The following is a 72,089-nucleotide window of genomic DNA, read 5'->3' as shown; positions in this document are numbered from 1 at the left end:
AACTACTACATCTGTTTTTTTAACTGGTCGATACAAAAGAATTGGAGGGGATAAATACTCACACAACTAACTGAGACTCGCCACATTTTAAATGTAGTTAGACAAGAATATTGCTGGCGGCTATCGCTTTTTCTTTAATCTCAGAGTTTATTAAGAATTTCGTTTCAGTCATGTTTGAGGTGATTCAAAGGTGACGTTTTAACCCATTTTTATTTGTCTCCAAACCTTTAGTTAATCCTCTGACTAAAAAGTAAAATAACAAAAATACCGAACTCCAAGGAAAGTTCAAAATGGAAAGTCCCTTATCAAATTGCAAAATCAACAGCTCAAACACATCAAACGAATGGAAAACAACTGTCATATTCTTAACTTGGTACAAGTATTTCCTTATGTATAAAAATAGTGGGTATTCACTAAAATAGGTCACACTTTTAATATGTCCATTCAAAGTGAAGAATGTCATTTGTGTTCTGTTGTTGTTTATAGTTTTTCTTGTAAAATAGAAATTTGTCATATGAGTAAAAGGATACATCTTTTTATTGTTATATTGTCTGCAGGGTATTTTGGTTATGCTGTGTGTGTGCAGTAGAATGTGTCCCCATGTCTGTGGTGTATACATCTATCTCTGGCAGATAGTTGTCTCATTGGAAATCATACCACATCTTCTTATTGTAATATAGGGTATATGTCAGTGAGACAGCAACCAAACGACACCAAACACCGAAAGATGACTAATGAATTGTATTATTTTGTTAGGTTGTTGTCATATTGAGGTATTCCCACATCTTCTTGTACTCATCCTTCACATTATTGAAAACTACAAGTTCAGACGATGCAACTCTTTATCCAGTCAAGGTTACAATCAGCCGACTTCTCTTCGTGATACCGTCTCTTTCCGCCAACTCTTACTCCAACATAGTACAAATGAGCAAACGCTCTACAGAGTCTCCGTGTTATGAATTTCTTAGAGCATATAGATAGCATATCACCACGGAAAAGCTTGTCACAATATCGTCTACTTTCACTGAAAACGGCTGCCTGAGAACGGAAACAGTATATGATTAAAAAGGTTTTTCAGAAAATAATTCCATATTTGAAATAAAAAAATCGCGGAAAGTGTTTTCCAACTTAATATGATACGACACTTATGTAGTGTTTATTTTAATACATAATGAATACAGAAGAAAATACAGAAATTACATCGATCGTGGAAAAAGTGAAAAGACTACATAAAAAAATTAAGTATCTCACGCCAAGTTGAAAATCTACAAAAATCAACTCCATACAGATTTTTTATAGATTTTTTTAATTGTGCGTGAAATTTCGACAAAAAAGCACTAACATATTCGTTGCTTCAGACCTATAAGAGAGGCGAAAAATACCAAAGGGACATTCAAACTCATCAGTCAAAAATAAACTGACAACAATACAAAAAAGAGAAACCTAAAGACTGAGCAACACGAACCCCACCAAAAACCAGGGGTGATCTCAGGAAGGGTAAGCAGATCCTGCTCCACATGTGGCACCCGTCGTGTTGCTCATATAAGTACATACCCGATGATAAGTCTAATTTTAAATCCTCAATTTTTATCTTTTAATGTTTATTGATTAAAAAATATCGAATTGATCAGACGGATACTCACACAGTGGTAACATATATCATGACGATGACAAGCTGGCGTGAATGTCTTTTTATATAAAAACTTCTTCAGTATTGGAACACTACAACCATTGGCTAGTGTATCGTGTGATTGATAACAACGTTCATGAGCACCAGAACACAAGTCAACTATAATTAGTATTACAAATAATTGTCTCATGCTGCAATGGAATGAAAGTGTTCTACATAATTTTTATATAAACATAGTGAATACACAAAAAGTAAAAGAAGAGAGAAAGAGGGCATGTGTGTGTATGTTGTTTTGATATTCATTTTGATACTACCTGATCAGCGTCCTTCCATCCCATTTCTCATTTTTATTCATCAACGTCACATAGAATGATCTCTTTAAATAAAGTTATGTGCATATCAATCTGTTACAGAGGAATTACAATGAATAAGATAATTGTTTAATCGTTATAAACGTCTGCTATGGTTCATATGTAGGATACTTTGTTTGTTTGATTGATCAAAATATTTCCAAAACGTCCAATAGAAAAGTTTATGCATTTTCTGAACAACTATATAGATATAAGAAGATGTGGTATGAGTGCCAATCAGACAACTCTCCATCCAAGTCAAAATTTAAAAAAAAGTAAACCATTATAGGTCAAAGTACGGTCTTCAACACGGAGCCTTGGCTCACACCGAACAGTAAGCTATAAAGGGCCCGAAAAATTACTAGTGTAAAACAATTCAAACGGGAAAACCAAAGTCTAATCTATATAAAAAACGAGAAACGAGAAACACTTATGAACCACATCAACAAACGACAACTACTGAACATCAGATTCCTGACTTAGGACAGGTGCAAACAAATGCAGCGGGTTTAAACGTTTTAATGGTACCAAACCTTCACCCTTTTTCTGAAACAATAGTGTAACATCACAACATAGAAAGACACACTATAAAATATCAACTGAAATAGCTTAACTCAATCAAAGGACATATTAACACCAATGAACATACAATGAACAAATAAATTTGAATAAACCATTTACAATAAGACCTTCAAATACGGGCTGACTGTCTATGGTCTAATTCATATGACAAAAGAACAAATTCTGTCAGTGACAGAACCTTCTCTGTGGAACATGTAACCTACGGACCCCTCAAATAGTTGTCACTGAGATCATGGAGATCATAAAGACTGGAAGCATTGAAGATCGGATTTAAAGCCACAATTTTAGAGTTCCTGCCTTTTTATACATCCAAACGAACTCCCGTCAAGTTGAACATTGATCATTTGGGAGAGGTCTGTATTATTTCATTTATATCTACAAGGACACCTAGCAAGCAATTTGATTAAATTTAAATAATTCATTTCTGTTGTATGAAATATAAATATATGGAAATATGGTAAAATTGAATGTGACAACTATCAACTAGAGTCAATGTGTAGTGGATACAAGCAACTATAGGTCACCGTAGGCCTTCAACAATAGGCAAACTATATACCGTATAAGAACATATAAAAGGCCTTGGCATGACAATTTCTTTCCTGTACATCTTTGAAGCCTTGATTGCAAAGTAACCACTTAGGACACGAAAAATTCGACGTGTATGTGCTGATGAACACACCTGCAAACCAAATTGAAGAAAGGTGCATTGAGAGCAAAGTTGAACAAACATGTCTTGGTTACTAGTTTCAGGCTCCCCTCGTGTATATATATGCAGGTCGATTTATTATTTGTTATCTTAAATACTAAATTTAATTGAGTTGTATTTCTTGTCTCACCAAACTTACCTAACTTTCATGTAACAAATATCCTAAAGATGTCTATCGGTAACAACTGGGAACAACATTTTCCTATGAATAGTTTAGTTCTATACTATGTGAACAAATGGAACAATGTGACATTTCTATACAAAACATATTTTCCAATGGAATTTTAATATGGCAGTTTACTATTATAGAAGTGTCAGATTGAACAAAAAATATGTTAATTCTTGTAAAAATGTCAACCTTGCTCTTTTATTCAATTTTAATAGTACTATTTTACATGTGTTGCATTTCTATCAATGTAAATGAATTTTAACGAAACAATAAGCTTCTTACAGCAGCTAATGGACAAACCTTAAGAAGTGTTTATCTCAGATGATTTACCACTGCACAAATTAACCTTTCACAAACATTTTGTTTTCTTATTTTACTGATGAAATAAATCTGTTAAGTACATTATACAACTATAGCCTTTGAATGAGGTCGATACGAGGTTATATCGACCTAAGAGAAGCATATTGACTGAGGACAAAGTCCGAGGTCGATATGCTTCTCTAGGTCGATATTACATCGTATTGACCTCAACCAAAGGCTATAATTGTATAATGTACTTAACAGATTTATTTATTATTAATCAACAACTATTGAATGAGCAATGTAAAATTGGGGATTTCTAGAATGTATTTTTAGTAACATGATGTATGTCCTGTGCAATATGCTGTTTTTGACCGAAAAGCATAACACAACAGTATTGGTGTGCTAACTGAGAAAATAAAAATGTACATATGATAAAGTTTTAACGAATCACAAATCCTTAAAAATATTCGATTAATAATATTATTCTATAACACAAATGTCAGTGCTAGCGATATAAACATATATGGAAAAACCTTTACCAAATCACGCAATATAAAAAGAGACGGAAGACACTAAATAGACAATCAAAAATTGGAAGTCGGAGAAAAAAACGACAATATGATGGCAACCCCCCCCCCCCCCCTCGAAAACTACGAAAACAACAGTCCACAAAACGCTACATAGAAAACTGAAGACTGTGCAAGACTTCCATCACCAAAATCCGCGATGGATTCCAGGTGCTTTTTGGTAAGTAATAAACGTTTGATTAACCAAAAGAGAGGCGAAAGATACCAGAGGGACATTCAAACTCATAAGTCGAAAATAAACTGACAACATAATGGTTAAAAAAGAAAATAGCAAACAGACAAACAAAAGTACACAAAACACAACATAGAAAACTAAAGACTAAGCAATACGAACCCCACCAAAAACTGGGGGTGATCTCAGATGCTCCGGAAGGGAAAGCAGATCTTGCTCCACATGCAACACGCGTCGTGTTACTCCTATAAAGTATGTTGATACGTAATATCACTGTATATAAAGCATCACGCAATAACTGATTGGTAATTGAATCTTTTTCTAACCCTAATACATCACCAAATTTATAAACCATCGGTCATGTAAATTTTCTAACCCTAAAACATAACCGAAGGAGAAATTTTGAAATTGAAACAATTTGTTCATGACGGAGGATAGACAAGACTGTTACCGATATAAACATCACATACATTCAAAAAATAAAAAGCACAAAGAACAACACTCAAAACTCAAGCAAGAGCAACACGAACCCCTATAAAACAAAACTGGAGGTGATCTCAAGTGCCCGGAAGGGTAAGCAGATCCTGCTCTACATGTGGCACCCGTAGTGTTGCTCGTGTTAGTACAAACCCGGTAGTAAGTCTAATTTGGTAGGTCACATTTGGGAAAAGGGGACGGGATTGTAGTTACGAAATTAAGAACATATCCGCTATCATCTGTGAAACGGATATTCCATAACGGTCAACCAACTCATGATGGCGCCCGTAAAACTTACGAAGGGATGATTTCAACTTCATCACTTGGAATTCTTCTTTTAATAGCTTCCTTGTGAGCAGCAACCCTCTATCAAGTAAATCATAATAGGAAATACAAGCCCTGAAATATCGTATCAACTGGGAGATATATACTCCGTATGCAGGCGCTGATGGAATGTTGCTACATAGAAATGGAAAGTTCACAATTGGGAAGCTGAAATCATCTCTTTCGTCGTAAAGTTTTGTTTTCAACCGACCCTCATTGTCAATTTCTAGATGAAAGTCAAGATATGAGGCAGACTTAACTGTGTCTGATGTATCCTTTATCTCTAGTTCGATGGGATAGATGCGTTGAACTCAATTTTGAATTATTTAGTGAGAGAACATCATCCATGTAGCGGAAAGTAAAGTTAAAGGATACTGCTAACTTTTTTTTCTTTCTTCCTAAAAAGTTCCTGTATGAAGTCAGCCTCATATGAATAAAGGAACAAGTCGGCAAGAAGAGGGACACTACTTTTTATTTTTATAGTTATTACATCAGCCAATGAAATTCTGTCAAAAAAATGAAAGGTGTGGATCATTACGGCGAAAAAAAAAAAAGATCATGAAAGGTCGTTGATCGTCTTTGATCGTTGCAAAATTCATTTCTGGTGTACTCTCCTTTAGAAATGTGCCCATTTAAGTTACTCTGTTTGTTAACCAATGAGATGAGTTTTTCTGACTGTAAAAACAAAAACAAAAAACTAGCCGACACACCAAGTAAATTGGCTGGAAAAGGTACTTCTACCTATTGTTAGAATTGTATAATAAGTGGGATCCTTAATACCGTTTTTATGATACTATGGGTCATTCTTATTCGTTCGTCCGTCGTTAATTTTAAAATAATGAATTTAAATGTAATTGTCAATAAGACGACAATCTTCCATTTTAATTTCACTTTCTGCTATAAAAATTATATCCTTTCACTGAACATTTCAAAATTTGGTGACTATGTTGACTACATCAATCCTAATGAACTTGAAATAAAGGAAACCACATGTACAGTTAAATCTGCCTCATATCTTAAATCACATGTAGAAATTGATAAATGGGTTGATTGAGAACCAAACATTACGACATAAGAGATGTTTTCAGTTTTCCAATTGTGAATTTTCCATTTCTGTGTAATAATATTTCAGCAGTACCTGCATACAGGGTAAATATCTCCCAGTTGATATATTTAAGTGCTTGCGTTTCCGATCACGATTTTCTTGATAGAGAGTTACTGCTTACAAGAAAGGTATTGCATCAAAAGTTTCAAGTGGTTAATCAAATCATACATTTGTACGTTTTCTGAACGCCATCATGGTTATGTTGATCGTTATACAACGTTAAAGTCAGGAAAAAAACTACGCAGGTAGGTTAATGTACTTTTAAAAAGAAATTGGCAATGAATATCGGTGTTTGCATCGAAATCTATATCTGACGTCATTTACCAATTTACGCGGAATCTGATTGGCTAGATCGTTTCATCAACGTCAAGGTTGAGCTTGCACATCACGTCATACTTCGTGATCACCAGCTGATTGGGCATCTTGTCATGAGTGTCTTATCACGTAAAACACGTTTAAAAGATGGATATAGATACTATTTCGAGATACGTTTGTTTCAAATTATCATATTTTTTTACTGCCAAAGGCCGTATATTTCATTTCTTTGAAGACAGATTAGACATCTAGATCAAAATGTACCTTTCTTTAAAAAGGGTGTTAAATTGTACACTGGACGTTTTTCTTGCTATCTAAAAACGGCAGTGTTGATAGAAAATGAAAATCGTATGTATAATTTTAGGCAAGGCAAAATTACTTTACTTGTGTTAAAAATAATGTGGGTAATTATGAAAAAGTGCTGTCAGACTGACATGTCACCGTCATATTATTATGGAGGAAAACACTTCAGTATAAGAATAAGAATATTTTATTTTCCAATTAAAGGGCCCTTTAACGAGCTTTTATCACATTACATACAAATACATAAGATTAGACATAAATTGAGAAACATACAAGAAAACAACACCGTTTTACACTATTAAAAATGTTATAAAATGCCAGGACAGAACCAGATAATACAAATAACATCTATAACATATACCACTCAAAATCTGTATATTTGTGGCTAATTTGCATTTATTATCTTTGAACTTCTCCTTATCTCCAGATTTTTAGATAAATACTTTCCCAAACATTTATATATATCTACATTTTCTTGTGTAAATAGCCATGAAAATTTTGAAAGATTGTCTAAAGATTGAAAATTATTGCAGGTTAAAGAAATTTCAGTAAAAAACTCATTTCTATTATCAACATATAGTGGGCATTCAGTCACAAAGTGTATCTCATCCTCAACTTTATTTAATGTGCATATTTTGAACATAAATCTTCAAATTACTCTTAATGCACATGATTATGCCCCATTTTTCCTTAGGTATTTGATTTGTATAATCATATACATATTACAAACACAAAGAAGGGGGTCAAAGAAAGAAAAAGAGAAAATAGTAAAAAATATGCATGTACATTTGACAAAATCTTAACTGCATCATGGCACAGTGTGTGCAATCATGCCAATAACTTGTCTGAATTTAGTGAATTATCATGAATAGGAATTTGATATATAAAAATAACTAGCTTTTATAATTATTTAGTATAATGTGACCATTTTTAAAACACAATAAAAATTGAGAATGGAAATGGGGAATATGTCAAAGAGACAACAACCCAAAGAGCAGATAACAGCCGAAGGCCACCAATGGGTCTTCAACGCAGCGAGAGAACCACGCACCCGGAGGTGGTCCTCAGCTGGCCCCTAAATAAAATTGTGTACTAGTTCAGTGAAAATGGACGTCACACTAATCCAAAACATATAAAGGAATATTTATTTCATTCATGTTTTAAAATCTCATATTAACATTTTAATACATTACTTTTTGTGTTCATACATCGGACAAATTTGATTTATTGATTAATTATACTGTAAAAAGTGATAAAACAAACACATTAGTGTTATATTGATTAAATATCAAAATTGACATGAGGTCTGTCTGTTGTAACTATGATGTCAAGCACAGATTAAGAGGACACTTTTGTTTATCAAAAGACACTTTTCAACTATTTGGAGTGTAATGGGCTTAAAATATGCCAGTTATGATTGTATAGTTATCTTCTTCTTTTGTAGAAAGATTATTACTACACATTAGAATGAAATTTCTAATACTCAGAGAAACATCTAGTTTCCACAATGCCAAACAAGAGGTCTACATAATGTAAGCATTGATATTATTATATTGTTTTGGGTGTCTTCACTCAGTTTCATTCAGTCAGTACAGATAAAGTAATAAATAAAAAAAACATATTGTTTTAGTAGTCATTATGTTAACATTGGAGCTATCGGATATGTATTTGGTAAGCATTTCAGAAATCTTTTTTTAAATATGTATATTCATAAAATATAACGATAAAAAAGAATTAACAAAAATACCAAACTCCAAGGTAAATTCAAAACGTGGATAAAACCTGACAAAATCAAACGATCGACTGCATCAATCATCAGAACGAATGGAAAACAACTGTCATATTCCTGACATGGTACAGACATTTTCAGAAGAAACTAATAATAATATACAGTTAAAAAATACTCAATAGATTACAATGTTAATGTACAAAAAGAATATAAATAAAAACTATTACTTTCTTAGTACAACGACGAAATACTGAACAATATGCCATTTAAAAAGAACCCTGACTATATCTTCTAATAACTTGGATGCTCTATTTATTCTTTTTAATCGTCGTAAGGCTTATTTCACTAATTATTGAAGCTCATTCTTCTTCGCAACTGTTACTTAAATTCACTATGTATCTTTAAAAAGTGACATTTTTGGCGCCCGACCAGGTTTCTAAAAAAGAAAACACAGCATAATTTAATATGTGAAAATATCTCTTGTGATAAATATGCCTGAATAATTAAGGGTACACAAATTTGAATGGAAGGCGAATGAGAATGGTAGAAAAAGAGAGGCTGAAGATACCAAAGGGACATACAAACTCAAAGTCGAAAATAAACCGACAACGCCATGGCTAAAAAAAGAAAAAGACAAACAGACAAACAGAAAAACAACAGTACACAAAACACACCTTAGAAAACTAAAGACTGAGCAACAGGTTTCAATAGAAATACAACCGTATGATTATAACCATTTTTCGTTGAATATGTATCTTTTTGTAAAACGTTTGTTTCTTCTAATAATAATTGTTAATTGTAAAAATATAAAAGTAAACTGATATCAAGTTAAGATATCTTTGTTAAATGAAAAAAAACAGTTACAATCTATGAAGCCTAAGGAATGCGTTGTAACCTGTACACAATTTTACTGGACAGAGAAAATCAAATCTATCTTATTTTTTTTGTAACAGTATGGCATGACTTTCCTTCCAATATTAACGTTATTCCCAACTGATTTGATAAGTAAGCCGTTGGTCTATCAACTAAGAGTAAGTTACCATTTTGCTAAGCTTGCACAGTGCTGTTATAAGTAAGACATTTGTTGTCTTCTATTAAAGTGTAATTTCATTTTCTTTCTAGATTTTCTTATTTTCTTTCTAGAAATCGGATATAACTAGTTTGAGAAGAAATACTGGACGTACAAACGCTCGGAAAATCATATCACTTTATATTTCCTTGAATATAGCTATGAGTTTATTGAAAAGAAAATACTAGTTTTATTCAAGAATGAAGTTGTGAACGAATTGTTTGATTCAAAGACAGCTATAGAAAATTAAACAAAATAATTTAGAAAAATATGTTTGTTTGGATATATTACGGTTTTGCCTCAGGCAAATTTGACCTTTGATGAATTATTATGATTATGATCCTTTTGATCATATAAGACCCCAACGTATTTGGATATTTATTTATCTTACCTCCTATACATTTCTAGGAATATGATTGGTTAAAAGCGTCCGCGTGGAGACCGTGTATATTCCATATTAGGTTAGTAGGGAGGCGGGGCTTATTTCATACACGGTTAGTAGTGGTGTTACGTCCCTTTATAAAAACAAAACGGTACTGAGTAAAAATCTTAAAGGTTCCAACAGACGAAGACATAGATGATGAAGATTGAAATAAATTTATAAAACACATTTAAACCTAACAAGTTGTTATTGTTGGCATCTGTTTTTGTAGGATCAATGGAAGTAGTTTCTTAATGCTAACGGTATTGAAGACTTGCTCATTTTGATAGGTCACTAGTTTAAATTTCACACGTTAAGATAGTCGGTAAGATAAATTCGTTACATAGTGTGCTAGTGACGTAATACGGTATATATGGGGTCAATAAATTCCATATGGGGATTCGAGCTTCGCTCTCACCCCATATGGAATTTACTGACCCCATATATACCGTATTAGGTCACTAGCACACTATGTAACTAATAATATTCTTGATATTCAAATTATTTGGTTTGAGAGTTTTTAATGAAGATAAATCCAAAAAGAGCTTCGGACTCACGGGATTTATAATGTTAATTTTTTAATTGTAAACCCACACCAAATGAAAGTAATGCTAGGGATTTGTGTCAAGTACTTGGAGATCGGTAACATTGTTCTATTATAAATATAATAAATAAAATCTAAATAACATTAAAAAAAATATCTACCTGCTCAGCTGTCTTTGTCCTTTCTTTAATCTTTTTAATGGCTACTCCGAATATATCTTCATGCAGTCTATTTTCCTCCTAAAATTAAACTCATATGTTTGGTATCATAATGCGTATATATATAGATGTCAGTATCCGTAAAGCAACTAATCAAGATGAGAAAAAGTACAATATAAGTATTTTCTACAATTTTAAAATTGAATCTAAATATAACGGAATATATACTTCTGATCCCTTTATTGCTGGAGCCTCTGCACAGGTATTGCCGTGAAGAACATAAAATTTAAGCTTTACACTACTATTCCCATCGTTAATTGGGAGATAGTCTACAAATTCTCATAAAACAGTGCCTTTTGTACTAAAATTTGAAGTTTAGATACAGATACCTTATTGTAGGTTATCACAAATCTTTGTAAAATACCACACTGGTTTCAACAGAGCGTTGCCATGTTTAGCATAAACCAACTCGAATTTCGAAGTATGAAAAACAGGAGGAATGTGTATGATAGAACATAAAGACGCTAACGCTTACAACTAATCACTGTCAAGCTGCTGACTATGTGTGAACTCATTCTGTTTAATTGTACTTGTAAAAAGATGAACCTAAACTTTTCAGACATCATTCAACATAAACTCATCATATATATACCAGGATTAAAATTTTGTACACCAGACACGCGTTTCGTCTACACATGACTCATCAGTTACGCTCGAATCCAAAAAGTAAAAAAGGCCAAATAAAGTACCAAGTCGAAGAGCATTGAGGACCCAAAGTTCCGAAATGTTTTACCAAATACAGCTAAGGTAAGTATCATAAAGTGGTTGATAGAAAGAAAAGACGTCTTGACTATTGATAGATGTATTAGAAAGCTATAGTAACACGTCAAGGTGACGTGACGTTACATAAAGTTTGGTACAAAGTGAAGGTCATCTGTGCGGTATTTACGACAGTAATATATTCCTTAAGTAGAAAATCCTTAGTATTTCGAAAAATTCTAAGTTTTGTAGTGTTACATTATAATTATGAACAACAGGAAGTAGGTGTCTGATAGATCTGGAAAGGGCTCATACTTTACTTTACTTCCTTCCAGAGCACACCCAACCAACCCTGGTTTTTGGTGGAGTTCGTGTTGCTCAGTCTTTAGTTTTCTATGTTTTGTTTTACGTTGTTTGTCTTTTGGTCTTTTTCTTTTTTGGCTATGGCGCATTCAGTTTATTTTCGACTTATGAGTTTTAATGTCCCTTTGGTATCTTTCACCTCTCTTTTTCAACTAAACAATGACAAGCTGTTGACCAAATATGAAGTCATTCTGTTCAAAAGTACACGAGTAAAGTGTGACATAAATATTTGTTTAACAAAATGAGGGAAAACGGGTGGACCAATAGACAATGTGAATGCAAATTAGTAAAGTAGGGGTATAAACACTGAACTATTATCATCAGAATGCTGGAATTTTTAGATCGAAACATATTTGTTGAGTGTTGAAAGCATCTTTCCAAAATCATTAATTAAAAAATCAGAAAATGATGATGTCGTGTCTTTTATGCCCCTTTCACATACACGGATTTTTCTTACTAGTCCTTACGGATCAAACAAATTCACAGATCCTTACGAATTTCAAAATGTAAAGATTGAATTAAGAGTTTTTACGAGTTATTACGATCTATTTACGGTTTATAACGGATTATATTACGAGTTATTACGATGTATTTACGACAAAAGTTGTCACGGATAACAACAAACAACGAACGGGCATTTTACGAACTTTTTACGGATTGTTACGTGTACATTACGGAATGTTACTAGTCATCGAAGCTTTTACGTGTAAGTAACGACCTGTTGACGTGTTGTTTCTAATAGTAACGAGTATTTACGAGTTCTTTTACAGCTTTCATACTTTTCCCCAAATCGTAAAGAATACGTATAAGAATAAGTATTCGTTCATACATGTAAAGTGCTCGTACTAACTCGTAACAATCCGTATAGCCATCGTAACACGACCCGAATGAAATCGTTAACAACACATAAGCGCACGTATTAATCCGTAAATAATCCGTCAATAAATCGTTAACTAACTGTAACAAATCGTAAACAAAAATTGTTACGAGTCATTTACGGGTTTCAGCGAGCAGTTTACGAATGAATACGTGTTGTTGCGACACTTGTGGATTGTTACGAATAATTTACGGAAAAAACAATCCGTGGACAATCGTAAGAATATTTTGACATGTCAAAAAATAAGCTTCTTCTTTCACGGATCCTTAAGAGTGTTAGCGAGTTGTGACGAGTCATTTACGGATGCATGCGATTGACTACGAGTTGGCGATCCGTAAGGACTTCTAAGAAAAATCCGTGCATGTTAAGGGAGCATTACATTAAGTAATATTGCAAGCCAGATGTTACACGTGCAATTTGGAGGTTAATTCATGTAATCGTCAATGCAGTCCTAAAATGAATATTTGTAATTAAAAATAGTAATTGCAATACCCATGGTTAAAGTGTAAGATAATCAAACATACTGATTTTTAATCTTTATAAAAATGGAAGGATAATGTCCAAATGTATAGCATCACACATTTGTTGAACGTTTTCTTTTTGAAATACCAACAGGTCAGTAAAGTCTTTGATTACTTCTATACGAATAAATAACTGTAGGTTTGTATTGATAATAATATGGACTTAAAACAGGGTTTTCATATATAACATGAACAGACAATTTAGTCTCGGAAATGGCAGTGACGATATTGTGGTGCAGAATGTGACGAATACGTAATGGCGTCTGTATATATTTTGTTTATTGAAACATGATGAAACGTAGTTGTAATTTGTTTGTTATAACCATGCATATGATTCAAATGTAAGTCGATTAGTAGAAAAGAAATGTTGATCCGATCTTTTAAAGGACACCAAATTTTTGTCGAAACCAATATCTGTAAATGTTGAGTTAGCAAAATCGGCTTTAAATGTTCATTGATGTTTTGTTCCTAATCCTATTGATCATGAGAACCTAACACTTACCTTCATTTCATTAATATATTCGTCAACCTGGGACTCTGTTTTTTTACCCCATGATTGGATCACGCGTCTTAGCATCTTTTTCACGTCTGATGCCATTTGGATGCTACCACAGATATAGAAATGACCGTTTTCTTTCACAATCATTTTGTATATATCTCTTCCATTCCTTTTTATCAAATCTTGTACGTATGTCTGAAAATATAAGACAGTGCAGCCAATGTGAAAAGAATTCCAACGTCATGCAACATACTATGAGATCATCTACAAATAGGTAAAACTGTACTATCCATTTTACTTTTTGTTTATTGCATAAGCGTTTTATGTCATTTGCTCTCGGTCTCGAATCTACCTGATGAAGGCTATGTTAGAAAAATCCACATGGAAAAGTGTTTAACTTTGTTTTGGTAAAAACAATTGAATTATTTTATATTATTACATTATTGATGCATGCACTGTTGTTTCATTGTAAGAATAATTGAAATCGCACGAAGCATAAAAGGCTATAAACGATTCAAACCTGAATAAAGTAATAGTAAGATTTAACCTACACACGGCATTGATAAATTGTGACCTATGATATTTCTATCCAAAATATTGTTTTCAAATTGCTAACTGTCGTCTGATGTGTTATTTTACCCAATTGTGATATTTTGACTGAGTGCAGATTCGCATGGCGGGTAAGTCATGCATAGTATTAGACGCTTACACTGTCGACACAAAAGGTCTCGCTCCCTTTTCCTCAGTTTTTTTTTGTTATCTTAATTTGTCTCTTCTTAATCGATTTGCGAGATATGAACATCGATAAATTATTGTAGCCTTAATTTACTGTTTTATATCTCTAGTAATATCAAGTAAAATAAAATAAGTTCAGAAAGTAACGATTATATCTTTCAGAACATGATCCAAACGTTTTCCTTCTGTTAAAATGAAAATATCTTTCACTATTGACACACATGCATCTACAATATTTCTGTCACATGAATTTTGCTCATATTGTAACCATTATCAAAGCATAAGATAAAACAGTTGAACAAAAATAAAAAAGAGGAATGCCGTTGGCCCATAATTTTCCTTAAATATTTTGTAACTCCAGTAAAATATATATATATTATCATACAGCTTAAAGATATTTTCAAAACGAAAATCACATACCAAACTTTATTTTATATGTGTTTTGCACTGTTGAAAAACACACAAAAAGGTATAACAAAAATACCGAACTCCAAGTTAAATTAAAAAAGGTGAAGTCCATAAAAAACTGACAAAATCAAACGTTTGACTTTATTAACCAACCAAACGAATGGACAACAACTGTCATGTTTCTGACTTGGTACAGAAGTTTTTCCGAACAAAATGGTGGGATATACCTGGTTTGATACCTAGCTAAACCTCCCACTTGTAAGACCGTTTTTTATAGTTCCGTTATATTGACAAAATTGAAAAAATATATACACACATTTTCACAAACAAGGTTATTGATTTTTTAGTGATTTTATAACAACAGCTATGACAATCCTAAATTAAAGCACACTGCAAACTTCTGACTAACATATATTTCATTAACATTCTAATGAAACAGAAGCTAGCAAGCTAAAATAAGTGTATCATTGTCAAATATTATCAAACCGCAAAATGGTTTCATGACTTCCGACAAGTCTTTGGTTTAAATTACACTGAAAACTGCCCACACGACAGATAATTTCATCTCCTATCATTCCGTTAATAAAATTTAAAAAATGAACTTTAAAAATGTTATTTATATTGATAAAAATATATGAGGCAAAAGCAGTTTTGTAATGAACGCCATAGCATCAAAACTATTAATCATCATTAGATAAATTTATGTATCCATCAAAGATAGCAATCGGTGTAGGTCCTTTAAAATAGTTACTTGTGTACTTGGAAGCATGGATAATTTTTAATGCAAAGGAATGTCATATTGAGGAGGGTTTACTGAACCATAAAACTGGTAAAAACCAAACTCTTTCATGAAAGTTTTTTTTTACCAAATTCTTGTCACAGTCAGAATTGTTTCAATATTTTTCCCCCATTTAATATAGTCAGTATATACATTGTCTTGAAATTTGGTACATTTGGTCGTAATCTTTTCTCTCTGCTATTCTTTGATAATTGCATGAAAAGCATGTACGTCACACATGACCAAAGTAATAATGATAGTTATTTATATAATCCAAACTTTAAAAAAGAGTTGAACGTTTAGTTGTCTCAATCATGATTTATGATAACTTAATATTTTCATGTAATGTGTACCTTTTTTATTCCCGGTTCTCGGGAGAAGGCAAAATAGCATTTTGTCAAGATCTTGTCGTTCTCACATTGACGGATCTCATCTCTGTAGATATTGTCTGCAGTCGTGTTGTGGCAGCCAAAATATAAGTAAATTTCTCCAAAACAGTGTTGGCGTTTATCTTAAAGTATAAACATTTAGATCTGTAATCATTCATGAGCGTGTTCAATCACCCGAGGAAATTCGAGCTGACAGGACTTTGCTGATACTGATAGCAACGATTGTGTTATCAACGAAGACTGTCTTGTTATTGTAAAGTATAAAAAGTATAAACAAAAAATTACAGATTAATGGGAGGACAATCGTTTCATTATCTATACATATTCGAAATGAGCTTGTAAAACAGGTTTCATTTGTTTTCAAGAAGCTGCTGGTAATATGTATTCCTCACACTATTCTGCAACAGAGATAATCACGAACTGAAAATAACCACCCATATAACAAAAGTTATCAAGCATACTCATGTTTTCTTCCGTGCTAAAAATAACCTATGGACAGTTTCCGAGAAAAAATATATCAATTATGCATTGAAAAAAAAAGTATAACAAAAATGCCTCCAAGGCAAATTCAAAAAGAGGAAGTCCATAAAAAATGACAATATTAAACGCTAACAATCAAAGGAACAAGTGAAAAACAACTGCCATATTCCTGACTTGGTACAGGCATTTTCCGAGGAAAATGATGGGTTAAACCTCGGTTTATAGCTAGCTAAACCAAAGAAGCTCCCTTCTAAATATATTATCCTGATGGTGGTGATTCTTGAGTTCAAAATCAAAAATAATGAACGCTTACCTCAAACCATGCATGTATACTTCTCAAGTATGGTAAATGGTTTCCAAATATGAGTTATTTTAAAATTGGAAATTTCTGAAATCTTTCAACAGCAATGGTTTCATGTGTGACAGACTCACTAATTCAGTAAAAAAGTTCGGACGATTTTGATATATACTGGCTTCTCACAAAAACTACAGATTTCAATTATATTGTATAATGAGATTTATTGGAACCTATTACATGTCTTACGAGTGTTATTTATTAGTTTAGTTTTTTTTCATGAGCGGAATATTCAACCAGTAGGCATAGATGTCTTAGCTTGCGTCTTTTCGTAGTGAGTACATTTTGATACTGCTTTCACAAATTATGTGATTTTTTACTTTCTTGTTCAAGATAGTTGGTTGTTGGTTGTTGTTATGATATTGTAACTATCATGTTTATTAAGTTGGCCTAATTTGTTTTTTTTGCCTTATAATATGTTTACATAATATTTATAGTTGTTTAAAAAATAATATTGTAACTGTGCAGTTTAGAAATCACTGGAACAATCATAGATACTGACGGAATGATTAGAACTTTCTATTTTAATTACATAACGATTCCAGAATGATCATAATAAAAGATGCGTAATTTAAACGTCTACATTGTTCTAGGAGTTTCCTTTCTACAGTGTTATAGAAGTTTCCGTGACAACTATATATACAGACACTAAAGTTAAACTTTAAGACATAGCCTTTAATATTCTCAGTTGAATTGACACTTTTATTTACGCTAACTACATCATACTAGATTGTGATTTGTGATTAATTGGACATAATATTCTGTTTGGATCCCGCAACAGTGAAGAGAAGAATTCCGGATAAAGAAAAGACAAAAGATCGGACATATATTTTGACAGTTAAGTTGACATTTCTATTTGAGTAATACTTCTTGTAAACTTGTGTATAATAAATCTTGTTAAATTTTGTTATTGATTTGTGTCTTTTGTTGGTTACAATTTAAAGGTGATTTCTGGCCTAACATTGTTGATATGGTTTGTTTTACTCTGCGCTTTCTGATGATTTCTTTTTTTAGGTATTATCTTCATGTTCAGTAGAATAACCTACTCAAGTTTGGAGTATTTCTGTCTAGCCATTTTCAATGAGCAGCGGATTAAAAAAATTGATATAAGCAATAATAGTCCATTTATTGGCTTTGAAACGCCAAAAATCACCAAGATTTAAAATCATAATAGCCTGAAGACAACTTCATGTACAATAGAAAAATCTGGGCAATTTTTGTACAAATTTGGTAAGCCGTTATCAAGGAGTTAGAGATTTACAAATGGATTTCGGAGGAAACTGCTACATGTAAGTCAATGGTTTGGTATTGTAAACCACAAAAATAAGTCAAATCATACATTAAAATAGCAGGCACCAAAACGTCATGTTCTGTATTCATAGTCATTTGATCATAGACATTACAATAATGTAATTTGAAATAGAATATGAAAAGTCTCTTTTCATAGTTATTTGATCGTAATAATTGAACAGTTTTTAGATTAGTACATACGTCTAGATGTTAGTTCATGTTCTACATCTATTCTACGTTGCATCCAAAAGCCCCTAAAGGGTGCAATTCCTGTACCAGGACCGACCATAATGATCGGAACAGACTGATCATTTGGCAGATGAAACAATGGTGCTCTGAAAAAAATTGATTAATTAGGAACTCTGGATACGTGATGGATTTCTAAAGTATAAGCATATACCTATGCAATACATATCAAAACGAGAGAAAAAATACAAATTATTTCAACGGGGTTAACAATTCATGATTCAGTAGAGAACCTTACAAGCGCTGATTAATATACATATTTTTCAAAATCATGATCAAAATAACTGTATGATATAATTTCCGTCATTTTGTCAGTTTATGTTAATATTTTTACAATTAAATATTGTTTACACATACACAAAAAAATAAATTAAAAAAAACCAACTTCCGTCATTTGAATCCTTGAATAAAATTGTAATAATGCATGTACTCACACTATGTTATACAAATAAACCATATTACATAACAATATCCTTGGCCTTTTTTTATTACAATGCATTTATTATTCTACTTATTTTTACCAATGATCATTTTCAGCTATCCTGCACTTTCAGAAAGACACAATGATTTGTCATATAGATGATTTTTTCTTGCATATTCGTTTTTGAACAATATTTTAGATATTGTCATGAATAGTCGGCACAATAGGAAACCTTATCTAAACAAATCGTTTGAGAATAACAGTTGAGCATACATATAACATCATATTTAGAGGAATTTTAATTGTATAAAATGTTTTTTTTCAATTTTATGGCTATTTGTAAGTAAACTATTTGTGTTCGTGTAACTCGGAAAATTTTACTATTATATATGGACTACAAATACAACGGTTCAAAAAACAAAACCTAACCATTATTTGGCATAATTCTCAATTGTCAGTTTATTGTGTAAGTGAAAACCATTTACTTCTGCAAATATGGTCCATATTCTGAACGGATATTGAAAACATTGTCATAGATTGTGCTTATTTTATTTAAAATTTGCATTGCTGAATCTTGGTTTTATTGACACAAACTAATGCCGCCTTTTCCCCTTATATCGGGAGCTATACATCGGAGAACGTCTCATAACCAGTGTCTTTAATAGAACAGGCATACACGCTAAATGTAATTTCTAGTTGAATTTCAATGCAGAAAGAATAGAGACTTTACAGTTTAAAAAAAAAGCTATAATTACCCCAAAATACTGAACACAAAGATTGAACACTGCAATACAGGTATTACCTTTAATAATAAGTATCTGTTAAGCGAAAAATAGAGAAAGATCTGTTGCAGTTACTTGATTATTTTTCTGATAATTGACATCAGTGTAGAACGTTTGAATAAAATTCTGAAACTTGAGTTATACTTCAAAAATAAATTCCGATATTTGTGAAAAATTACTAAAAGTTCTTACCAATTCATTATATGTTCATCTATGTTGTTGAATTTTTCTCATAGTGAAAATATTATGTTAATTGAAATCGTGACAGGTTTTAAGTCTTTAAGCTTTGATTGTCATACAATACTTACTTTCTGACATTACAGTAGATTTCTTCTCCGATAACTAAATTATTAAGCCAGTTACTACAAACACCTTGATGTTTATTGCCATCTGGAAATGTTAAAGAGAGGAAAGATACAAAAGGGATATTAAAACGCATAAGTCGAAAACTAACTGACAATGCCATGGCAAAAAGCGAAAAGCGACGAAGAGACCAACAACAGTACACAAAACACAACATAGAAAACTAAAGAGTAATCAACACAAACCCCATCAAAAGCGGAGGGATCCCAGGTGCTCCGGAGGGGTAAGCAGATCCTGATCCACTAGTGGGGTGGCACTCGTCATGTTGCTCATGTCAGTAGATAACACTAAATGTACCTTTATTATATTATTTGCCACTAGTATATTATACTGGACATAATACATATATGGTTCTATAGCAATTGGTTTAGCATAACCAACATATTATTACAATTGTACGAGTTAAAAAAAAAACGAAAAAAAAAACGCGTTATAAATTTCATGCGTCCGAAGCGCTTTTCTGCATTTACCTTCATAAGGAACGCCGAAAGCCGAATATTTGATCGCCAAGTATGTATAAGAACCGAAACAGTTATATGACCAAATAAGACTTTAAAAAATTGCCAAATCCATCTAAGGTCAACTTTGCCTGAGGGAGTTGAAACCTAGTTTCTTTATGGTTTCAAAATTTATTAACGGACGGTTTTAGAAAGGTTTGTTATAAATCATGTCAGTACCGAAGTACTGACTACTTAGTTGTGTTATCATTTCCATTTATACTGTTATTAATCAATTCTTGCGACATACAATTTTGGTTATTATATTGCGAGGTAAACTTTACGATAAAAAGAGATGAATTTAGTTTTTCTCATTGTTTCATTTCTCTGTAGGAACATTTCAGTGGCAACTGCATATCGAGTATATATCTCCAAGTTGATGCGGTATTTCTAGGTGTGCCTGCTTTCACATTAAAATATAAGGTTTTATTAATAAATTTGAAGCCAATCCATTGAAAATGTTTAAACTATCATTATTATATGGAATTTCTATTTCACAGATATGTTTCCCATGTCGTAGCTACTATCTCGTTCTCCTTTCCTCGATTGTGATTTCACCGAGTGCATCATATCACCAGATTTTAACTTGAAATTGGCAACACTAAAACTAAGAGTAAAACATTTGCTTATCTTTCCGGAAAACTGAAACCATCCTTATTTTAAGAGATGCCTTTGCTTTTATTACTGATATCAATGTCTGCGTTGTCTCTACCGCTGACAGTCTTGTCCATTGTTATTCTATATACCTCTATTTTTATTTCAGACTTTCATATTTGGTCAAGTGTTATGTTGGAAATTTTGATGTACCATTGCTTCATGATTTTGGCGATGTCTTAATTGTAGACATGGGACGTTATTTAATACGCATTTGTTTGCTGCTTAACCACTAATAAGGGTATTTAATCATGCGGCAAGTGTCAGAAGAAGGGCAGCAGCTACGAAAGTGTTTTGAAAACCGGAGATCACACGAGTTTTTGTTGAGTTTGTGTTGACAAATCTTTTCTTTTCCGTGTAGATTTTTATGGACTTTTGAATATTTGTTGTCATTGTTTCTTTCGTGACTTCTGTTTATCATTGACCGTTTAGTATCTTCGTTTTTTTATTGCAAGTGTACATTTTTGTATAATCAAAAATAAATTTACTTATAAGAAAAAGTAACAATTATTTCCTTGTAATTGTAATGTTTTAAATTAAATTCGCGGTCTTATTTACCTGATGTTTGATATTCAAGAACATCAGCAGTTAGATGCATCTCGCCTGGAGCTGCGTCTAATGACGAACTAATACTGTAATATCGTGGTAAAAGAAGCGGAAGCTGTGATATTAGGAAGGCTGGTGTCAATTGTATTGAGGGAAATTGTTTCAGAACATCTAGTAACGTTGGCATCCCATAGTTTTTCCATTCATCATATATTCTGGTATTCTGAAATTATTTTGTATGATTGACTGCAGTTCAAAAACAATATTTATTCCCCCATTTATATAGGATAAGTGGTAGAATGTTTTGTTTCTACCTTAAAAATATAAATACGGTAATTCAATTAATTAACATTGAAACGAACAAAAAACAATTTGTAATTTCAATATTTCAGTCCAAAAATGTATGAAAAATGTAATAAAGCATACAAACCCATTATGCCTAATTATAAGTAATTTTCTTTTTCTACAGTTAAAACTATCCGTTGCTTTATCTATTAGAACATATACTATTAGTCAAATACTAATGTATGAGGAGTATGAGTCGCCATCGTTCGGCTTGACACGATAAAGTCATTTCGAGTTGAGACGACGTAAGGCAATGATAAAACATTTCAACGATCAATCGCTATGAGAAAAAATGTACCAGTTACCTGTTGACAGATAGTTTGCCTCGAATCGTCTCGTATGAAAAAGCAATTATTTTAGGCAACACTTATTTAACGATGTTCAAAACTAATAAATCGATTAAGAAGATACAAATCAAAGAAACAAACAATAACTGATGAAATCGCATGAACTCCAAAAGGAGCAAGACCAAGTGAATTGACAGTGTAATTGCCTCACAGTATGCATGCATGACCCGCCATTCGAATCCATACTCAGTCAAAATGTCACAAACAATCGGTTAAATTACAGATCAGACAACTTTTCTGGTATCTGAACATCGTATGCCGCGAAAATATATCCGCTGGTTTATTAAGACATAGAAACATCGTATCGGTCAACCATTTCGTGATGGTGACATAAAACTTTCGTAGGGTCAATTGCGGTCGTTCTTCCTCATACTTAAGTTAGAGCAGTTATTATGTCAGGATCAAAACTATTAATGAAGTCCATATAGTGTAAACATGTACGAGCGTAAGCATTTACTAAATTATGTAAACTTTTTTTTTTAACGTGACTAATATATTTTATTGAGCACAATTGCTTTTAACAATTTACTTAGTGTACAGTATTGTACTAAGTATCCCTGATATATTAGTTATTAGGTATCCAGGGAGAATATCTAATAAGAGTAAATTGGTATTACATTACAATATTACAATATTTTAAATAATTTCATGTTTACCGGAGTATTCCATTTCTATCCTATAATGGTTTTTCATATTAGTTAATATACAGCGTGTTTGCAATCATCATCTTTGATTTTAACGTTCTTGATTATTTTAACTGAGAATTTGAATATCAACGGAATACAAGATTTAGACAAATTGTCCTTTGTTAACAGGTTAGTTGACCATAATCTTCTTGATTTTTGTATCATAAGCAAAGTTTGCATTTATTTGAACTTTATTTGCATGGCTTGTGCAGTTCTGACTAAAATATAAACAAACTACTTAGGGAGACATGATTATACACAACATCAGAATATACAATACCAAGTTACAAAAAAGAAAAAGAAACAAAAAAAAAGAAGAAAACAAAAAGTGTGTATTATACAATAATATATCTTTTAAACATGTGTTAGGTATGGGAAAGAACATAATAGTCACCTGATCATGACATGCCCGCGTCATGTGACTTCAGGGATATAGGTTGGGTATTATGTAAACTCCATACAATAGCACTGAAGGAATGTTACTCCTGTGATATGATAAATTAAAAATTGGAAAATTTAAATCCTCACGTTTGTCATATATTCTTGTTTGAAGTCGTTCATTTGTTACAATTTGAGGAAAAGATCAAACTATAAAGAAGCCATTCTACTGTCGGTAGTATCCGTCTTCTCAAATTCATTTAGATATATGAGATATAATCACTCACTAATATATTGGATATTGATTGACAGCAATATATATGAAACTGAATTAAAGATCATTGCAGGATGGTTTTTAGTCTTTGAGAAGACTCTGTTTGAATTCTGCGTTATATGAGTGCAAACAAGTCGACCAGTAAGGGGTACACAATAAGTTTACATTTAACAAAGATGTTGTCGATCAAAAAGGCTATCGTTTAATGATATCCTCGTTGGTGTGTTTGTTGATGGAAAATGTGTGATTCTTCAAAAAATAAGATTTTCTATCACATGAAACAAGGAATTTGTATTTACGACTCCAATTATTTTTACGAAAAAGCTTTGTTTGATGCGACGATGTAGTGGATAATACAATTGAGCACGGGGAATAGTAATGTAAAGTGTAGTTAAATCTACTGCAATGAGAATTTTTAAGAATCCATTTCTGATGGACACCACTGGTTGAATAAAACTCATCACAATGTTTTACTGTAAAATGAATAGTAGTTATAACTTTCAAAAGATTGTTTTGTCGAAAATCTTGAAGACCTAGGTGTAAATCATCTTGAAAAGAGTTTGTGTGAGGTTTATGTATCAACATGTCAGGGTCACTTTCATCATCCCTTTTTTCATTTTGATACCAAAGGAGAGACGGATTTATGATTTCCTAAATTCTCCTCTTTCTTAATTATACAGGTATATGTAGAATTTTGTTGTGATTTCCACGTTCTTTAAGATATTTCAAGTAACGATTTTTGATTGAGGCTTTGTGTACTGATACACCAACATATTTTTCGTGAATAGAGAATAAAATATCTATAACATTGGGGTTCTTCAAAGGGTTCGAAACTGACCACCTAAATATAACATAAACTACTTCAAATTTTCTTACATTAACTAGACGTTTGATTTGGAATTTCTCCTCCATTTTTATCGCTTGACTTGACAGAATATTAAGAAGTTCCTGTGATGGAGGAGTTGAAATGTCAAGATATCTTGTTAGCATATCTGTCAAAGTACATGGTGGATATCGACCCCAGTCATTCCACGAATCATGGTTACCTATAAGAAAAATTAAGACAATGATATGAAAAGATACAAATCAATCTTATCGCGGACATGGGCATATCAATATCTACAAATAGGCAATATGATTTGATAATTGGTTGATGCTATGAGACCAGGAGACGCTTACCCTGACAAAGCACCCGGTCTTTCTTCTTTTTGAGTTCATATGATTCCCCCATTGTTTTCTTATATTTTTTGATTTGTATCTTCTAAATGCATTTATGACATTTGAACATCGGTAAACTACCATTGTCTTAAATTTAATTTTACTCGATATTGTTTGGTATAGATTACCATATTGAAATAACATAACAAATAACAGAAAATTCAAAGTAGGAAAACTTGAGATTTTAAAATTCATACGAACTATTCCTGTCGAGTTTGACATCACCGGATGTATTGCGTTGTAATTGTAAAAGTTGGTCGACTTCAGGGGCATCCACCAAACGGTCAATTATGCCACTGACAAGCGCTGGAATATTGTTTGGAAACAACAATAGGTGATCTCCAGGACTATACCTCATGCTATCGATGTTGGCACTTATATCTATCTTTGCAAGAATCGTCTGTCGACTTCACAAGAAAAAAGGAAGGAAGAGCAACATAAGTGTACTACATACGGTTTGTTTCCTATATTGAATTTTATTGAATTTTAGATACATGTACGTTATATTTATATTTCTGATTTGAAATAAAAAAAGAACCTAAAACTTGTGAATCTATATTAGTTGAATGTTAGAAAAATTAAATTGACAATCAAATTATGACAATACTTAATACATCTTTAAACATATTGAACGACGACATAGTATATTGGAATTTGATATTGCTTAAAATGCGATGGAAATCAATTTGAATTACTAGTACACTAGCTAGCATTACACATTACAATAAACATAAAATGTTTCAACTGGTTATTAAAGTGTCTCCATTGTGGATGAGAGTATTTTTGATTTCGACATCTACTAATGGGATCTGTCCGAAAGAAATCCATTTAGGTATGATATAAGACAACCAAAAAGCGTAGTTCTTGACTTGAGACTGACATAGGACTATGCGGCAGAGTTATACGAGTATTTGTTTTAATCTGAACACTCCTTTTTTTATATTAAATTTCGATCAAGGGACTGACAAAAGGTATACAAAATTACATACGTTACAAAAAAAAAGTTAGCCCCAAAAAATAACAGTGAAATATACTATAAAAACAGAAGTACAAATAAAACAGTAAAACATATCAAAGAATGGTCACAGATACTGACACCAGCGCAAAATTCAAAGGGTGTTACTTTTCAAAATGAATTCTGATTTAACGTGTTCAACCATATTAAACAATGGTTTTCAACTTTTAAATGTCAAATGCCCCATTGCAGAATATCAGATACGTAAGGAAATCGGATTTTTTCATTCCAGGATATCACGTTTATTGTATTTCTATTTTATTATTTTTCGAGTTATGTACGGCAAGTCCTTTTTGAAGATTTTGTTTATCACCGTTTATATTTCATTCGGCTCAATCAGTTTACAGCATGATATATATGCAAATGAGAAGAACGTCTCTTATTTCTGGTTAAGTCAAACGGAAATCATGTCATGCAAGTACCATTTGGTCGGTTCTGTTACTTGTAAAATATTAGTTCGACTCGTACATATAAGGAAACAATGAATTGTTAAAATCCGCTGAGAAAAATGCAGACAATGCTGAAATTTTCCCGGAATTTGCATACGTTTAAATTATCTAACAAATCTCTTCAACTACATGTATATCCTTTTAGTGTCATAACATTCATACTATTACATTTAGTATTCATTCCTAAGGTAAACTAAGTATTGAAATATCAAGGAAAGCCTTTTTCTATATGTGTTCAAAATTGATTTTCAGCAAAATTTCGATTGATTAACCAACCTAAATGAGTCTTTAACTTACCCTTTCATTATTATATCAAATGAACTTGACTGATAACAAAAATAAGTACCTTACGCAAATACATAAAACAGCGTAATAATATTTACCTGGAATTTCTTTTCTCTAAGTGTATTCTTTCTGTCAGTCGACATTTGAACACATTCTTCTTGTGTACCTTACAGTACTCTTCATAAGAAAGAAAGACTTCATGTCAAACACACAAACAAATATACTAAATGAAATGAATATTGTATTCATTTACGTGCACAAGTTTCGGGTGAACATAATATATATTTAGATTCTGGTATCTATGGTGAGTTTATTTACATGGACCATCATTTGTGTAGTTATTAATGCAACCTCGATAATAATTCAGTTCATACTGTATCCATTTGGATAGTACAAGAAGATGGGTAGCTCAATACGACAATAAATTAAAACAGCAACCAAACACACATTTAAATCACAACAAAAACATTTAAGAGTAATTGTGCTGTCTTGTACGAATGTATGGTAATAGTACTATACATATTAATTTACCTCATTAAAACATCTTGAGTTAACTGTGCTACTAAAACAAAACATATCAATTTGTTTAAGTAACTGGAAAAGGGAGACAGGGTATTGATTAGTCCTTACATGCACTACACATTGCATAAAGCAAACGCATAGAACGTGTTATCTCTTCTACTTTTAAGAATCAATTGAGGTGTTCTACAGAGTGGATCGTTACTATTGCCAAATCTATATCGATCAGATTTATCGATCTATATTGTTCAGATTTGAGAAAGAATTATTAGTGTATTGATCAGATTTGAGACAGATATAACTATCTAAATTGCAAAAAGAAAAATGGGTATGAAATAGTCAACACAGATTTACTCTAAAACCAAAGATTAAGACGTGTGTTTTATATCAAAATGTATGACGTGCTTTACAAATGTATTTTTTTTTTGACATTACTAAAAAGGAAAAATTCATCTGCAAAGCCAAAACAAACCTTTCAATGTTAAGTAATTGTATTAATTTACTCCTTTTCACAGAATCCATAATCACCTGAAAATTGTACATACCTTCAACAAGAGAAAGACGGTTTTCTGTAGGTACTTGTATCACACGGAATGTTTCCGGACGCCAGATCATATCCGACTTTTCGAGTACATCGGATGCATCATTTAACCCAACTTTGTTACCAACAAAACTACAGGCAACCTATGGTAAAAAAAAAAGTATCATTCATTATACTGCAAATAAAATATGTAATGGATATTACTTTCATAAGCAGTTGTCAGATCGTATATGCAAACAAAACATCATATAAATGAATTACAAGCACCATGGGCGATGTTAACGAGGACGTAAATACATTATCTTAAGGTTGCATTAATTTTAAAGTTGGTCTGCTACACATTTCACAATAACATATTAAGTTTGTAAAACAAGATGACGTTAAGACGTATCAAGTTATTTACGAAACCTTAACATATATGGACCAAATGGACCTTTAATGTCATCTTTCCTTATGACTAATTACCTGATAAACCTTTTTAGCCCAATTTTTGAATGATTCTTCTTGACCGCACATTTCATCTCCCTCTCCAATACTATAAATCCTGGTCGCTCCTAATGTCTCCATTGTTTTGTCAATTAATTGACTAAATGCACAAAAATTTGGGTAAGCACTAGACCCAAGTCCAAAAACGGAGAATTTCAAGTAATTTAAAACACTATTTTTGTTGCCCTTCATGTTGTTTGTATTGACGTGCCTCTGAACAGCAGAAAGTATGCCACTATAAGAAAAAAGGCAAAATGAGTTTCAGTCATGTAATAAATTGTTCTATTGCCAAAAAATCATAATGCTATTTTAATTTTACATCTACAAGCAAAAGTCAAAACTGACGTCGTTGTTTCAAAAAACCATTTCAGATTTTCTGCATCAAGTAAAGGCAGTACAGGAAAAAAAATTGATATGATTAATATACAAGTGTTCAAGGAAAATATAGGTACACACGAGTCTAACATTTTGGAAAGCGAAAATATAAAACGTTCGAAAGCATTAAAACCTAAACGGCCTACAACGAACCATTATATAAATCTAGTCTTGCCTGAGGACTCGTAATATTCGTTTCATTTAAATTAAACAATACTATGACCCGGAAACTTCCACATAAAATGTATCATTCAAATGATACCAATACAGAAAATCCTTTGCCCTTAGGCGGATGACATCCCATGCAGTGGTATCAATACAGCGATAGTTCATAGTATGGTATAATGTGCTAGGAAAAGCCTTTTTAACTCTGTAGTAACATATCTTTAAGTAGGAAACAGGGTCTCTTACAACCAGAGTTCAAAACACCGTGAATTTTATATTCATTACTTGCTAACGATAATCTTTGACATAATTGATTTTTGAAATGCTAATAATTGAAAACTTTTAAAAAGAATATTTATGTTTTACTTAAATTGAAGATAATGGTATGAATTTATAAAATCAAGTCCCTAAAAGGAATATATGAATAACTTACGTTTTATGCGATGGCAATCCTTTTGATGTCGTTAATGCTCTTGCAAAATTCTAAAACATAACCAATGATATCGTTTTAGATATTAAAATCCTATAATGCCCATCGCCTCAGGAACGTTATGCATGTTAAGTATATGTTTTACCCGGGCCCCTTTCAATGAAATAAAGCATTGGCATAGATGTACAATATTTGGAATATCATCCTCACTTATTCACAATTTATAAGTAATGTATCGTTTCACAGATATTGCAGTTGAATTGTTCGCATATTATTTTAATTTCATAACTTCGAAGGCTTGCACTTGATTTCGAGAATTGAATAACCGTTACGGAATATATATATCACAGATGATCTCTTAATATGTCACATTACTTTTCTTGTTTTCTGTCTGATAACTTTTAACCAAAGTTTATCAATCATTAATTTTAAAATGAATTGAAATAAGACGAGAACCTGTAGCGTAGAAACTTCTCGTTATCCTCCTGATCACATGTTTTCAAACCTTCATCATCATTGTAATTAAATTCTCTATCTAATACTTTCTGTGTAATTTCATTACTATCATCTTATTTATATGGCTGTCTTGTTTTCTTAATTGTCACTGATTTTGTCAAAAAAATCTAACATGTTCCCCCATATCACATTGACTCATGTTAAACTGAATTATCGATATTTTAGTGATGTCTCTGTCACTTCTATTTGATATACTCATTTGGAATAATTGATGTAAAATTAAGAAGCAAAATTCCATAAATGTTTTTAACAGTTACCTTGCCATTTTCTGGTGGATCGCCATTCCCAAATGTGCTTGTTACAAACAATATAAGTTGTTCTTGTCGCAGATCCCTCAAATTGTAACTGTCCATATTCAACACCTTAAAAGGACAAACATCGATCAAAATCGGCTACCAAATTAGTTGATACATAGTAAGGAACAAGACCGTTAAGCTTGTTTCGAGCTTTCTGTTTGAGTTAATGCAAAACAATGATATTCAACAATGGCAATACTGACTTATAAATTTAACAACACTATACGATAACGCAATAGGAAACATTCAGTCATATTTTGTTTTAACTACTCTGAATATCAACTACAAGCAGAAGTAGGTTCCGGTGAGAAATAGTGCGCAAACTAGGGATCATATTTGTAACACAATTTAAGTATCTAAATTTTCTTCTATTTAATGTTTCAACTATTTCAAATTAAAGTTTAGGAAAACAAATCTTATTTTAAAAAGCACTGCGTCCAAAATAAATCTAGTCGTTCTCTAGGAAGAATATTTATTCATCGGTCTCTGAGCTATAAGTAGCAAAAACAGATAAAATTTTCAAAATTTATCCATTGATATTGCTGCCAAATTTATCCAAATGGTGTTCACGTCGGAGATAAAAGTTTAAATATACATGTAAGTATAAAAATTCAAGAAAATTGAAGACTCTTGGTAAAAGTTGTAGGGGAGTTGATTACATTACATTGGTACCATCAATCGAAATGTAGCTGAGATTTTACTACGTTTTACCAACAACAAATCGCCTCAAGTAATTAGTCATAAGGACGCCAAATTTGTACGGAAAATGGGGTTTTCAATGTATATGTAACCAACGTAGAAGGTTTGTCATCTCTGTGTTAAAGCATTTTGGAGGAGTTGATTAAATGATTGATTGATAGTTGGTTGCTTAAAGTTCAGTGGCATAGTTCATTACACCAAACGAGTAACCTCTATTGCGAATAATAATAGATTAACTTCTGGAAATTCTTAAAAATATCGTCAAATGTGAACTACAAAAATTTTGTTATGTGATCTTCACGTAAAGGAGTTGCATGGCTACGATGCGAAACACTTAAAATTCGTTTGATGTGTTTGAGCTTTTGATTTTGCCATTTGATAAAGGATTTTCCGTTTTGAGTTTTCCTTGGAGTTCGGTATTTTTGTATTTTTCTTTTTACAGTCCACCAATTGTAGTTTGAACGGTGTAGCTGTAATTCTAACGCTATTGTTCTTTAACGATTTATATTTTGGACTATTAAACTTTTGATATTAATTCCAGGAAAACGTTTTTTACAAATTTTAATTATATCATACGGTTTTCCCTACAATTCAAAACTAAATCTCAAACAAGCGATCAAAACTAGTTGATTGGTCGGCATGAAAATAACAACATTTGGTATTTTCTTCCAAAAATGTCTGCATATTTCATTAGTATTATAATAGGAACTAAAACAACACAAAATACATTTGTAAATACTTTTCAACTGGTCGTGCATGTCACCAGAGTCTTTTAACTTCGACCAATATACTGTTACTTTCATTCAACCGATACAAGAAACAAATACGTATGGATGACAAATATTACATCGTTTTTCTACACAAAGGATCACTTCTGCCAAATTAAGTCTTGTTTAATGCAAGGCTTCAAAAACAGAAATTTTTATGTAACTTTTCATAAAAGAAACGTATGTTTCATGGAGGGTTATGGTACTACTGTGTACTTAATTATAGTTAACTTTAGTTTATGAATATATACAAAAGATATCCTTTGTTATAAATACGGTATAAACATAAAAGTTTTAAAACCCTAATATTGCCAACATTTAAATTATTTACACAACAGGTTTATTTTTGTAAAAAATTAAAATTGTTTAAATATCTTTTTAAAATTCACAACAAAAATATTTTGCTGCATTTTATTGCAGTCAATTATGTTAGCATACCTTTATATTTACTAACTGGAACCTCTTAAATATAAGTAAATTGTCTTGTATAACGACGGGTACTAAAATCATATTATATTTAGCATTTCATTTTGATTGCATTGTCTTATGTTAGATTTTAAGATGTAGACGCGTCGGCTTATTAATCGATACAACCACGGGACTGCAAACATTCTTAAATGGTTTGATAATAACGTTTGATTTTGTCAGATGAAAAATAAACTTCCCCTTTTTAATTTACCTTGGAGTTCGGTATTTTTGTTATACTTTTTCACTTCTGTTTCAAAGTAAGATTCTACTTATATGTGTAATGCTTTTTGTAATTTGCTGACAACTTAATCTTATGTGAAATATCTATAGTATCCGCTAGCACATTATAATATAGTGCAAGAATGGGTATAAGTTACCTACTAATTTGTTGTTTTAAATAAAACCTTACAATCATATAGTTTTCTTATTGACAAAAGCAAAGTTGCTGGTAGAAAAGACTTAAATGGCAGTATCTCAACGTAAAATTACATTTAAAAAGAACATCAGGAATTAATAAAAATATAAGATAACGTAACAGACCACTAGAGGCGACAACTCTCGAAAATAGAAAATAGACATTTACGGGTAATATCTTCTACAAGGATCCAATCAAGGGAGTTCGCCCATAATGATTTCAATAATATACTTTTAGTGTTGATTTTCATTCTAAAGATTATATCACAATATTTTCTTTTCTTCATTTTTGGTTTGTTTTTCTTTTCGCCATTTTTAGTTTTAGCCATGGTATTATCTTCTTTTAATACTGAAACAGTCATTTTGATTTTGACAACTATTATTTGCCTGAAATGACCACAGGGAAAAATGTTTTTAGTTGATGAGAATTTGTTAAGCAAACTTTCGGCTGCAGCGTTCAAGTGTTTGGTATCTTCTGTTTCTTTTTGCAATTTCGTTATACAAATTCGTTTGGTTTTAAAGTATATGATGTCCTAAGTATTCGGCTGTTCAAATTTTTCTTCCCAATCGTACATAATAAGGTTTACCTTGTGAACAGGCACGCTTAAAAAACTCCGGATCAGCGTGTCAGTCAAGATAAAGAAGGGTCTATATTCATATCACATTATCATGTTTTCGTCCTCAATGGGCATTTATTTTTCTACTGTACGTTAAACAGCAATTCATCCATCTATCTGATGGAGAGAACGTGTATTGTGTTAATTTGAATGACAACATTGTTAAATTTGACTAGGTTTGAAAACCATAGTCACTGTGCCTCTTTAATATCCATATTATAGAATCTGGTCTGATTTCATATTACAATATATTTGTATCAAGAAAACCTTATTCATTTTATTGATAACTGTTCAAAATATAAGGTTTTTTTTAAATAATAAGATCCAATTAGGATCTTCATATATAAATTGAAACGAAGGCAGGTACCCGAATCAACAATATGTCTTATATTAAATTGTAAAGCATTCTATACATACCTGTGAATTGAATGCTTGTCTGAATATTTTGTGCAGTGTATTTGCATATCTTTCCGATCTTCCTGTCTCTGTTGCATACAGAATTGTGCATTTAATACGCTGGGATAATACTTTCCTCATTAAACTTGTCCATAAAAATATAACGCTGGAAACAGAGATAAAATTGATTTGGCAAACTACTCCATGTAAGAATATTAAACAATTTAAAAAGTTAATACCGTAGAAGGAAATGAAATGTGTAGTAGAAATAATAAGACAAAAAACAGACAACTCAATTCTGCAAAATGTGTACAAAGGAATACAAATGAACAAAAAGAACAGCAAACGGAACATTTAGCGAACCACAGTAAACCAATATGCTCCACAATTGACAATTGTCCCGTCTAAATTCTAATAAAAAGAGTAGATATCCGTTATACCTTTACTCTTTTATGTTCTTTATAACATCATTTCATTATGGATTAGTTTCATTCGATATGCATAGTCATCTCACTTACGATTATATTGATCACATATCCCTATGTTAGCATGCGTTACTCAATTGTGTATATGAGCCACTAACATGCATGTATTCGAGGAAAATTATTGTTGGTTTGCTGTTTATCCTTATTATGTGTGTTTCATACAACAAAAGGGGGAAGCAGGAACTGCTGATCCCTTCAGAGCAACTGGGTTAGGTTTGTGTTTCTAGATCTGTTTCCTGCTTATAATTATGTGTACTGATATAATTTCAATATCTCAACTTACTGCTTACCAGATAGTTACTACAGTTCCTTTCAGAGGCATGGAACTGGTATGCTATTCCTCATAAACAAATGTTTTATCATACTGTCCTTTCAGCATACAAAAATAATACAAAATTTTGTTCTTAGATTTATTTTCCTACCTTGAAATGCATTTAAAACTTAGTTTAGTTTTATGCGATTTAGGTCTCTTTGATCTGTCCTTTTTCCAAACATATGTTCTCCATACTTCTTCCTGTATAATAGTAAAACTGTTGACTTCCTTTCTTGAATGAATTTATTAGAATGGAATGATTTTGACAAGATATTAAAGTTTGTTGTAGGATTGTACTCTGTAGAGATTTATTGCAGACACCGGTTTTCTTACGTTGCTTATCAATTTCAGAACTTCCCTTTTAACGTTAGCACCTCCCGATTTATAAGTTACTTTAGTAGTTTTGTCTAATTGTATTGGATTTTTATCACATTGAAACTGTATGGGAATACATAGTTTATAGCAGGTATTTCATTTTTTGTCTTCTACGAATAATTCGATATCAGTACATAATAATATACGAATGTGTTTCATTTGTCGTAGCCACAGTCACGTCCTCTTCTGCTCGTTTATATAATCGACGTCACTATCACGTCTTCGGTTTCTCATTTATTTGTCGTAGCCACAATCGACAGTCACGTCTTTCTTTCCTTGTTTATTTGTCGACGCCACGATTACGTCATCTTCTCCTCGTTTATGACATCTTAGATTACAACCTACCATCCGATTTTTACTTATCATGAGCAACAAGAAATGTTCAGTTAACCTGAATTTATCCCCCGTTTGCTGTTGTTGGTGTTGTTATTTTTTTTTTTTTTTTTTTGGTTTGTAGAAGTTGCTGTTCGTGTTTCTTAATCATTAGTTGTCTATGCCACAAAACACATGTAATTTAAGGCTTTTATGCTTTGTTTTCAACTCTAATGAGCATGATGCTATGTTATAACAAGAGGTGTAGATATTTTATAGATCTTTAATATGGATTCGTACAGTGTATTGGTAAACATCTATAAAAAATGTAATCTATTGCATAATAATTTTGTCTGTGATCTTTGTTTTTCCTTCTATAACAATGTTGCAAGGTTGATTTAGTATTGGAGAAAGTCTTTTTTTGAATATCCAAAAAACCAATCGGCAAATTATTGCCATGTAACTAAAAATAATTGAAGGATAAAATGGTAGAAGACACATTTGTTTACAGAGATAATGTTGTAAGACATCATTGACAAAAGAGGAATTACAAAATTATGATGTTCCATACCCTCATTTCAATGAGACGTTTCTGTAAAGCTACATGTATATGCATGTTTTTTCAACAATATAGGTATTTCATAGTAGTCCGGCAAACTGGTGATGAAATTGTGGGTTTGATGATAAAAGCACCAAATTTGGCATGGTAGTACTTTTGGTTGTTTCAAATAATATTAGCTATGAACCCACTTTGAAATTTCAAAATGGTGGCTATTTCCAAGATGGACGCCATAAAATATCAAATTCAACATATATCACTATATATGGTGACATTTAAGGTCAAATGTGGCATAATAGAAATGCAGTGAGTTTCAAAATATATTAGTTATGAACCCACCTTGAAATTTTGATATGGCGGCTTTTTCAAATATGGCCGCCACAAAATATCAAAATCAACAAATATCCGTTACATTAGTTCAAATTTGTCATGTTAGTAGTACTCGAACATAATTAGCTATGGACCCAAATTGAAATTTCAATATGGCAACTTTTTCAAAGATGGCCGCCATAAGTTATCAAAATCAACAAATATCCCTTATAGAAGGTTACAAAATGTTTTGTTTTGACGTACCTTCAATGAAACTAAGTGCCCTATAATACCATGTTTATGCCACATTTATATACTTAAGCCAAACATCAAAAGATTTGTGAGGAAAGTATAGAAAATCGTAACTCCGGTACCATTCTTGCTGAACGGTAGTCTACAACGAGGGATTACGTATAGACACTAGCGTTATTCCAATATTTAAGCTAGACTTAATAAGAATGTATACTTCTCGACTCGAACAGTTTTCTTTATGATCAACTGAAAGAGTACATAGTAATGATCTAAAACAATTGAAATAATCTCAGGCTTGCAAGGCCATTAACTTGGCAAATTACTCATAACCTTGTGCTTTGAAATATATGCATTTCCCTTATAATTTCGTGTACTTTAACCCATATATTATGCGCCAGCACAACTGTTCTTACTATTGCTATAACTTAGAATATATTACTATAGTAAGAATAAGATATATCGTTACTACTAAACAAAAATAACTATGCGTTTCATACTTACATCTAATAATTACCGTTTTATGAAAATGCACTGTCATTTGTCTAACCAGAAATAAATGTATACCAACCTTGTATAATTAGTCAATTGTGCAACTCTATCCTTACATGGTATAAATTAATTAACAAAATTATAACACAGATGGCTTGAAACATATGATAATGAAAAATATGTCATCACAGCATTCTACGCATGTAGAGCCAAGACAAATGGTTTCGCCTTTATATATCAGTCCGTATTGACCAATGTTTCAGGAAGAGATCAAATCTGTCACAACGAGTCTACATTCAAGAAATACAACCCAACAATGTGTTAATTTTTTCCGAGACATGTATCAATTATGACTTGTGATCAATCGTTTTTTGCTTTTCCAATTTCGAAACAGTAGAACTGAGCAAACAGATGTCTAGCAGAACAAAAATAGTTTTGTTTAGGTCTTCATATACATGATATAGAAATGGCATTGTGAAGAACCTTATGTGATTGGTTAGAAAACAGTTGTTGAACCATATAACTTCGCGAACGGCAGATTCTGTTTTAAAGGGTCTCAGGTATCATGAACAGGACATCTCCATGAGGTTACAGTAAGAATACTTCTCATTCTTATGCAAAGATCCTAACATGATTTTTACTGAGAAACGAGACCGTGGTGATAACTATGTAACATTCAAAGAATTGAGTAATTAGAGGGAAATTGAGAGTCCACTTAACCACAACTGGTCTGTAACATCAAAGATTGAACTTGACATATTGATGTTAGATCATTGAGATGATGTTCCTTCTAGGTGAATAAAGATTCCATTATACTGCTTATTCATTGGTTCTTTGAATTTTTCCATCCAAATTATGGCTTCCAGTACCTGTGCGCGATATTTTGCAATTTAACTATACAGTTTAAGTGTTGCAAACGTAATTTGAAAATGGTAAATATAGATCAAGCCCATGAGTAGAATTACACACTTGTAAAAAGAGAAGGTGGGGCTATTTGATTGACCATCAATTTCGCACAACTACAGCACTTAATGGAGTTTTGTCTACAAATGGCAATAGTTATTAATATGTTTCCATCAACCTTTGAATTGATATAACGTGATCAGGTAAACCACATGATGTTCTACAACAGGAACCGTTGAAAAGCAAAGACAGGACATTCTCAAAGCATGTGAAAGCATTAGGCAGGGGAATGTTTCGGCCTTTTACCAAGAGTGCTACTTTGAGTAAATGCGGATGACATATACCCTATTAGACATTTAACACAAAGGTATCAGCATTGTGTGATGAGCTAAAAAAATGTGGTTGGCAGGTATAAAATTGATGTCACGGTAGATGAAAATACGCAACGACAATGATGTTATGTACGGTGCTGTTAAATTGTGGTGGGGAGAAGATACTTAGGTACTCAAAAATCATTAGTAAAACAAAACAGATCAGAAAATAGATAAAAAACGCAAGATAAGCTAACAGCAGTCAAGAAATCCCTACACAAATATCTAACAATTGAGCAACACCAATCCCACTCAAAACCGGGGAGGATTGCAGGTGCTCAGGAAGGGTCAGCAGTTCCTATTCAACAAGTGACACCTGCCATAATGCTTTTGTTTAAATAGATTGATGAGTCATATCTAGTAAAAAGGCATATATCATATAAAATTAGATTTATAAATGTCTCTTTTCTAACCCTTAGAATCACAAAATTTAAAACATGACCGAATTTGAACTTTTGAAATGAAATGAGGTTACCTATGCTTGTACGATGGATAAACAAGACGTTCACTAGTTGACAACACAGACATTGCAGGTTTTCCGGAAGGATGTGTAGTGTTGGCCAACTGGTAGCTCTCGTGATATTACTCATTACAAGTAGAAATTCGGTGAACATCTTGATCTTACCACAATCGAGGAAAAAAGGATTGTGGCAAGGGAAGTGGAAGATATCCATTATCATTTGTGACTCAGATGGTACTTAACGCTAAAAAAAATCCTGATGGCGTCCTGGAAACGTTAGAATGTTTCCATGTATGGGATCTTTGATTAAATTGTCTTGCAAGCAATCCCTAGAATAGTGTATGAACTGCAAAATGCAATTCGATAGAAGTAATGTCAGCAAAGCCTTGTCTTAATTTTATTCATTTTCTCTTTTTGGCGGCCATTTTGAAAAAGTCTAATGTAACGTCATGACTTACTAAAAACGTTGGATTATATTTTATATGTTTTTAACTGATTTGTTTTGAATATAACTTGCATTAAATTATACATGGTTGTGAAATATGGACTGATTGGCAGACATCTTGAAAATGGCGGCCATATTGGATTTTCAAAGTGGATCCATAGCTTACATTTACCACCAAATATATCTACAATTGTGCAAAGTTTCATGCTTTTATCATCAAACCCACAAAAATATGCACGAATCAGCTGGACTATAGGGAGATTTTTTCCGTAAAGAAAAATTCCTCGTCAACTAAAAACACTTTTACATACCTGATATTCATATGACGGTTTGAGTTTGAACATAACCATTTCTTGATGAAACACTGGCGTTAAACTGCCACTCAGTGGAGGAACTATCCATACCCAGTCAGCAGGACAACCCCCTCGTTGTTTGTACTCATTTTGCATAAAGACAATGAACGAATCGGAAGCTGAATGATGATCAACTATAGTAGCACCAATCGACTGCATGGATAGATAGAAAAAATGGAACGTGCATTTACATTATATGTAAAGACTATTATATTATATAATTCACTACTAAACTACTGTTCAATTTGATCTAAAAAGAGCTTAAAATTCGACTTCCCAAAATCCGTCTTTAGCTTTAGCAGTAAAGATGATTTTTACCTGAAAACTATGAAGAACTGCAACATTTATCTCAATTACTGCTCTGTCTTTCCATAATGACGCGTTATGGCGTGTGTTCATTCCTAGATTTTGTGCTATTTTCTACAAAAACAAAATACAATGCTCACTAACAAATACTTTTATTCATTGTGTAAGATTACTAAAATATGATCATCAAATTATATATAACGTAAAATACAAACCTACAGTGTTTTTATTAATAAAAATTCAATTGATATTCAACACTTTTACTAAAAAAAAAAGGTATCAATAGAACAAGTGTTTCTATTTCAGGGATTTAATTTTGTTTTGGTTAGTAGTAGCCTTCCTATTCATATTTTTGTTTGGAATAGAATCGAAAGGCTGAGGTAGGATAGTAATGATAGAGATCCTTATATTCATAAAAAGTTGAACAATCTAAGGTCGACTTTGGAACAGAAACAATCATGAGTGAATCCAAAACTAGATATTTTGCTAGCACTTCATATTCGTTCATTGAATAACATGCATTATTGTCAATGTTAAGTGATAAGGTCCTAGGATTCAAATATATAACCAAATATCACATTTGTTCTGTTCTTTTTTCATTCAAACGGATTTGTATGCATATTCATTCTAACGTCGGTCAACACGAATCAAATATATCTTTCACAGAATATTTCGTGGGTACCTTATCATTGTGCCTCACTTATTTATTTTTGTTAGAATTTAAGCTTTTCCTTAATTTGTATGAAGGGTCATGGCAATATATGAGCATTGCTATATTTAACAAAAGAAAAACGGGATTCTATATCCAAAAATCGTCATGATCCACTCATTTGAATGACAATTGCGCCACAGTGTTTTACCTTTTATGCTTTCCTATACATAAATGGGGACTTTATCATAAATTTTAAATTGGAGAGCTTATGGTATGAATATGTTAACCCTGTTCGTGGATTTCATAACTATATTTTCCATTTTAACTGAACATGAATAGTGTACTCCAATCTCTGCCTGTACGCATATACACAAAAAGTATATGTTATTTTACTGCGTTTCAGCAACTAATTTGATTCAAGCCACGGATGTGTCTTGTGTAGACGAAAGGCGCGGCTGGTGTACTCAATTGTTAGCATAGAATCTTTGATGGGTTTTATAAACTACTAGGCCGAAGCCACTGCTGGTGATGTTTTGACCTCGAGGGTATCACCATCCAAGTAGTATCCTTAGTACGTCATTTTGTTTTAAGTTTACTGTTCATAAAACTTTTATAATCATTCGAAATACTAAGGTTTTTCTAACCCTGTGCAGAGATGGCCTGAACTTTTTTTTGAGAATTTAGTTTTCAATGCGTTTTGACTTTTAATTGATTTGGCCTACCTATTGTTTTAATTCGAGAACTTATGCGTCTTGTGTAGACGAAATGCTAGTCTGGCGTACTCAATTGGAGACCTTTTATATATCTTTGATGAGTATAAGCAGTCCTTTCCTTGGTGTTTGGAACCATTATAATTCGCCTAAATTTTAACGTAAAATGCCATTTTTGTATTTGAAATAATCTCATGTTCATTTTCTTCATTATCGGTATTAGTTTCTAAGTACTTGGTATGATTGAAATCTCTAAATAGCGAAAGACATTTATGTTCAAAATCAAGGGTATTAAAAAGAGAACACTATTGATGGGCATCATGTGCTTGAATTCCATAATCTAGTAGTTTCTGAAGATAAATAAAGGCAACAGTATTATACCGCTGTTCAATAGCCATAAATCGATAAAGCGAGAACAAATCCGGGTTACAAAGTTAAATTGTCATTCATTCGTGGTAAAAAGTACAAATATTTCAATGTTTTACCTCTACTAGATTGTATCGTTGTTTATCACAGAGGTCCCTACAAGCAATCTCGGTGCTCATATACCAGCCATTAAATGGAGAAGCTGTAAATTCTAGCCCACCACAATCAAACTTCATACCAGAAACAGCTGGCACACAAAACCATTTTAAACCAAGATCAGCAAGGCTGGGATGACTACAAGACATCAGAATTGCATTAATATGTTACACTTATAGAAAAGATTTTGTGGTTTAAAATTTAACCATCGACAGTTATTGACAAATTTTAAGGAAATCGACTTTAGGTATGTTTAACCTGAAGACGAAACTGTTACCCAAAGCCAGGGGCTTTAATGTAACACTTTGTTTCCGATGGTCAAACAACCTTGGTACTCACATTTTTGGAGGTCTTCAATTTGCTCACAGCAGATTTCCTACATTATTAATTTGTTTTAATTACAATGAAAAATATAATAAAATTGATGTGGATTTTAAAGCAATTGAGGGACTTCATCAGATGTTTAACATGCCATCTTTAAATTTGATGATTTTAACCAATAACTGTATTCAATCAACGAGAACCACTTAATTACAGGCTCCTAAGTTGTTACAGGCATATACAGAATATGGCAGGATTAAACATATTTGTGAGCGCTCATCCCTCCACTATCCTGAGAAAATTCTGTAGCAACACAAATTAAGAACACACTGTAAACATCAGATGAGAATTGCTTGACTCTTCAAATCGGTAGCACAAAAAACTACTAATATAAAAACAAAACACTCGAAGTACTGATCGAAGAGTACTCGCAGATACTGAAAGCAAGTTCAAAGCCAATAACAACTAATAATTACATTAGATGTATGTTTCATTATTATACGTTATTTTGATTGGCTAACAGAAATCTCGCGTCATTCTTCATTTCAAAATGCATTTCATGAATTGTAACATGCATGATGACACACGTTCCCCAATAAAGTGCACAGGTAAATAAAAGAAAAAAAATGATAGTAATCGTGTTTTCATGATCATAGCGAAAAAATATAATTATAAGTATTGAATGCTTCTTTTAGTAATTTCATAGGGTTGTAAAAGCGTTGACCGTGCGTACATTTTTAGAATGAAGCGCTTCCACGCTTCGTACAAAACGTACTTCGGTCAACGCTTTTACACCCCAATGAATTTACAAAAAGAAGCATTTAATTCTTAAATAAAATTCTAATTTCTATGTCCATAAGCATGATAAGTAAGGTATAATTGGATAATATCACTTTGTAAATTAAACAATGTATACCTTAGTAAAGCAATATAAACATGTGATTATAACCAATACGCACGTTGGATGAGTAATATGAACCTCCATTATCAAATGTGAAGGTATTTCAAACCATTCTGGATCACATCCATTTGCCTGCAGGACTAGAGGAAGAACATCAAACAAACCGTTCCTGCCTATCCATCCCATTTCGATGCAAACCTGAAAAATTAAATATATATATAATATATACAAATAAAGATGCAGAAAGAACTGTCATTCGATTATTTAAATATAAGGGGTAGATTCACGAGAGTTAAAATTGACCCTGTTCATATATCATTTTGTATACTATATAGTTGTGAGATAACTATTAATTCAAAATAAGTCTTTTTGGCACCTCACATTAAAAACAAAGGTATATAAGTTATGATTCTTTAATTATGTATTATTTGTGTTGTAACGTCAGTTTTAGTCCATTTTTGTTCGTAATTTATGACAGTTTTTAGCATAATTAATTGTGGTCGCCATCCCCGATCAATAACTCTTTTGTTTTATGAATTCAATATAAACATTCGCACCTTTTCGTTGAAGAACATTTTGGATTGTGGTTTTCGGCCAAGGGTTCCTTTAGTATTTAGGTTCGACAAATGCACTAAATCATTGTATTTTGACAACTTCTTCACATTGTCCTGTCTTTGTAGCCGATCATATACTATTATGAAGAGATGTGTGTTAACTAGCATTAATGTTTTTGAAATGGATCCATTAAAGAACTTTGGCCTTTGTGATATTCCATGATAAAGTTTAAATTCAAAGCAATATTATACCAAATAGATATACGAAGATGTGGTATGAGTGCCAATGAGACAACTCTCCATCCAAGTCACAATTTATAAAAAAAAAACATTATAGGTCAAAGTACGGCCTTCAACACGGAGCCTTGGCTCACATCGAACAGCAAGCTATAAAGGGCCCCAAAAATGACTAGTGTAAAAACCATTCAAACAGGAAAACCAACGGTCTAATCTATATAAAACGAGAAACGAGAAACACTTATGAACCACATCAACAAACGACAACCACTGAACACTAGGTTCCCGCTCTAGGACAGTTGCAAACAAACGCAGCGGGTCCAAGCGCTTCGATAGGCGCCAACATTCACCCTACCTGAAACAATAGTGTAACTTCACAACATAGAAAGACGCACTATAAAATATCAATTGAAATGGCTTAACTCAATCAAAAGACATATTAACAAAAACAAGTGAACATACACTGAACGGATAAATTTGATTTATGACACAATGTAAATACAAAATTAATAAAACAAGGGGGTTAGATGTAAAACAATATCAGAAAGACAACCATAACCTTGGACAAAATGCCGCCAAATAAAATAACGTACACAGGTAAATAAAAATAATTTTGTTGTAAGGTATACATGGAGTACGGAAATAGATTTTTACAAAATAAATAATTAAAGGACGAAGCTGAATCCAAATCAACTATCACCTTCTTATTGGCAAAAATCATCCAGTCTGGAATATCTTTGACAAGACAAAAGCTGAAGTTCGAAAGGCTATTATTTAAACTAGAATAGTTTCAGGAACATTTATACTCAACTGTGATAGAGCGAAATTTAATCAATCACCTTCTCCACCTTGTCAGTTATGTAATCTTTATGAGGAAAATATCTCTCATTTTCTCTTGGATTGTCCACTGTTATCCGAAACTAGAATTGCATATTTTGAACCTATCAAGGACTATGTTATTCAACATTCAACAGAAGAAGTCTGGCACAGTGTGTTTCAACTAAAACCAAACATTGTAAGGCTAATTATAGACTGTAGACATTTTTTCTCAAATACTAGCAGATATAAATATTATGAACACGAAAGAAGCCAAAACTAGGGAGATGTGCTATAAATTTTATATAAAACGCTTAAAGTTGCTTGAGGCAATGGATGGTTGACGGTCTGAAATAAGCAGTTTTCAGTCGGTATACTTTGAGTTTTATTATTCATAAATGACAGTTAGATTTTATGTGTGAATAGAAAAGTTTTACTATTACCGTTGGAACATTAACTTTTAAAAATACATAGGTGTGAGCCAATGCTCCGTGTTGAAGGCCGTACCTTGACCTATAATGGTTTACTTTTATAAATTGTAACTTGGATGGAGAGTGGTCTCATTGGCACTCATACCACATCTTCCTATATCTATATATGTAAATATAACCAATACTAGGATGTTATCCTTGGAGTTCCTTAAAAAGGAAGCTCATACTGAGAGAAGAAGAGGAAGTTCCTAGTACGAGAACAAAAGTGAAAATTTATCGTCATACTAAACTCTTATCAAAGGTGGTATATATTAAAAATAGAGAGATAGATGTAACACTGAATAAGTAAACATTAAATAACAAAAATACATTGCAAATTGTATCAACAGGTCAAATTACACGAAAGTACGATTTGAGAGTACTCGCAGTTACCAAAAGTTAGTTAAAAGCAAAAAACAATTGAAATAAAAAATCATGCATCAGAGACTAAAATCAAAATCAACTAAAACACATCCCAGGGATTTAGTGTTTTAACGACATGGACAGTCAAAGAAGACATGACTTGTGCAATGCCAAAATAAAACTATAGACAGGCAGTAGGATAGTTAGGAGTTAACCTGTTAATAAATATGTATAATGTAATATATAGATAGAGTAATTTCTATATAGAAAATGAACGTGGATGTGTATTTATACATCCCAAAAAAAGGTTTGAAAAGAATACAAATTTAGTTATGTTTTAATTTGCTGATGACAAAATCGATATTTGTGCCAACGTAAACTATATTCAAAGATCTAATTACAACATTGGTAAGATAACCTTTACTTATAAGTTTGTTTAAAGGTTCACATAGTGATTTCCGCGCTTTTAGTACAATATTTCCGTAAAATATAGGATGTGAAATGTTTTATTTTTCATTTTCATATAACTACAAAATTTGAATGTTGTTTATAAATTCTTTGTTACCAAAAAATTGATCAGAAAAATATTTATTTTAATGTAGTTTTATGACGCCGTGTCGGTAAATTGTAATGGAAAATATTTTTGTTTCTTAATAAAGATATATATGCATTAAAGTCCCTTCTGTCTTAATCAGAGAGGTCACAATTATCACAAAAAGCGATATTTGGTATTATTACTAATTCGACAATATTCAAACACAGTCCAAATGAAGCAGAATGAAGCAAATATTATGTCTTTTTGTGCTATTATTTGGCTGACAGTGTGTGTTGTGGTGTGTTGGGAGGCATTTTTCCTGTTGTGGAACTTGCGCCCTTACAGTCTTTAACATTGTCCTTTATATACAACAAACGTCCTGTAAAACGGTCGCCTAAAACTTAATCAAGTTCATCTAATTTAAACAAACATATATATACTAGAGCTGCAGTTTCGTAGGTAAAAACCTTTCTGATCAGTTACAAAATAATTACTTAGGCTTTTAACTGCAGTAGTTTCTAATGAATAATGTCTGTTTTTTTTTATAATATCGTTACAAAAGTGTTTAGTTGAGGAGGAAATAAAAACAAGGTTTACTCAAACATATTTCACAATGATACATTTTAAGCTCTGACGGAACGTTTTGTGAACGGCAGCATTGTGTAAAAAAAGATACCGAACTCCAATGTAAAAAGGGATATCCATAAAAACTGACAAAATCAAACGTTAGACTTTATCAACCAATAGAACAAATGGTAAACAACTGTCATACTCCTGACTAGGTACGGGCATTTTACGTAGAAATGAAAGCTTATTAAAACAATGATGCACTTCGGGTCTCACAGTGCTGGTCATATCTGGTTAGATAAAGCGTCCAGATCTCTATCTCGAACTGGTAATTACAAGTAAACATCTTTTTACATTTCTAAAAAAACCTCCATTTGTTATTGACGTGTCGTAATGTATTTTAAAATAAATACACTTTAAAATTTTGGCATCTAGAGTTCATTATCGCTATATTATACTTTCAAAAATCATATAATCGTTCATTCTCTAATTTTTATAATCCTCATTATAAAATTCAAAATTAATTGATTAAAGTATATGTTTTCTTTTCTTATAATTATACTTTATATAACAGCGTCTTTCTTGTCAAACTGAAATTAATTTGGCTTCTTCAAGCAGTTTTGATATATATATTTTTTTGTATCTTTCTTCAAGGTAATACAAATGATATAACGGTATTTTACATTTTTTCACGTCATTAGAGGCCTCTACTGTTTTCCATTGTGAAAAGGAACAAAGATCGTTTTGAGTATCATTTGAAGTAAAATGAGGACAAGGTGCCACACAATGTTTTGAGAATTTCTATAACCTAGAATCAACAAATACTGGAAAATGACACGTTTTTACAACCCATGGATTTTACAATTATGTGTTAAGTCAATCAATGGGTCCTTTAAGTTGTTTTTCCTTTATGTCAATAGAATGAGTAGTAATCATTAAAATCAAGATCCTTTATTAACTTTAATATGATTTTTTTTAATGATATCTCTGTTAAGAAAATGGGTTATTATTTTTTTCAATAAATTTAAAAAGGATGGGAGTAGAAGAAAAATATATATGTGATAGCACAAACTAATTTTTCAATAGCAGACATTAAGTTGTCAAAACGTGGTTTAAAAAGATTGAACGGTACTTTTAAACAAAGTATTATTTCTGTGAATTTTTAGATGTAATTCTATATCATGTCCTCAATAGAATGTTTAACAGTGACTATTAACCAAATTGGTTAACCAATACGATATTTCATTTCCTCAATTCAATAGATACATGTTTTCGCGGTCTTAGATCTTTAGATACCAGTATAGCCGTCTGATCTGTAATTTAACCGATTGTGACATTTTAATGGGTGAGGCATGCATAGAAGGAGACGCTTACCTTGTCGACGCACCCGGTCATCCTCCTTTTGGAGTTTCACTTACTTTTTTTCACTTTCATGTGTCTCTTTTTAAACGATTTACGAGATTTGAAAATCAGTAAACTGCTGTTGCCTTAATTATTTAGCGAAGAAACAAAATATTATGATACACAGAATGGATCGAGAAATGTCAAATAAAAATAAAAATGAAACAATAACATTTAATCTTACAGATGTAAAATCGACATTTAGAGGATCGCCAATGATAGAACCATCTGACTGTCTATACCCAGCGTACATTATCAGTTGTGAATTCCATACTCTAAAATCATGCTTCACATCAGTTCTTTGTTTAAAAATAGTTATGGCTGATCTGAAATGGTCAAAGTGTAAAGGATATGCTAAGTGTCCTTGTAAATGATGCATTTGTATATAAAGCATTACGATTTGTAAACCAAAGTGCGTTCTTATGTGATGTGATGAGAAAAAGGACAGCAAAAACGTCAATTAAACTCCAAATGGACTCAAAATATATAATACGTTGTTAAATTACATAGCTAATGTGATCTTCTAAACTGAAAAAAATAGTAGTATATATTTTAGTAATGGTTATCCACTTCATTTGAACTTTGATGGATAGTTATCTCATTGGCAATCATACCACATCTCCTTATTTTTATATTGTATTAATCTTGGGGGAAACCGTTGTTATGATTTGAAAAACTGAAATTGTCGATAAGATTTTATTATTTTCATCTTCTGGCCTTACAAAGGATTAGCAGATCAGACTACCGCCACATATTGCATTTTGGGTTTTGAAGATTTCGATACGATATCAACCCCAAGTCACTGCAGGTCTTCTTCCGCTGGCAGTAAAACCCTTGCCAAAGTAGGGCGTCCGTTTGGCTGTGCGGGATGTATCAAGTACGCAGCCACGTCAAGCCAGTATGGGGACGTTAAATTCGATGCCTCGTGTAGAGAGAGTGTCACGCTGTCTGCACGTTAAGAACCCTTGCAACAACTCTTTGAGGGGTCCATAGGTGGCCTGTTGCAAGGCTAAATGTCTGTCCTTATCCAATATACCCACATTTTCCCGTGGCACTCTAAATTTTCCAGACCTGTAACCCAGTTGACCTCCATTAGCGGACCTACCTATTGTATTTATTGTTAATTTGTTCTCGTCCTGAACATGCATGAAATATTTGCCACTGGACGTTAAGCAAACAACAATCAATCAATCAATCAATCGATACGATATCAAACAGTTAATACGCCTTAGAAACTAAACTGTTTAACCGCAAACTTGTCTGGTTTTTTTTTTTTTGCGAAGTTCTTCATGACATCCTCAGAATACGGCAATCAATTTTGATTTCAAAAAAAATGTAACGACTCCTTATTTAAAGTTTAACATTCTACTACCGGCAATCAGTATGGCAGAGGCAATCGGTCAAATGAGACAACACAAAATATGAAATATCTACCTTATTTTACCATTGTTGGTTGCATATTTCAGGTGATGACAGATACTGTGAAACATTTCTCTAGCTGTCCTTACATCACGGGCATCAAAAATCTGTAAAATGAAAAAAAAAAAGAATAAAAATCTGTATAGCTACTTAATCATAATACAAACACATATTAAGATTGAAATTTATATATAAGATTTCTACGAACATGTTAAACCGTTTGCAACACATCTATTATTGAATTTCACACAAATTGTTTAATACTCAAACAAAAACCATTAATTATATATTCTATCTCCTTACGTGTAACGAGGAAAATTGGTTAAACGATTCAAATATCATACATAAATATTACTAATTTTACTGATCTTCTAAACTGCTTGCTTTCTCTGACATTGTATTATTATTATTTAGAAAAGAACTTACTAAGCATTTACATAAAATTAATCCAAACATTTATCTTATTTGTTGTACATTTATCAGTTATGAGCGTTCCCTATTACCGGCTATCCATACGTCAGATTCAATAGGATTTGTGTTCCCAACTGCCATTAAAACAATTGATTTTGCTGTCGTGAACAATAGATGTTGACCTGTTCCGCATAAAGTAAAATAACAAAAATACCGAACTCGAAGGAAAATTCAAAACGGAAGTCCCTTTTCAAATAGCAAAATCAAAAGCTCAAACACATCAAACGAATGGAAAACAGCTGTCATATTTCTTATTTGATACAGGCATTTATTTATGTAGAAAATGCATACGGTGGACTTAACCTGGTTTTGTACCTATATATATATACTATAGCTAAACCTCTCACTTGTATGACAGTCGCATAGAATTCATATTGCATCTGCAGTACCAGTAGACGGTAATATGGTGTGATGATTGGACACAATTACCTTAACACAATATCACCATTATATATAATTGGCTTTGCAGTCCAATGAAATATAGTATATAAGGCTTGTTGAGAAACATGTTATGTTTTTATGCTAGTATTTCATTGTTTGGCCCTTCTAGTGTACCGAGATCTGAGGTTATCCAATACATATAGGTATCTGCTGTCGCTTCCAAAAAGGGTATGATTTGAGAATTTAGTTTAGACTAATTCACATATAGTTTCCACTGATTTGATTTGAAAAAGTAAATATATGACTGAAGGGTCAAAATCGTGTAATTTTAAGTCTTACATATGTATTGCAAACAACTAACGGGACATGCCCATTTCAGGACATGTTCGTCGAACAGACCTAAACATTACATCAAGTGCATGTATGCATCTAGAAGTGAAAATAATTTACCTGTAAGTTGGACCATTGTATCCGTCCTATACATCGAGGTGCATTTCTCCAAGCCTGTTTCGCACCAAAAATTAGTTCTTTCAATGTTAGATGGTATGTGCCTGTGTTTACAATGGAATTCTCCACCTCTGTCCATCTTTCTTTGTGTTCTATCGAATCATTACTATGAACATGAAGAAAATAATGAGGTAGGTAGATTTAGAAGATGACCTCAAATATGTGTTGCCATCGAGACGCTACAATGACTATCATATTTTCCAATTCTGATTTCGCGTTTACCTGTCTTGATGATAAAACACATTCTATTAATATGCCTTTTAGTTAGGTATTTAATTATAATATATCATCATTCAAGTTTGCATGTTTTCCAAACAAAATGAAGAAGGTTGATTAAATGCGAAGAGGATTCAAAAATGCCATGGTTGTTTTATTTTGGGAACAAAACTATAGTTATCTGTTCAGTTGTTTCCTAATAAGACGATGTTTTGTGAAAGACAAATTGTATGTTCCAGCTGCTTTCGGCTGTGATAGAAACACGTAAAGTGCACTCACTACTCAAATGATTTTCTCTTATAGATTTTATTGGAAACCTTAAAATACTATATGGGCCTTTCCTCTAGTCCACTATTTTTTTTACACCATTACAAGTCGTATGAAGAGCAATATTCTGAATGTATGAAACAACAAAGCAAAAAAAAAAAAATTAATAAGCTATAAGACGACAAGCTTTTTGGAGAAGCTTTTACTTGCATATTTATATATATAATGCAGTGAAGTACTGTGTAAGTCATTGTGAAAATGTTCTTTGTGTACGAACAACGGATGAATCACAAAAAGCCAATATTTGCTAAACTTGAAAATGTAAACTAAATTAAAAAAATTATGCAAGGTGAAAAATTTATAAAGCAGCGAACCTTTCAGTCTTTATTTGTGCTTTTCTTGTCTTCATTTGAAAATAACATTGATCAATGCATACTTGAAAAACTAGGTCTAATAGTATGTATAATGAAGTTATTTGCAGAGATCCAATCAATGCCAATAGAAGGTATGGAATCATTGAATATTGCAAATGAGTTAATATCTATGAGTCTGGTCCCATAACAAAGCCTGGTTATAATTACTATTGATTTTTGTCGTATCGCAAACTGTGTTTCAATGAATTAAATGATATACCTTTCCATTATGAAAAAAAACTTTAAACATATGTATGTATATGAAATTCCCATTTATCCAATAGCTGGTACAACCCAACTCCCTACTTATAAACTTAAAAAAACTACTGAAATAATTGGGAATATTATAAACACAGGATATATTATGCCAAAAATTTAGACTAACTGTATTCTTACTGTATTCTTGAAATAAAGCCAAACAAATAAAATAAATCACTAAAAACATGCGTACATTCATCACGATACGGAATCATACGAATCTTCCGTAAAGCGTAAATGGATGTGAGTTGATTTGAATCACGGTTTATATAGATTTTAACTTTCTTCAAGGAATCATTTCATAATGGTTGGTAGAATGATTGTTTTGTCCATACCCTTGTCTTCATTGCTGGAGAATCATTCCTATTATACTACCTATCCCTCTATAAGGAAAATGCTTTGTGTTTCTTTTTATTCAAAATGTTTATTCGTCAGGAAAATTCATGATTCAATAAAACATGAATATATGTGATATAAGAGATTGAATTTTACTCATATGGGTGTTGAATGAATAGAAAATTAGTTGATAAATATTACCTTTTTATGGCTATGTAATATTGTTGAATGAAATCTTTTGCCTGCAGTAGTAGTTCTTCTTTAAGGCGAAGACCTGGTTTATTTGAAAGCGTTTCAATAAGAGATCCAACACACTTATTTCCACATAATGTATCCTGAAAAATAAAGTATTGATAAAGCAACATATTGAAGAAATGGATTGCCTCCATAAGGTATGAAATTGACAAGATTTTTTATTTCATGTTCCAAATCGGCAATTTTTACAAGTTCTTAGAAGAAATGAGAATTTCTAAGCCTAATTTATGTTTCGAATTAGAAATAGTGTGTATGTTGCTCTCTTCAAATGTGACCTACCGAATTAGACTTATCACCGGGTCTGTTCTTACATGAGCAACACGACGGGTGCCACGTGTGGAGCAGGATCTGCTTACCCTTCCGGAGCACCTGAGATCACCCCCAGTTTTTGGTGGGGTTCGTGTTGCTCAGTCTTTATTGGTTTTCTATGCTGTGTACTGTTGTTTTTCTGTTCGTCTTTTTCATTTTTAGCCATGGCGTTGTCAGTTTATTTTCGACTTATGAGTTTGAATGTCCCTCTGGTATCCTTCGCCTCTCTTCTAATGAATTTGTCGTATTTTATTCATGAACTGAGTATTTAGAAATTTTCATCTTTATTCACTTGTGTTTGATATAGATTCCATTCACTGTATATTTAACCAATAAAGCAGTTGCATTTAAACGTCATTAGTATGGTTATTCTATTAAGTCTCAGTATTGACTCATATAGTTATATAATTACGTGGACATTTTTTCTATGTACTACGCTAAAATTCAATATCTCAATTTCAATAGCTCGAACAAAAAATATATAGTATATTTTCTTTGAATAATTTTTATAAAAGGGACTGGAATTTAACATTGTCATGTAACATGGCACTATGCTCTAAGAGACTTGTAATGAGGTATTGACGTAAAAAACTTCAATTATATTCGTTTTGTGCTGGATCATTTAAAAAATCAATACGCTTTAATTGAAATGTGAAAATAGAATAGGAAGTATAACTCCAACTTTTCATTAAAATTAATAAAAAGCAAATAAAAAATTGGATTTACATAGATGTCCAACAGTGCAGATACATTCCAACTGGTAGGAGACATTTACATACAATAAGATTGTCTCACATAAATGTCATAAAATAATAGTTTTAGTTTATTAAAAGGACAAACAAGCTACTGTGTTGATTGTTGCTCCGACAGGCCATTATCTTCATTTTTTTATATTTGTTATGCTGTAAGCTTTCAATGTACCGTATTATGTGAACTGTTCTAAAAAATAGACAATGACGAAGACATAGTTTTTGGACCTTAGTTATTCCTTTGTAGAATTATACCTCTAATTGGAAAATAAATAAGAAGCAAAGGATGCATCACTAATATCTATTGGATTTGGTGATAAATACATCAGTGTTAGATCTAATGAACTGTCGAAAGGCTTTTCAAACCGATTGTTAGAGATCTTACTTAAAGTCAGTTTCTTTGTAACGATAAATACAAAATTCTACATATCGGTGTGTTTAACTCTACAAAATGTTACCAATGGCATTTGACAATGATGAAAAGGAAAAAAGGGGATGGGTGTGATATCCTTCTAAGTTTCTTTAGGAAAATAGTCCGTTTGAGCTCTATAAATCTAAAAAAAAACGAATTATGAAAAAAATCAGAATTTCATGTACGGTAACTGAATTAATGTCTATCATTTTCACATTCATATACAAACTCATACAATTTGTGCCAGAATGTTTCTTTTTTCAATGAACAAAAATGTTTTCAGTTAGGTATCTATGTATTACACAATTCATCTTATGCAGAAGGAGGTACAATTTATGACCACAACAATCATTTAATTGTCACTCAATCACTAAGTACAATTCACCCAAAAAAATGATAGGAACTTGACCAAGTGATCTCCATTTATATATAAAATACCCAAAAATGTATGTTCTTTAGGATTATGAGAACACCACCTGACCAGTTGCTGTCAAGGTCAATTCCTTTCCTTTACCACATTTTATTTACTTCGTTGATAATTTTTTTATTATACTTTATAGCCTACTAACGTTGTTAACTATTAAAACAAATATTTTTGAAATTAATTCAAACACATTATACACTGCAAATAAGAAATCTTATTTTAAATATTTCATTTTTGATGATTTATAGAACTTAAACGGATTATATATGTTGTTAAAAAACTACAAAACCAAGATTATCCGACTAACTGATAATGGTAGAGTACATCCTTTAGTTATAGGAATAACGAATGCATTTCAAAAACTACCAATTAAATCGAACAATAATTTAAATTAAAAAAACGTATCACTGTTAATTGACTTTCAGTACAATCACATTGTTTTAATTATTATTTGGAGCAGCACACAGTGGGAACAAGATTGTTATGGCCAAGGGAAATTTATTGTTCGTACTGAAATAGGTACATGTATCTACCTATTTAGATGATTATGGATTTAATTGTGTATGAACAAAAAGATGTGGAGTAGACGCCAGTGAGACATTTACCCAACAAAACAAAATAACAAAAGACTTTTATGTGCATGAAATGATTTGAAACTCAAAGGTATGGTTATGTTGGATGTTAGTGATTAAACGTGGTTAACCAATATGTCAATATGTGTCCTGTAAATCTCTAACTGACCCTTAGTTTAAAATGTCACTTTTACTGTATTTTGTATGGAATTTATTTAAATTTATTCTTGTAAACTGCTACACATAATACTTTTTAACAGATTGCATTTTCAAATATGTAGAACAAAGAGGTATTTAGAGTGAAGCGACAGTTCTCTATAGAGGAATCTATAGAGGAAAAGCTTATTTAATTTAAAGATAGTATAATGCAACATTGACACTAGTGTGCCTTTTGACAGTGTAACGAGTGTAACATCGTCTCTCATCAACATTGATTAAATATTGATAGCACACTGATGCTACTACATCGAAAATAGGAATCAAAGTAACAAAAACCCTACAGGACTTTATGACATGGGCAACCGTAAAAAGACAGATATACATTTTTACCAATCACATGAGGTGAGTTTAAGAGTTAGACAGATTGAGCCGATCGTACTCGGAGTACAAAATTTGTGATCGAAACACAAAATCCGGTATTTTGATTGGTTGATTTCTGAGTCTGAGAAATTCAATCGTGTTCGAAATGTTTATGACCGCAAGGCCAGGCCTCTCGAACATAAAACTTTAATCGACTGCAAAATAGCTCTCGTACTGAGTGCTCGAATATATTCTCCGGTTATTTTGTTTAAAATAGATACCATTGCAGACGATCACGTTACGGTTGCGGTAAACGACGACAACTCCATCGAAAACTCAAAACAGAGAACCTTGTGGGGCACATAAAAATAGACCCTTCTCTTCTCCCTCGTTCTCCAGAACGCAAAGACTTTATTCGGACTGTGCAGTAAAGGGGGACGGGAGAGACGGCAACTTTAACGCACTGAAATGGAGGGCCTGTCAAGATGTTGTCGGCAAATTGAATGCGTAATGAATGGTTATAAAGTGTATTATTCATGAAAAGTCGCAATTACAAGTATAAGGTCAACAAATTCCTTAAGGTATTCGGATCCAGTGAAAATTTATTAATGTTACTTTCCAATATAAAAAATGCATAGTAAGAGAATACAAATCCTTAAAAAAATGTCATGGATATCTACTAATCTTTCTGTATCTTATACCTTTTTATACTTGTATTCATTAGAAAGTAGCTTTTCGGTATCGTTTTTAGTTCACCTGGCCCAGTGTGCCAAGTAAGCTTTTCTCATCACTTGGCGTCCGTCGTCGTCGTCGTCCGTTAACTATTACAAAAATCTTCTCCTACGAAACTACTGGGCCAAGTTTAACCAAAACCAAACTTGGCCACAATCATTATTGGGGTATCTAGTTTTAAAAATGTGTCCGATGACCCCGCCTGCCAACCAACATGCCATGGTTACATGGGTAAAATGCAAGTTTTTTCTACTATTTTGAAAACCGTTATATATAGAGAAAATCTGACAAGGGCAGAAATGTTCAGAATGTGAGCTCTACCAATTGCCCATATACGTCAAAACTGTCAGACGACTTCTTATTGGAGTTATTGCCCTTAAATGACAAATTTTAACTTTTTTTTCATTTTTGCCTATTATTTTGAAAACTATAATAGATACAGAGAAAATTTAAAATACAAAAATGATCAGCTATACAAGTTCTACAAATAAGTCTGCATGGTTGAAATCGTCAGTCGACTCCTTATTAGAATTATTGCCCTTTGATGACGATTTTTACCATTTTTTTGCATTTTTGCCTTATATCTAAAAAATTATAATAGATAGATAAAAAATTAAATAAGCAAAAATGACCAGCAAGACAAGAACTACAATGAAGACGATTCAGAGGAAATTGTCCGACGACTCCTTATTGGAGTTATTGTCCATTAATGACGATTTTCACCATTTTTTTTTTTTGCATTTTTCCTTATATGATAAAAATTATGATAAATAGACACTTTAAATCACAAAAATGATCAGCAAGTCAAGGTCTACTAACAAGTCAAATTTTGCTGATATTATTAGTAGACTGTCACTCTTTATAGGAGTGATTGCCCTTAAATGAGAATTTTGTTTGCCCTCTTTTGTGTTTTGAGAAAAAACTAAAAAGAAGATAGAGAGAAACTAAAAAGAATAAATGATCAGCAATACAAGATCAACAAAACAGAGATTTTTGTCGTGAACAATATTCTCTTCTATAATGTAGGAGAGTGTCCTTTGTTGAATATGCACATAGACCAAGGTGAGCGACACAGGCACTTTAGAGCCTCTAGTTAACAGTATTTGCTCATTGTTGCAGTGGGTTTACACACTTTTGAGTTCAGGCCATATATATGCTAGGTAGAATAAGAAGAAAAATTCTCTCTATTAACCATAGGCAGTACTCATATCATAGTATGTAAAATCCAGAGATTCGTAACTGTTATGGAACACATTTATAAAATAAAAAGGTCACATTTAGGAAATACGTTACCAGTCTTTTTAGTAATCAATTATTGTGTAATGGACAACTATTTCGTCATGCCAACTATTCAAATTCTTCATTGAATGTACCCATGAATAATGAGTGAACGATACAGCAATAATTATTTCTTTTTGTTAAAGAGGTTACTGCATTTGACTCTTGTCAATTGAAACACAACACACAGGTTAAACCATCATATGCTAAAACCCGATCCACTTACAGCGCAGATCAAACGCAATCGCGCATCAATTATAATTTTAATTGATTTCTTGATCAATGGAATAGATACAGCGAACGTCATTTCTACTTGATAATCATTTAAAGACAGACTAGATTGTGGAAGCGGCAATTTAAGTACAATGTATGTCTGTCTGTTGAAAGACTTATTGTATTTCTTCGAAATTCCAAAATATACTCTTCTTATTTAGTTTACACAAATCTGATTTTTTTTTAACATAAAACTCCCAAACGTAGTCAAACATTTGTAATATAAAAGTATGATACCAATTTTAGTGAACTTTATTTCTGTGTTCGTTAATTTTTTATTTCATTTTTCTCTATCCTGTAAAATGTCGTCAAAACAAATTTCTATTTAGATATACATGTATTTAACTATTCTTTGAAATGGATTTTAATTTGTATTAATGTTCATATCTTTTTATTGTTTAAGAATTGTTTGTAATACAGGACCAATAGATGTTGAACAACAATACCAACTATCAGCATGTAACTATATTTGTAGATGTGCATACACATTTTAATTACTTTGGTTTAATTGAATGTAAAGGACTAGCCTAAACTCTGATAAAATATCATTTTTTAGCCCATTAAACTCGATTTTGTCCTGCATTTTTAGTTGTAATCTCTGTCCTGCCTTTTTATTTTTCACTCTTTTCGGTACTGCATTTTTTTTTTATTAGTTTATCCTGACTTTTATTTTTGCAAAGTTGCTCATCCTGCCTTTTTTTTACTCAAAACTCCTGTCCTGCCTTTTCTTTTAATTTCATCCTACCCCCTTCCCCCCATAAAAATCAAAATTGTAGCTCCCTAAGAGTAAAGTATGACAAAGGAATCAAATAAGAAACGTGATGTGGGGTTAATGTCGATGAGACCATAACAACTGTTTCCCGAAAAAGAGGTCACATAAAAAATCCCTACATGAAGATCTGGGTATGATACTCTCTTGCTGCTTGATTTTTAGAAGTTCAGTTTAGAAATTCACAGACATAAAACAGAAACCTACTTGATTATATCTGTGTAAAAATTACAAAATTCTACCATGATTATCGGGGGAATTATTTTTCACGGTAAAAGTTGATTTCTGAGTCTGAGAAATTCAATCGTGCTCGAAATTTTTATGACTGCAATGCCAGACCTCTCGGTTTTAAATCTTCAATTGATACCTGAATAGTTCTCATACTGAGTGCTCGGATATATTCTCCGGTTATTCATTTTTTTTAAATGGGTAGACGACAACTCCATCGGAAACTCAAAACAGAGAACCTTGTGGGACACCAAAGAACAGACCCTTGTCTTCTCCATCGTTCTCGAGAATGAAAAGACTTCATTCGGTGCAGCAAAGGGGGACGGGGAGACGTCAACTTCAACGCACTGAAGAGAAAGGCCTGTCAAGATATTGTCGGCAAATTGAATGCGTAATTGGCGGTTATAAAGTGTATTATTCATGAAAAGTTGCAATAATTAGTAAAAAGTCATCAATTAAACAAATTCTTTAAGGGATTCGGATCCAGTGAATATTTATTGATATTATTTTCTGATATAAAAGGTTCTTGATAATCATTTAAAGACAGACTAGATTGCGAAAGCCGCAATTTAAGTATGTCTGTCTGTTGAAAGACCTATTGTATCTCTTTGAAATTCCAAAATATACTCTTCTTATTTAGTTCATACAAATCAAGAAAGATTTCTTTAAACACCCAACTCACAAACATTTGTAATATAAAAGTATAATACCAACTTTAGTGAACTATACGGATATCTGGAATGAGGGTCTGCATGGGGAGGATCCTTCATTTCTGTGTTCGTTAATTTCTAATTTTTGATTTCATTTTTCTCTATTCTATATATGTTTTACCCATTGTTCTCTATTCTTTATTTTTTTACCCAATTTATTTCTACCCTTTATTTATCCCATTTTTCTGTAGTATTTGTCCATTATTCTCTATTCTTTATATTTCAGTACTGTACTCCATTATTCTCTATTCTTTATTTTTTTGGCCTAGTTTTTCTCTATTATTTTTTTTTCGTGTGCATTTTTGTTTAGTAATTGTCCATTATTCTCTATTCTCTATATTTTAGTACCCCATTATTATCGATTCCTTATAGTTTAGTACCCCATTATTCTCTATTATTTATTTTTGACCCATTTTTCTGTAGTATTTGCCCATTATTCCAAAAGTAGCCGAAATCAACCTTGTTAATAGCATCAAAGCTAAATCGTGCAAATAATGCATATTTTATAAATTACTTATTAAGTTACAAAAAATTACTTCCGGGAATTAATGAAAACTGCTTTCTCCTGTTTATAGACCATGTTGACGGGACTACTTTCCACGGCCGTCACTCGGTTAACCGAGAGATTGGTCGGTTAATCTACCCGAGTATGGTATATGGGCGGTTGGTCTGTTAATCGGGTTGGCTTAAGTCTGTTAATCAGATGTTATCGAGAAAATGATTCCAAGCTTAAGGTCAGTATGTTTCATTGTATAACTTTTTAAATATAATTTCATTTTTATCATAAAAACTATTCATGTCTGCCAAAACAATTCAGTGTACTGAATCCAGCGGTGTAATTATTTTTTTTCTAGCTTCGATCTATAAAATGAAAAGGCGGGTTACTCATCAATAAATTTATACACGTTTTACACACACAAAATGTACACAAATTGACAAGTTGGTTGAATTTACTTGCATGCAATATTTTGAACATCGAAAAAAGACAGACACTATGTTTGTTAACCATATTAATATCATTATATGAAAAATCTACACGAAAATCTGTATTTTGGTGACATAAATCAATTATTATTAAAAAACCTGGTCTGTTAATGGGTCGGATGTATAAAACCCGGTCTGTTACTTGGTCTGTTGAGAGTTATGAATGGCAATAAAAGTATAATTTGATTGCTATATGGGGTGTTATCGGAACAAATGGGTATGCTTAAGACGAGTGGCTAAAATATACGGAAACAACACATGAACAATGAAACATAAATTTAGACAATGGAAATTGAAAATTGATAAAAATGGTTTCAAAAAGTGTAATATTAAAGTAATATTAATTTTTTCCAAGAATGGTCGCATATATCATATAATTTACAATAAAATATGGTGATATGTTGCCAATGATGTATCTGATATTACTGCATTGGATTATCACATAAAGTTTCCACAAAGTTTCCATAAAGTACTGATATATCGATTGGTAGTTACTTTGTAGTGATTAAACATCGAGGAAAATTCAAATTAAACATTTAAAATTATAATACCATGTGTAACACATACAAAATTTAGTCTTCACTTTTAAACATTTTTTATCAAATGGACTGAAATATGTTTATAATTGCATACAAATTAAACAAACCTTTCAACATCAACCTTTCTCTACACCACCTTGACACAAAAACAAGCACGTTTGCGGACTGCTAGTCGGGTAAATAATTTACAATGGAAATACTCATTACTCGAAAAACAAAATTAATATTATATATTTGTTGTGATTTCCAGGAAAATGAAATATTCTTTTTGTTACACATTAAAGTTAATCAGCACCCAACACAAATATTGATAGAAAAAAACTTACTAAATTAAATGTCAATTTATTGTTTAGAACCAAGTCTTGCTAACGAATAGAAAACAACGGTCATATTCCTTACTTGGTATAAACATTTCCTTAGGCAGAAAATGACAATGATCAAAAGGTAGAAAAGACAATGCATATCGGAAAACGCATGGAATTTAACCAGCTGCATTGCAACACACGACAGATTCATAGATGTTGCAGACTTTGAACAGACACAAAAAATAAGGCTGATTGAAAACGTTAATAATAAATTCATGCATATTCCAGCGGCCAATCCATATCACGCTATATTGAAGTGACACACCCTTCAATAAAATGCAAAGAAAGTCAAAATAAAAATGTTCTTACTAGAAGGATACTGTTGCACCGTATTGTCATTTTTTCTACTCAAGTACATCTCATTCTTAACTTTTTTAATGGGAAAATATAAAGGTAGCAAAACTATTGTCGTGGCTAAATAACTCTTAACTGACACAATTTAAATTGTCCAACCCATTAACAGACTTTATTCCCCTAATATTCACTAAAATGTGGTATTACTCACGTTATATTACAATTATGAAATATTTACTAATGTCAATTTATTTTTTAGAACAAAAGTACTATTTTGTGTCCTTTAAATGATATATAAAAATGTTTTTTTCGCCTTTTATCCAAAAAATTGCTATGCGTATAAGCATAAATAGCATATACTTGGGTGACGCCTTTTATTTTTACTGAAAACTGAGCAGACTATGTAATGTTTTTACAGCTGGAAAATGTTCTATGATAGATATCATTTTGGCAGACACTTTTCTTTTTTTTGATTTGTTACTTATAATATGCCAAAAATCTGTATATTTAACAGAGTTTAACATTAAATTGTGCGTTTTACTCTTAACAGACGTATTACCGACCCGATTAACAGACCAACCGCCCATATAGCCGCATACTCAGGTAGATTAACCGACTAATCTCTCGGTTAACCGAGTGACGGCCGTGCTTTCGTAACCTATGTAATCTCTGTTTGTCGATTTCACTGTGAAATTTTAATGCACAAACTCTAAAGGAAAAATATGACTTTCGTTTACATGCAACCTGGATATTTATTTAATTTATAAGTACATCGGTCTATAGTTTACAAAACTAGTCTACAGTCCTTTCATTATCTTAAACCTTTGTCTGGAAAATAGCGGACGTTTTTGTTATTTGAAAATTTCAACTCCCGCTAATATTCATTGTTTTCTTTTAAATTCTTAGCGGTATTTTAATAAGAAAATATCGTCAATTATATGCATGTCTGGATAGTTTCTTTTAACTAAATATGATAGCAGAATGTTTTTCAAAAGACGTTAGCAGACGTTAATCAAGGTACTCCTGTTCTTTGTTGCATGCAAATTATATTGAACCCATAATAAAACGAATTATGAAACAAAAAACGATGGTATTTTATATAAGAGGGGGATGACAAGGGGATCCGTGATTCCCACTTCCCTACTCCAACCCCCACCCCGCCTCTACTCCCAATCCCCCCTACTCCACACTTCAATCACCCCTTACTCCCAGACATAATCGGTCAACAAAAATTCCGAGAATATCCATTTTTTCCCGCTCCTGTCCCGGTTCCCGCCGGAATCTTTACAAAACGTCAAATCTATATCTAGATCAAGGTAGTTGCTTTTTTAAAGCACTAAATTGTGATAATATGTTAAAATATTCTATAAATGTCGTCAAAACGAATTTTTATTTAGATATACATGTATGTAACTTTTCTTTGAAATGGGTTTTTATTTTTATTAATTTTCATATTTTTCATTGCTTAAGAGTTGTTTGTAATACCGAACCATGGATGTTGAGCAAAAATACCAAATATCAGCATGTCACCATTTGTTGATGTACAAACACATTTGATGATAAAATGTTAAGGACTTAAAAAATTGTCCCCCAAAGTATTAAAGAGTATTTGTATTGATAAAAAAAAAAACCTCTGCGTCAGGAGTTCTCATTTCTTTTTCAATCGACATCCTTATCATCTGCATAGCTCATGATGACACTACTTCAATAAAGGTTATTGCTTACTTGGTGTACATATATGTACTAAGTGCCACGATGTATGAGTCAAAATTTGCTCATTTGCTTTTTACTGTCATGTGCACGTCTTAGTGTAAAATAAACACTGGACACTTTTAATTTGCAAAACACTCATTTGCAAATCCGCCGCCGCCTCTCCTTAGACCTACAGTGTCGTGTAAATAACCAAAATGTGCGAAATTACATGGGATTCAATAATTTCATTGCTTTTCTGCTGTTATTATTATATATATTTTGTAATTTGATTTAGAAAAACATGGGATTTTCAATATCCCATGGGATAAGGCAAATCCCATGGGATTGACCATTATCCCATGGGATTTTGGTTAAATCCCATGGGATTTTTTTGGGTCCCATGGGATAATTGTAGTCCCATGGGATATTTGTTGTCCCATGGGACAAAAAAAATCCCATGGGACTATAATTATCCCATGGGATTTTTAATATCCCATGGGACAAAATAAAATCCTATGGAATTCAAATTATAAATATACAGTAATGTGTATGTTACAATGAATTCTGTTTGGTAGTAAAAAGTTTATAATATATATATGAGTGTATTTTGTTTTTTTTCATTTTGTCACAAACATGTTTTTAATTTGTTTATATGACAATAAAGATTATTATTATTTTGGAAATATAATAATATTTAAAGTCAAAAAATAAAATCCTTTAACTGAAATAAAATGATGACGTCTTAATAAAAGAAAAAAATATTGATTTGAAATCTTTGTCTTCTTTGTTTTATTATGAAAAATAGAACTGAAAAAAATATTTCATATTCTGACTGAATAAATTGACAAAGCACAGTTAATAGTTTACTCTTTTCATGAGGTAAAGTTTTCTTTGTTATAGTTCCATTGCAATACATGAATATGCAAATGATTTGAATCTTATTCCTTTGTGGTGTTCATAATATTACATTTATATTTGTAAATTTATAAAATAAACACTTTTCCTGTTAAGTTTTAGTTTTCTTGTTTCAGCTTGCTATGAACAATTATTCAGTCCACTATATAAGAGTCAAGTAAATAAATTATTTCATCCACTAGAATATTCCTACAATTCTAAGACAAAACATTTATGCAATCTGTTCTTCAAAAATCTTCCTCCGTACATCTTTATTGGATGGAGCGATTTAAATGAGTGGACAAAGCAAGTTCATTTGGACAACAAAATACTAATATATTTTTTCATTCCTCCCTTCTTTCAATTGATAATTACGTTGTTGCATTTACATGATTAAGTTCTTGAGCATCTATGATCATGATGATATGACTCCTTTTTGTTTATAGTAATTATGTTGAAATTTCCTCTTTCTTATGTAGGAAAAAAAACACATTCCATTTCAAATTAATAAAAAAGTCACACTATGTAGAAAAATATCAACTTTAAGTTTTCTGTTCAGTATTGACCTGTTGAATGATGATCATGCAAACCAAGATGTCTGACCTACAAATACACAAAACTCAAAAATTATAAATGAAGAGAAATACAGCAATAAAATGGCTATTTTATCATGTTTACGTACATTTTGATAAAAATTTCATTTGAATATTTAAAATTGTAAGAACTCTTATTTCAGTGCTTTGTGTCTATGGTTTTCATATTAGTTGTTTTTTGTGCCTTGTTGCAGTCTTTCGAGTTAAGCCAATTGCAACAAATGTTTACAGTTTGTTCAAATGTTGTGCTGTTATTAAAACCACTGTCCCAGGTTAGGGGTGGGTTGGGTGCTCACTAAATGTTTATTTTATTAGTTGATATTTGCTTTGAATTAGCTGTCAGTAACTGTGAGTACTAATAGATCTGTATGTTGAGTCTTTTCTGTTAAAGGGAAAGAATAAATTTCCAGCCACATCCGGTCTGTGTTTTTGGTAGCTGTTTTTCTACTTTGTTGCATTCTAATGAGTTAATAAAATTGAGAATGAAAACGGGAATGTATCAAAATAATTTAATTTTGGATGTAACATGTCTTCTGATTGGCTGACGTTGTTTTGTTTATCAGCTCATAGACATAATTTTGTCATGTGACCGTGACGTCATCAATGTTTTTTCATGGTTTACTCCGGTTTAAAATGGAATTTAGAATTAAATTATAAGAAATGACTGTAATATTTTTTCTGTCTATTCGAAATAACATAAAAAATGTGGTGCACACTTTAAAATAACCCGCTACGCAGGTTATTCAGTGTGCACCACATTTTTTATGTTATTTCTTCATAGACAGAAAAAATATTATAGTCATTCCTTAAATAACCTGACCCAAGAGCAGAAAAAAACCCTTTTCAACTGATTTTATAGTTTTTATATTGAACTGACACTTACACCACTGTCCTTAATAAGGGGAGGATTTGGCGCCAGCAAACATGTTAAACCATGCCACATTTTGTAAGTGTCTGTCCCAAGTCAGGGGTCTATTATTCATTGGTTGTCAATTGTTGCTATATATCATATTTGTTTTTTGTTTATTGTTTTTTGCAAAAATCAGGCACTTAGCTTTCACCTTTATGGTGTTTCCCCCAAGCATGTTTAGCATGGATAGACACCATGCCCTTTTTAAATGACGCCATGCCCTTATTGAATTGTTTTACATTTGTTATTTCATGGCCTTTTATGGACTACTATGCAGTATAGGGTTTGCTCATTGTCGAAGACTGTACAGTGAACTAATTTTGTTAAATTTAATGTCATTTGATCTCTATTGGAGAAAAGTCTCATTGGCAATCGTACCGCTTCTTATTTTTATATCAACCCTGCCATATTTTGCCTGTCATTATTTACAGGTCATCATTGGCCTCTAATAAGTAATTGCATTGCTTACATCCACTTAATTGAACTCTGGTGGATAGTTTTCTCATTTATCATACCACATCTTATTTTCATAATAATCATTATTCAAGGGCAATAACTTTTATAGAAGTGGACTTACCATTTATGCTTTGTTGACGTCTGTAAATCTATTTTTGTTGATAATTTCTTTTGTTTATAGTTTCCCTTTATCTTTAATTTTCTTGCCCTACACATAAAAGGGTAAACATTATCATTTAATGACAATAACTACTATTACATAATGAGTAGGCAACTGACAATTTTGGATCAATTGTATCTGGTCTTGCTCATCATTTTTGCTTGATATTATCAATATTCTATGAAAATGAGGTCACAGTAATATTAAACTTGGCAGACAGACATCTTCTTATTTTTATATGACACCTTGTAGTCATTCCATACACCAACAAGTAGACATATGCTTATAATATCTGATAAAATGAATAAAATGCTCCGCTGGGCGCAGCTTGATATGACCACAGAGGTCGAACCCTGAACAGTTCGGGCAAGTATGGACACAACATTCAAGCTTGATACAGCACTGAATTTGGATTGTGATTAAATATTTGAAACAGCATAGGTTTCTGACACAGAATGAATGTGGTCTAAGAACTTAAAAATTTTTAATTTACCTATTCAAACCATATCATTATTATTTGCTTTTATATATAAATCAGAAATAACCAATTCAAAATGGAAAATTTTAAAGAAAAAAAAAGGAAAAAAAGGGGAAAAAAAATCCCCCCCCCCAATTTTTTGAACCCCCTTATGATTCATCACCCCAAACTCAATCCCAGCCTTCCCTTTGTGGTATGGTACCTTGCAGTACAATTTCAGAGATCCATACACTTATACACAAGTTATTGTCTGGAAACTAGAAAAATGCTTGTTTTTTTTGCCCCTTTTTGGCCCCAAATTCCTAAACGTTTAAGGCAATTACCCCCAAACTCAAACCCAGCTTTCCCTTTGTGATATGGAACCTAGTAGTACAATTTCATAAAGATCCATACACTTACACACAAGTTATTGTCCTGAAACTAGAAAAATGCTTGTTTTTTGCCCCTTTTTGGCCCCTTATTCCTAAAATTTTGAGGCAATTACCTCCAAAATCAATCCCAGCCTTCCCTTTGTGTATGGTACCTTGCAGTACAATTTCAGAGAGATCCATACACTTGAACACAAGTTATTGTCTGGAAACTAGAAAAATGCTTATTTTTGGCCCCTTTTTGCTAAACATTTCGAGCAATTACCCCCAAACTCAATTCCAGCTTTCCCTTTGTGATATGGAACCTTGTAGTACAATTTCAGAAAGATCCATACACTTACACACAAGTTATTGTCATGAAACTAGAAAAATTCTTGTTTTTTGCCCCTTTTTTGGCCCCTAATTCCTAAAATTTTAAAGCAATTGCCCCCAAAATCAATCCCAGCCTTCCCTTTGTGGTATGTTACCTTGCAGTACAATTTCAGAGAGATCCTTACACTTGAACACAAGTTATTGTCTGGAAACTAGAAAAATGCTTATTTTTGGCCCCTTTTTGGCCCCTTATTCCTAAACGTTTTGGGCAATTACCCCCAAACTCAATTCCAGCTTTTCCTTTATAATATGAAACCTTGTAGTACAATTTCAGAAAGATCCATACACTTACACACAAGTTATTGTCATGAAACTAGAAAAATTCTTGTTTTTTGCCCCTTTTTTTGCCCCTTATTCCTAATATTTTGAGGCAATTACCCCCAAAATCAATCCCAGCATTCCCTGTGTGATATGGAACCTTGTGGTACAATGTCAGAGAGATCCATACACTAACACACAAGTTATGTCTGGAAGTTACAAAAATGCTTATTTTTTGCCCCTTTTTGGCCCCTAATTCCTTAACTGTTGGTACCATAACCCCCAAAATCAATCCTTATGGTAAAATTTCATAGAGATCCATTCACTTAAACTAAAGTTAGAGTGCGAAAACCAATGTGTCTTTGGACGACGACAATGCCAACGTCATACCAATATATGACCGTATAAAAAACTAAGAAAACTTAGCATTGACCAAAGAACCATAAAATGCGATCATGGTTATATGAATCTGCCAGACAGACATGCACACCTTACAATTGTTACATCCGCCAAATATAATTTACCTGTTGCTTAAAGCATATGATAAACTGACAAAACAATGCAAACTTTTCATTGACCAATGAACCATGAAAATGAGGTCAAGGTCATATAAAACATGCCAGACAGACTGTGCATCTCACAATCATTCCATTCACCAAATATAGGGGCCTTATTCATGTTATTACCTAGGAATAGTGATGTCATGGACTAGGAAAATTAGTCTGGGGACATAAATTACTGACATCGGACTAAATATACTAGTAAATTCTGTACCCATGGACTTTTTATACTAGTTATATTTGTCTGACCAGACAATTTATCTCTTACACTAGTTCTCAGAGAGACTTGTCACCTTACCTTGACACATTATTCTGACTCTGAACAAACCAGTATTTGCTCTTACTCCTTAATAATACTGCGTGCTTAGGGGAGAAGCAGCAAATACCAACTTTAAAGTCTTTGGTTTTACCTGCTTGGGTTCAAAATAAACAACCTTCTGCACGTGAGGTGAACACGCTACCACGAGACCAGGCAGTATAATATAAGGAGTTTACCCAAGATTTACAGTTTCCAAGTTTTTGCAAAAACTGGATCAAAATCATCATTGAAAAGCAATAACTTATTAATAAGATTTAAGTTTCTCTTTAATTATTACAGTTTTCGAGATAAAAAGGCAAATTCAAGAAATATGAAGAAGAAAAAAAATGGTTAAAATCTGTATTTAAGGCAACTCCTATGAGTCAGCTGCTAGTTTTGATGCAAATGGACAGTAGATTTTTTTTTCAACATTCTGAACATTTCTACCCTTGTCAGATATTGTCTATCTATTTTAGCCTTTTGTAGCTTATTACGCAGTTTGGCTTTTTAGCCCATTGTTGAAATCTGTACGGTGACCTATATAGTTGTTAACTTCTACGGTTTAAGTTTCTGATGAAGAGCCGTCACATTGGCAATGATACCATATTTGTATATGTTTTTGTCATGTAGGTGTAAGGAGACAACCTTTTGATTTTCTGGTGGGATAAAAAGGGGAGACAGATTTTTTATCACCTGGCCTGGTAAGTTTTTCAGTGTTCGTAAGGATAGAAAACCCCTGTGGTACGACCATATTTGCCAAAAGATTAGTCCAAATAATTATGACGTCTTGCAAGGCTATTTTAACTTTTTTCTGGGCACGTAATAGTCAAAGTTGTGACTGAGTGCGGAAATATGAAGATAGATAGATAGAAAAATTATAAAGGGACATAACAGAAGAACGGTAAAAGTGACGCTACCCAAATTTGAACTTGATCTGAGTTTTGTGGTAATAAGCATTGTGTGTAAGTCTCATAACATTTGGTTGAGGCTAACTTAAGTAGAGAACAGAAACTAAAAATTCAGCAATTTTTCTATTTGTAAACACGCATATCTCTAGAACGGTTGTGTATAAGTTTTATAACATTTGGTTGAGACAAACTAAAGTTAGAGAACGGAAACGAAAAATTCAGCAATTTTTATGTTTATAAAGGGACATTACTCAAGAATGGTAATTTGTCGCCACCTATTTCGTACTTAATCTGTATTATGTAGTAATAAGCATTGTGTTATTTGTGTATAAGTTTCATAACATTTGGTAGAGGCAAACTAAAGTTAGAAAACGGAAACAAAAAATTTGTACTTGATCTTAGTTTTGTGGTAATGAATATTGGGTATAGGTTTCATAATGATTGGTTGAGGCAAACTTAAGTTACAGAATGGAAACTAAAAATTTGCAATTGTTCAATTTATAAAGGGGCATAACTCAATAATGGTTAAAGTGACACTACCCAAATTCAACTTGATCTGTGTTTTATCAGTGGAAGTCAAAATTAAACATTGCATTGTATAAAGCATTGATTGTAGTTGATTCAACTATAATAATGGACAAAGGGAGATCATTCCAATTTTAAAAATTACTTGATATTTAGAAGAAAATAAAAATTTTGCAATTTTTCCATTTATAAAGGGGCATGACTCTAGAACGGGTTAAAGTGACGCCACCAAAATTCAAACTTGATCTGTGTTTTGTGGTAATAAGCATTGTGTATAAGTTTCATAACATTTGGTTGAGGCAAACTTAAGTTAGAGGACGGAAACTAAAAATTTTGCAATTTTTCCATTTATAAAGGGGCATAACTCTAGAACGGTTAAAGTGACGCCACCAAAATTCAAACTTGATCTGTGTTTTGTGGTAATAAGCATTGTGTATAAGTTTTTACTTTAACATTTGGTTGAGGCAAACTCAAGTTAGAGAACGGAAACCAATTTTGGGACGTACGGACGTATGTACGTACAGACGGACAAGGGTAAAACTTAATGCCCCCACCGCTACGGCGGGGGCATAAAAAAAATAAAATAGCCTTGCTAGACGTCATAATTATTTGGACTACCAAAAGATGTAACCTAATTCTTACTTGTTTGGGGAAGAGGGGATTAACCCTGGGAACAGTATATCTAACATATATGTTCCTGATTAACCGAACCACTATTCAATCTAAATCAGTGAACTGAATTATTGTCTTCTGCAGTAGTCCGAGTCGACATCTGTAACTAATCATGCAAATTGATAGTCAACAATATACCTTTTTCAGAATGTCAGTTCACAAAGACTCACTGGTGATAGGGGAGTGTAACCGATAAATTGATCCTGAATCAGATAAGATTTTCCAAGGACGTATAACCAGAGACATATATACACATATATATGTCTCTGGTATAACTAACACAATACGTCCTTGGATTTTCCCAGTAACGGAGAACCCCTTTCTTTGAGTGAATATAAATAGTGACGGGGGTCTCACAAATAAATTTAAATCTGAATTACAGGAACATCGATTAGCAAAGTAAACTTACATATTAATCTCGAAGTTATCTACGGTAAAGACAGACTGTGCTCCTGAATTAAGGTATTATACATTTGTGTATTGTACTCGGGGGGGGGGGGGGGCACTTCCTATATACAAGGTGATATGACGTGCCGCTGGAATAGGTCACTTTTTCCAGCTTGAAAATATGGGAATAGGTGGGGAAAACTATCAGAAATATATGATGAGGTCGATAAAGTTCCAATTACTTGTATATGAAAAGCCCTGTCATTTTTTCACAGCCGAAAGTCTCGCCGTAAGTAAACATTACATACAGAATCTTAGCCTTAAATATTCCACTTTTGCAACACACCCCACGAAAACCAACCAATATGGGAAAAGGTTACAATTTTACCCTCGCAATATATGAAAAGGTATAATACATTTTTAAGATCTAAATTATATGAATAGGGTGGGGTAACAGAACCCCAGCGACACCCCCTATCAATTAAGTATTGAAGTGCCCATCCCCCCCCCGGAGGTATTTTACTGCTACAAGATATTTAAATTGCTAATCACGCACCCGTTGATGAGCAGAGAACCATACTTTCAAGCCAGGGGCAGTCTATACTAACAGTTAGTATAGAAAGACCCTGTAAAAAGGCAGGCAAATCCTAACAGTACTGTAACTTAATGATACATGTATATCAAGTTACAGCACCTCACCCAGCACAGTTAGCACACTGGTGTGTGTCAGTCTTATAATATAAAACTGCGTAGGTTCATATCGTTTGATTCAACGTTTTTTCGGATATTTTTTAGGACCGTTGTCAACTTGACATTGTCAAATCCGATCGCGACCTGCCACTTTGCAACCTGACCTGCAAAAACATAATTCGACTGAAAACAATGCCAGTCAAAATTGCTTTTTGAGACTGGGCGACTGAAAAAGTTTTAAAATGTGACCTTGTGACCCTACTTGGAATTCTTCATTCATCGGCGTGTGTCGGTTTGGCTAAAAAGGGGGCATTGTTTTTTTTTCTTGGGACAAAAAATTGTTTCTATCTTTATTAAAAAAAAAAATTAAGACCAATCATAAACTTTTTTTTCAAAACTCAGTGTCGTATTTTATTGTTTTCCCAACAATTTTTAATAAAAGCTTAAAATGTTTGTTTCACTTCCCTCTGACTTCCCTCCTGATTTTTTCTCTCAAGAAATTATAGAATTAGTAAATGGATATATATATATATGTCTGTGGTCACCGTCATGCAGTTAGATAAGAAATTCCAGCATGCATCATCAAATAATTCATGTGTATTTGTGACATCAAC

General features: G+C 32.3%; 1 protein-coding gene across 1 annotated transcript; it reads right to left on the bottom strand.

The window, feature by feature from the left end:
- Nucleotides 1-18,588: 18,588 nt before the first annotated feature.
- On the bottom strand, nt 18,589-58,640 carry LOC127711952 (nitric oxide synthase, inducible-like). Its single transcript, XM_052218107.1, has 19 exons — nt 58,626-58,640; nt 52,044-52,177; nt 50,296-50,458; nt 49,009-49,100; nt 47,759-47,900; nt 42,690-42,829; nt 41,373-41,547; nt 39,538-39,639; nt 39,178-39,372; nt 34,501-34,592; nt 33,615-33,759; nt 30,132-30,298; nt 28,430-28,661; nt 27,969-28,107; nt 25,438-25,536; nt 24,814-24,983; nt 21,920-22,130; nt 20,156-20,237; nt 18,589-18,733 (listed from the first exon to the last, which is right to left on the bottom strand). Exons 1-19 carry the CDS (start codon nt 58,638-58,640, stop codon nt 18,589-18,591), a joined length of 2,640 nt encoding a protein of 879 aa, XP_052074067.1.
- Nucleotides 58,641-72,089: the final 13,449 nt, after the last annotated feature.

This window comes from Mytilus californianus, unplaced genomic scaffold (assembly GCF_021869535.1).
Source record: "Mytilus californianus isolate M0D057914Y unplaced genomic scaffold, xbMytCali1.0.p SCAF_8, whole genome shotgun sequence".
NCBI classification, from domain to species: Eukaryota; Metazoa; Mollusca; class Bivalvia; order Mytilida; family Mytilidae; genus Mytilus; species Mytilus californianus.
This window is presented reverse-complemented; position numbering and strand designations above follow the sequence as displayed.

What these genes read in the sequence shown, in the direction of transcription:
- LOC127711952 (XM_052218107.1), bottom strand. An exon ending in TACAATGGTCCAACTTACAG is followed by an intron (nt 49,101 to 50,295) that starts GTAAATTATTTT and finishes TTCATTTTACAG; the next exon opens with ATTTTTGATGCCCGTGATGT. An exon ending in TCTTGAATATCAAACATCAG is followed by an intron (nt 20,238 to 21,919) that starts GTAAATAAGACC and finishes TAACATTTCCAG; the next exon opens with ATGGCAATAAACATCAAGGT.